The 72089-nt window shown below is 39.4% G+C and overlaps 1 long non-coding RNA gene across 1 annotated transcript; it reads right to left on the bottom strand.

The window, feature by feature from the left end:
* Window positions 1–30876: 30876 nt before the first annotated feature.
* On the bottom strand, window positions 30877–52398 carry LOC138756255 (uncharacterized). The gene is made up of 2 exons (XR_011352915.1): window positions 52208–52398; window positions 30877–31073 (listed from the first exon to the last, which is right to left on the bottom strand). It is a non-coding gene; the product is annotated as an uncharacterized lncRNA (long non-coding RNA).
* Between the last annotated feature and the right edge of the window lie 19691 nt (window positions 52399–72089).

Genomic DNA, 72089 nt, shown 5'->3' with positions numbered 1-72089 from the left:
TGAGAGTAGCTCAGTTAGATAACTAGGTTGGCATGGAAAAGTTAGGCCAAAAAACTTGTTTCTGTACTGTACATTTCTAGGACTCCATGCAATTCCAAATTACAATAATAGAGTTGCCAAAACATTTGGTTAAAAGATTCACTGCATGATAATACGCTATCAATAATTCCAAAGGATTGGAGTTGCAGGACAACAGGCTTTTAATACCAGAAGATTTTGACTATGCTGCTGTTCTGGCCTGATCCCAGGACTCATACTGAAGGAGGGACTTGGCTTAACTGCCTTTATTAGGGGCTTCCAGGGGGTGGAGTCACTGAGGGAAGGTGAGCCAGCCATACATATTAACCAAACATATACACAGTGCCAGTCACCAAGTAAGAGTATACAGTGGTGTACCACCACACTGCATATAGTTTTTTTCTGCCTCTGATCACTTTAAGTCATATCATCACAGATGTAGATAAACAGGAGATCGGCAGATGCTGGAAAACTGAAGAAACACAGAAAGTGCTGTAGGGATTCAACAAGTCAGACAACAACCGTGGAAAACAATAGACAGTCAATATTTTTGGCCAAAAACACTTCATTGGGAACAGCAAGAACCAGGAAGACTCCTTAATAAAAGGGTGGTGTAGGTGCTGGAGGAGGAGCACAGGCTGGCAGATGATAGCTGAATTTGAGCAGGAGGGGTAGAAAATGAAGCTGAAGTGATGGGGGAAACTGCAGAGGGCTGACAAAAGTACACTCTGATGGGAGGAAGGAAGGGTAGGGGTTTGGGCTGTTGGAAGGTGTAGCTGACAGGCAAGTAAGGTTGATGAAAGATGAGAGAATGAAGGGCAGAAGAAATGGAGTAAAGAGAGATCAGCAAAACCAGGGAGGTGGTGACATGAGGGGTGTACAGATGGGGGCTACCAGAAATTGGAAAAGTCAATATTGATGCCACCTGATCAAACACTGCCAGATGAATACAAGATGCTGTTTCTCCACTTTACATATGGCCTTAACCTGCAGTACATTAGGCCATTGACTGATGTGTCAGTGTAATAATAGGGTATGGAATTGAAGTAGCTGGCTCTTGGGGATTCCTGTGGTTGCAGCAGACCAATAAGGGATACTTAATGAAGCAATCTCAATCTGTATCCAATCTCCTCGATGTAGAGCAAGCTGCATCGGGAGACCAGATGCAGAAAATAAACACTGCAGATTTACAGGTGAAGAATTGTCTCACTTAAACTAGTATAGAAGTATGTTTTATTTCATGTTACATCAATTACTATGTTTATAAAATACTTTCTTGATCTTTCCAACATTGAGAGGATCTCAAATGCACAAATAAATCCAAACACTCTCTTACAACATTCAACCATGAAATCCCTTTCTCTCTTGAAGGACTATGCTTCAGTAGATTTTAGAAAGCCAATGGTACCAGACCCATGTGATTATTTTTCACCTGCAGTGTTTAGGAAATGCATTACAATAAACAGTCAACATTTTGGGCCAAGTAGACCAAAGAAGGGCCTATCTAAACTTATTCCCATCCAAAATCCACGTGGATGCTTGGATCACAGATCATTTTAGTTCTCTTGGCCTGGACTCTCATGACCAAAAACAATTTGATTCTTCCTGGTCAGGATGGCTCAAGAATACAGAAAAAAAAATACTATGCTAATTCAGTGACTTATCCAATATGCACATTATAAGAACTAAATGAGTTTATCCAGTTGCCTACTAACACTACCTGTTCATTTGCCATGTCTATTTCTCCTGAATCCAACAGCTATAATTCTCTTTCAAAGATGAACAAAAAATAAATACCCTTAATTAATCAATCGTAATGCAAGGGACTACTGTCTAAAAATAATGCAATTGTTTGCCAAAAAACTAAATCTCAAAAAAGTTTGGCATATAGGTTACTGCCATATGGAGGAGATTTATTTACAATATATAGAACCGTAGAACATTACAGCACAAAAACAAGCCTCTTTGGCCCTTCTAGTCTGTGCCTGATTTTTTGTTTTGGTCTAGTCCCACTGATCTGCACCTAGTCCATAATCCCTACATACCTCTCCCAATCATAAATTATTCTTAAATGTCAAAATTGAACCTGCATTGACCACTTCAGCTGGCAGCTCATTCCACTCTCCCACCACTCTCTTTGTGAAGAAGTTCCCCTCTCACATTCCCCCTAAACTTTCCCTTTTCTCTCTTAGCCCATGTACTCTGATTTGTATCTCATCTACTCTCAGTGGAAAAAAAGTCTATCTACATTTATTCTGTCTATCCCCCTTAGAATTTTAAATACCTCTATCAAATCTCCCTTCATCCTAACCTTTTTAACCTTTCCCTGTAACTCAGTTCCTGAAGTCTGGGCAACATCCTAGTAAATCTTCTCTGAACTCTTTCTATCTTATTGATATATTTTCTGAAGTTGGGTGACGAAAGCTGCACACAATATTCTAAATTTGATCTCACCAATGCTTTCTACAACTTTATCATAACATCCCAGTTCCTTACTCAATACTTTGATTTATGAAGATCAATATGCTCTCTTTAAAATCCTATCTAACTGGGACACTACTTTCAGGGAATTAAGGATGTATACTCAATCATCTACTATACTCCCTCTACACCAATGGTTTTCAAACCACATACCACCTTAAGTAATCCCTATGCCATTGGTGCTCTGTGATTAGTAAGGGATTACTTAAGGTGGTATGTGAGTGAAAAAAAAGTTTGAGAACCACTGTTCTAGACCCAATTGTTACTGAAATATTTTGCGTGAGAAAGATTGTCAATGGCCCATTTCCTTTGGAGTTCTGAAACCATGCACATAATGAGTCAATTAGATACGATTAAAACAGTGATTTTCAAACAATTTCTTTCCACCCACACACCACTTTAAATAATCCCTATGCTATAGGTGCTCTGTGATTAATAAGGGATTACTTAAGGTGGTATGTAAGTGAAAATAAAAGGTTTGAAAGTCACTGCTCTACACCCATGATATCTAAATTCTGTTCAAACATCTTCAAATTTGCCGACAACACTATATTCATGGGTCGGTTATAAAATAACAATGAGATTGAATGCAGGAAATAAATTGAAAGTCTTATGGCATGGTGCCAAGATAAATACCCCTTCCTCTCAAGGTAATGAGACAAAGGAGATGATCATTGACTTCAGGAGAGGAGGCAAAGTTCACACCTTTGACGACATTAGCTGAAGACAAAAGAATCGATAGTTTCAAGTTCTTTGGAATAAATATCTATGTTAATCTGACCTGGGACAAACATTTTGATGAAAAACATTAAGAAATAGCATCAACACCATTACTTTCAAAGAAGACTGAGGAAGTCTGGCATGTTCTTTGATCTTTAGCGTGTTTTAAAGGGGATCCATCCAAAGCATATTTGCTGGATGCACCACAGCATGGCATGGGTACTGCTCCCCTCAAGGTCAGAAGAAATGACAGAAAGTAGTGAATGTCGCTCAGTGAATTCCACGAATAATGGCCCCAGCATGAACTCCATACAAAACTCACATTGCCTCGGAAAGACATGCAGCATACTGAAAGACCCTGGGCACCCTCTCTTCTCTATCTGGCTATCGAAGAGAAGGCTAAAGAGAGTGAAGGCATACACCAAAAGGCTTAAAGACAGGTTCTTCTCCACAGCTATTAGGATCCTGAATTAACATCATAACTGTACTATTATGCAGCCCTTGCTTGGAGCTAATTGTATTTTTTTTCTTCATTGAAATCCTACACTCTGTAATTGTGCTCTTTACACAGCTGTATGAATGTTAGAGATAACCTGTTCCACTACTTGCTGAAGAAACCTTTTTACGGTTGCAGGTATTTTGTGACAAATGAACTTAGACTTGAACTTCTCTGACATGTCTCTCATATTCTTAATTCAAGGCTGTAAATATAACCTTCCCTTCATTTTAATTTCAAACTTCATCTAAAATAGTCTGCTTACTTGGATAAAGAAAACAAATATCACTCTGTTTGTTATCTGCTGTCCAAGACCTAAACCATCACATTCTCTTGCCTAAAAAAAATCTTTCAGTGCCTCAAACAATCATTCCAAGTGAAGCAATACCTGAACAGTGAATTTGTCAGTGTTATTTACTGCATCCTGTGTTCCTGATGCAGCCTTCTCTACATGAGACCTGACACAGATGGTGAAAATCACTTTGTCGACCACCTTTGCTCTGTCCACTGCAACAGCAAGAACCTCCCAGTGGCCAACTACTTTAATCCCACACTCCATTGCCACACTGATATTATAATATAATATTTCTCTTCATGTTCTCATGCACTGCAAGGGTGGAGACCACTCATAAATTTGAGGAATAATGCCTTATATTGGGCAGTCTCCAACCAGGCTACATCAATATTGACTTCTCTAATTTTCATTGACCATCCTCAATGCATTCCCTCATTCTTCCATCTCTCTTCATCCAGTTTGCCACCCCGTGCCTTCCTTCTACTATAATTGAGCTATCTTTCTCAGCCCTCCGGCATTTCGTAGCTCCTTTCTCTTCTCTTTTCCCCCTCCCACTTGCCAGTTGCTAGCCACTACCTCCTCCATCTTCTTATTTGGCCTTGTTCCTGATTTTCAACGCCCTTGAATAAGGCTCAGGCCCAAAACGTTGACTGCCTTTTGCTTTCCATGGATGCTGCATTACCTGCTCTTTATTTTTTTCCATTGCTTTTGTGAATTCTATTAACAAGAGGATGGAAGCTTAACTTGTGACCAGGATGCAAAGTAACTTTTCAATTTTCTAAATTGATCACTACTGCTGAAGAATTAAAGATGTACTTCAAAGCTGGTTTATTAAACAATTTATACAACATTATGAGGAAAACACAACATGTCTAATTTCCTGGCAGAGAGTCACACCAACAGGAATCAAAGGCTGCACCTAATTAGCAGGTTATTCATTTTAATGGTTGAAAAACTATTGGTGATACATGCCAGAACTCATCAAGAAGAGGTACAAAGTTCCTTGCTTGAAAACTTAAATGTTTTTATCCACTGACAACTGTCTGCTTTTCAACATCATATTGATTAGATTAATTTTCAGTCGTTCATCTTTTAATACTTCGAGGCTGATTTTAACTATTGACAGGAATCATGTAGGAATTGATGTCAAATTCCACATTTTTATCACTTCTTTCTCATCTCTCCAAATGAATTTATCAATGATGCAAAGATTCCATGAGAATATAATTCAGTTATTTTTAAATCACACAATGGTACAAATTAATAACCCCAGAGAATGGTTAAAATGTTCTTTCTCCCCTTAAAATGAATATCATTGTAAAAAAAAAACATATATGCAATTACATATGCATGCAAATGTATATAAACCATAACCATATAACCATTTACGGAGCGGAAACAGGCCATGTTGGCCTTTCGAGTCCACACCGGTTCACTGGTTTTGTGCGCATATGTTAAAATACGTACCAGAAAAAGTCTGCTACTTTAACGAAGTCGTTAACCAAGTCACTTTGACTGAAATGAAATATTTCTTGATCTTCCTCTCTGCATTCTCCATCTGCTTCTCAGTGATTTTTCCATGCAACTCAAATCTGTGTTCCCAAGCCAACTAATATGCTTTGCATTGTCTTGCTACCTTTCATCAGAACAGTTTCTGGTTATGTGAGAAACCTGTTTTGAAATAAACCCTGGAGATATATCTCAAAATTCCTAACAACAGAGTTAATAATTGGAATATTTGAAATTTTAAAAGTTCAAATTTCAAATTGATTGTCACAGTATATAAATACAACCCTGAACTTCTTTTTCCCCTGTGGGCCAGGCAGAATTTTTAATGCTGGTACCTGTAAACTGTATTTGAGAAGAAAGAAATATAAACAAAAGAATGAAATGTAAACAAAATAAAGAAATCTAAACAAACTGTAAATATAGAAAATAAATATTCAGTCATAAATAATGAGCAAAGTAGGAGTCCTCAAATAAGCCTTGAATGAATCTGTTGATCAGGTGCATGATGGTTGTTTCACTGCTCAAGTCAAGTGAAGTCAAGTCACGTTTATTTGTCATTCATACCATAAACCTTGCAGTGTGCAGTGAAAATGAGATAAAATTTCTACCGACTGCAGAGCTGGTTATTTACAAGGATAAATTACCTCAGAAACTTTTTTTTAAATATAAATAACAACACATACATGTTATGTTACAAATGCTAGCCTTGTGTTCTCAGCATTCAGAAGCCTCGTGACTTGGGGAAAAACTATCTTGTAATCTGCTCATGAGGGCCAGAATGCTTCAGTACCTCTTCCCAGATGGCCGGAGGGAGAACAGATTTGGGAAGGGGTGTGTGGAGTCCTTCACCATGTTTATGGCTTTCTGCAAACAACAACTGTTATGAATGTCCATCGTGGCAACGAGAGAGACGCCAATAATTCCTTCAGCAGGGTTTAGTATCCACTGCAGGGACCTCCATTCTGGGATGCTGCTGTTCTCGAACCAGGTAGTGATGCAGTTACATAGGATGCTCTTAATGCCTCCCCTATAGAATGTAGTGAGGGTAGAGGATGGATGCTGAATTTCCTCAACTTCTGCAGGAAGCAAAGGTATTGTTGGGCCTTCTTGGCAATGGATCTGGTGTTCGGGGGCCAGGAGAAAACCTCCGCCAGATGCAAGCCAAAGAATTTACTGCTCTATGGTGGAGCCATAGAAGTTCAGTGGATAATGGTCCCCCTCGGGCTCTCCTGTAGTCAACCACCATCTCCTATGTCTTGTTGATGTTCAGCTGTGGGCTGTTGTCTCTGCACCAGTCCGTAAGTGATTGTATCTCCTTTCTGTAAGCCGACTCATCGGCTACCACGGTCGTGTTGTCAGCAAACTTGATGATGTGATTAGAATTGTATCCCGCTGCACAGTCGTGAGTCAGCAGGGTAAGCAGCAGTGGGCTGAGCCCGCAGCCCGGGCGGTGGGGGTGGGGGGAGGGGGGGCCCGTGCATACTCAGTGTGATGGTGTTGGACACGCTATTTCTGATCTGGACATACTGAGGTCCTCCAGTCAGGAAGTCGATGATCCATTCAGAGAGGAAGATGTTTAGTCCCAGCAGGTTCAGCTTCCTAATTAGGTGCTGCAGAATGATTGTGTTGAATGCTGAGCGAAGTCTATGAACAGCATTCAAACATACAAGTCTTTATTTGCCAGGTGGGCGAGGGCTAGGGGGAGCATGGTGATGGTTGAGACGATACGCAAACTGTAGGGGATCCAGTGAGGGGGGCACCTGGGCCTTGTTGTACTTTCATGACTTGCCTCTCAAAGCACTTCATACAAAATTATGCTTAATAATAATTGTATTGTAGCAAATTTACATTTAATGATATTATTGTGGTAAAATTTACACTTTTGTCTATTATTATAGACTAATAAGGATTGATTAAAATAATGATTATTTAAAACTGTTAATTTAATTAATTTTGCTGAAGTGAGCAATTACTATTAAGTAGCACTAAAAATAAGTTTGAGGATCCCACTTTGAAAAAAAAAAATTGGTCATTTTTTTTCTCACTTCTTCGGATACTCAAGTTAGATATATTTTACACAAGTTTGCACATAACAGGATATCCAATTAAAAAAAAAGGAAGACTGATTTTGAGATTATCTTTCTGTTGGTACCATTGGTGAAGCATTTCCCATTAAGTAAGCTATACTGATCATCATCAGTTTCTTCTGTATAAAGGAAACATTTTTAAACAAAGTTCTCCTGGTGAAACTTAAGTCTGTAACAGGGATACGGATAATAAGGTGCTCTCTTTAAAGATGAAGAATTAGCAAAAGCAAGATCTTTTTACAAGTGGCATTAAATTCACTGCTGAATTGTAACCTGAAGTTTCAGTCTTCGTGTCAAGACAATGAATTTAATGAGGCTCTGTCTTCCTTAAGGTGAAATGTTGTTGAAGTCCCAGCCAAGGAAGAGGCAGTGGGTGGAACACAATTGACAGTCTGGATTTTATGAAAGAATTTCTAATAGACGATCTGTTCAGTGTTTCTCACAGGATTGATCTTCATCTAAAATGGAAGTTAAAAAATAAACAATTTTTTACTTGTTGGTAAATATAAATTATTCAACATTGAAGACACTTTATCAAATGAATACTCAATGTTTTGTTTGTCTATTCATTAATGAAACCTGTGAACCCTATATTTTGGGAAAACCCTTCTACTTATCTTGTTTTATTTAAATGAAGAGCACACCACAAAGTTTAATCATCTATGAAGTGAGTATGATTGGTGATGAGGCACAGTGTAGTGAACTGGGAATTCAGTACTGATGTGATGTCCTAAGGACTGACTCCTCCCCCAATTCCACCCCCAATATCCCGATATAAACCCTGGATCCCTGTCAAAACCCCAGTTCAGTCTAAAGACTATACTCTAGAGCACACATGTCAAACTCAGGCCCGTGGGCCGAATTTGGCCCGTGATATAATTATATTTGGCCCGCAAGATCATATCAAGTATGTATTAGAGCTGGCCCGCTGGCCGCCGCGCCAGTATAGCGCACGCACAGCTAATACTACAAATCCCGGAATGCTTTGCAAATGCGTTGCCGCCGGCCCGTCAGCCCGCTAATCGCCCCCACCTCCTCTCTTTACTTTCATTAGCATCTGCGACCTGTCGCCCAACTCACATGTAATAAACCCCTTACGAAAAATGGCCAAACCAAAGACAGAAAACAGGACCTTTCAAGACAGGTGGGAGGCAGACTATATGTTCATCATTTTAAAAGACAAACCCGTTTGTCATTGAAGCAAGTTGTTATTTTTTTGACTTGTTGGCTTGTGAAAAAAAAAACATTTAAAAGGAGCTTAAAGGCTATAGAGAAATATTATTAATTGAATATTTTATTTCTCATTTGTTAATGCTTCTTCTGGAAAGAGTTTAACCAAAACTATTATTAAACATTTATTTTAATAAAAAAAAGTTTAACATTACATATGTTGAAAGAAGAGAAAACATGCAGATGTTGTTGAAAATTTTCAATAAATATTTAGTTTGGCCCACGACTTAGTCCAAGTTTTTAATTTTGGCCCTCTATGAATTTGAGTTTGACACCCCTGCCCTAGAGTATTCTGGTCCTCTTCCTCCCATTACGGTTCAGAATAGAAGGCCCCAAAACTCTGATGCCTCTTGTTGTCACTTCATACTGAATATAGATGCACCTCCTCTGTTCCTGATTGTAAGTGCCGATTGCAGACCAATTGCTATATGAAAACCAAGCACTACAGCGCAGAGGACTGGGCATTCATCAATGTTGAGACACAATGATTGCACGATGAGAACATTATCAAGCACAATACCAGCCCATAGAGAGCTCAGTTGGTTGTGGTAAAGGGGAAAGAAAAGTCCAGGCTAGTAATTAACTATAACCAAACCATTAATCGTTTCACATGCCTGGACGCAGATCCCATCCCTCGTATTTCAGACATGGTGAACAAAATTGCGCAGTATAAGGTTTATTTGACCATCGACCTTAAAGCTGCTTACCACCAGTTTCCAATCCATTCTGAGGACCATCCCTACACAGCATTTGAGGCTAATGGGAGACTCTATCAGTTCTGGAGGGTTCCATTTTGTATCACAAATGAGTTCTCAATCTTTCAGAGGCAAATGAACCGAATGGTGAATAAATTTAAGTTAAAGGCCACCTTCCCCTACCTCAACAACATTACCATTTGTGACCACTCTCTGGAGGATTGAACTCTCCACCTACAACTATGATATAGTCAATTTACCTGTTTCGCTCAACCACCCCAGAAAAGCACACCCGATAAAGGCATCCTGGCCCTTCGAATGACTCAGGTCGATTTCAAGGGACCCCTCCCCTAAACGAACAGGAACAGATACTTCCTCGCAGTCATCAATGAGTACTCTCATTTCCCAGTGGGTGGACACTCAGTGTCCATTTGCCATTCCCTGCCTGGACACGTCTGCACTGTCTGTCATTAACCCCAAGACTCCATTTTTTCCATGTTTGGGTATCCCAGTTATATCCATAGTGACCAAGGGTCATTGTTTATGACTGGGGCTCATCATTTATGAGCGAGGAGCTATGTCAATTCTTGCTTGTAAAGGGCATCGCATCCAGCAGAATGACCAGCTACAACCCCCCGGGGTATGGACAGTTTGCGAAGGAGAATGCTACAGTTTGGAAGGCTGTAAGATTGGCCCTCTGGTCCAAAGGACTTCCAGACTCATACTTGTATTTAGTAAGATGTCCTACCCATGGCACTCCACTCAATTAGGAGGCTATTCTGCACTGTGACCAATGTGACACACCTCATGGGCTAATATTTTCTCTTGAGAGAAAGTCAAAGTCAGGGACCACCCTCCCAGCTTGGCTTACAGCACCAGGACAAGTGAGGAGGAGGAGGAAAACCAATCCCCTTGTCAAGAGAGTGTAACCCCACTTATGCCTATTTGGCATACCCAGATGGCAGAGAGGAAACTGTCTCGATCAGGGACTTGGCACTGGCTGGAACTGAGGGTCCATCATCTAAGGGAGTTCCCTGGCGAATACCAAGGTGCTCAGGTGAGACGACTCAGGAGTGGTTCCAGTCACCCCTCAACCAGAGCCGGATCACGCATGCCCTGAGGTCCTGGAACCACAGGAGGATCAGGAAGTCCAGAGTCCGCCTACACTACAGTGCTCTTCCCACATCTCCAGACCTCCTGACAGGTTGAATTTGTAAATATTGTAAATATTTTTTTCTATGATTGTACTATGTTCTCTGTTTCACCTGCAGGCTTCATTCTAAGAGAAGGGGTGAATGTAATGAACTGGGAATTCACAACTCATGTGATGTCCTAAGGACTGGTGCCATCCCCACATATCCCGATATAAACCCTGTATCCCCGCCAAAACTCCAGTTCAGTCTAAAGACTATTGTGTGCTATTCTTACTGAATAAAAGCGTGGGTTGTACTCTCTCTAGTCTTGAGTGCTCTCAGTCGCGCTATACACAGTGAACTAACAAATACTTGAGAATCAGTGTTTAAACCACAATTAACAGCCCGGATATAAGAGAGGCTTAGTTACTGCCGGGGTATTTTTATTTAAAATAAATATGTAATTTATTCAAATAACAATCTAAAGCTGATGAAAGTTCATCAGAATTTTCTGGAATGGTTATTTCACAGGAACATTTCAATAACTGCATCGAGCCTTCAGCATACACTTTTCTTCAGGAGGTTACCAAAGCTTTGTTTTACCATTCACTCACTTGCCATATGATCTTCATGTTGTTGATAATAGCAGAAAAGAATCATCCTTAAATTTGCTATCTTTGTCAGAGAACGTATTAGAGAGCAGCACTTATAGACTCACTTATTTGCATATCTATTTTAAACTTAATAAGTAGGGAAACCAAATCTGAAAAAAAAATGAAACATAATATTTCAACAGCAAGAGAAAAGTCTATCAAATTGTAAGATGTGTCTCATATATTTTATTTTTTAAGGCAATCAAACTTTTCCTCAAAGTCAATTTGGATAATTTTCAACAATATGATTCTTCTATCTTTTCACTGATTCTTACATTCTACTTCTTCACTTATCCATGCTCACCCCTCTTAATTTTGACAATTTTTATTTCACATTTAACCACTCAAATGTCTTTCTACATTATGCAATTATGAGCGAAAGCTTGTTTCCTGTTCCGTTTTAGTGATACCAGAAACTATTCCCCCTTTCCCATCTGTTTTGGAGTGTTGCTTTATGTTCATATGCTCTTCTCCCACTTCCCATTGGGAGAAAGGTTCAACAATGTGAGATTATGTTCCAACAAGTTCAAAGACAGTGTCTTCCCCCCCTTACATCAAGCTCCTAAATGAACCTCACAATAGCGATCTCATGCCATCCTTGCAAAGTACTAATTGACCATTTCACTTTCCCATTACACACTATTATGTGCTCATGCTCTTTACTTTGTAAAATTGTCTACATGATAGAGTTGACCTGCAGGTTTGTTCGTGAACCAAACCCTTCTCTCTTTACCAGGTATAAAGTAATGATAAATTTGAAATTAAAACTTTATGGGTTGGAGATAACATTATGCACAATCATGAGAATGAGAAATATGTCTTAAAACTTTTAACTGAGTTATGTTTTTGTTTCACTTGAACAGGGAACATACAGCTGAAAAAAAGTGATAGTTGACAGCTTTAATCAACCAAAACTCCCATTTCCAAGTCAGGCTGCTTTTGCCATTCATCATTGCTGTTAATAGATGTTTCAGGATGAAATATTTTTACATGCCATTTTGGCAAATGTGTTTCTTCAACTTTTTTGAAATTGTGATTGCAATATTTTGTGTTTTACCTTTATTTGGCATTGACATAAAATTTAAATACAATCTCTGACTTCAAATATTCTCAAAAATTGGTAGTTTATGAATCAAAATGTTATGATATAACAACAGAAATAAAGCATATGAATAACAATTGGATTGACTATTTTCTTCATACCTTAGTTTGAATGCAGGGAGAGCAGCAGCGGCCCCGGCCCCGGTCCGGGCGAAGGGTAGACGGCGGCGGCCCCGATACGGGCAGGAGCAAGGGGGAGACGGCGGCCCCGGCCTCGGTCGAGTGAGGCAGGCGGAGGCCCCGGTCCGGGCAGGGAGTGGGAGGCGGCGGCCCCAGTCCAGTCACAGGGAGAGCAGCAGCGGCCCCGGCCCCGGTCCGGGCGAAGGGTAGACGGCGGCGGCCCCGATACGGGCAGGAGCAAGGGGGAGACGGCGGCCCTGGCCTCGGTCGAGTGAGGCAGGCGGAGGCCCCGGTCCGGACAGGGAGTAGGAGGAGGGGCCCCAGTCCAGGCACAGGGAGAGCAGCAGCGGCCCCGGCCCCGGTCTGGGCGAAGGGTAGACGGCGGCGGCCCCGATCCGGGCAGGAGCAAGGGGGAGACGGCGGCCCTGGCCTCGGTCGAGTGGGGCAGGCGAAGGCCCCGATCCGGGCAGAGAGTGGGAGGCGGCGGCCCCAATCCAGGCACAGGGTGAACTGCGGCGGCCTCGGCCCCGGTCCGGGCAGTATGGACCGACCTAGGAGGGGAGGCAGGCCCCTCCAGCCCGGGTAAGAAACCTGCATAGGAGAAGGCCACTCCGATATAAAACCTACGACCCAAGGACCTCGCTGCCACGTCCCTTGCTCGGCTACGGCACACGAACCATGGGTGTAAAGGGTGGGGCCAGTACTGCGCGCACTGCACTCCACCTAAAAGCTCCTTTGCGCAGGCCCGAGGACAGGTCCACGTCCTCCCCCTCCACGTCCTCCCCCTCCACGTCCTCCCCCTCCACGTCCTCCCCCTCCACGTCCTCCCCCTCAAAAGATGCTCACAAACTCAAGCTAGCATGCTGGAACATCAGAACCATGCTAGACAAGGCTGACAGCCACCGACCTGAACGTCGGTCTGCCCTCATTGCACATGAACTCCTCAGACTTGACATCGACATAGCCGCTCTCAGTGAAGTCCGCCTGGCAGATGTAGGCAGCCTCCAAGAACGTGGCGCGGGCTACACACTCTACTGGTCTGGCAAGCCTTCGGATGAACGACGCCTATCTGGTGTAGGCTTCATGGTCAAGAGCTTGCCTCCAAACTCGAAAACCTTCCGACAGGCCTCTCGGACCGAATCATGTCCATGCGACTCCCACTTCAAAACAAGCATCACATCACCCTCATCAGTGTCTATGCTCCAACCCTCCAGGCGGAACCAGCAGAAAAGAACAAGTTCTACACTGACCTGCGCAACCTCATCCAACGTACCCCTACAGCCGACAAAGTTGTCATCCTGGGCAACTTCAACGCTCGTGTCGGCAAAGACTCAGAAACCTGGCCAGGAATCCTGGGCAAGCATGGCGTCGGCAAGTGCAACGACAATGGGCACCTCCTGTTGGAGCTCTGCGCAGAACAGCGACTTGTCATTACAAACACCCTTTTTCAGCAGAGGGACAGCCTTAAGACCACCTGGATGCATCCCCGATCCAAACACTGGCACCTCCTGGACTACATCCTGGTGCGAGAAAGTGACAAACGAGATGTGCTCCACACCAGGGTCATGCCTAGCGCGGAAAGCCACACTGACCACCGGCTGGTTCGCTGCAAGCTCAACCTTCACTTCAAGCCAAAGCCCAGGAACAATAAAGCCCCCAGAAAGAGGTTCAATGTTGGAAACCTGCAGTCAGACGAAGCGAGAGGAAACTTCCAGGCAAACCTCAAAGCAAAGCTCGACGTTGCAACCCGCCTCACGGACCCGTCCCCTGAAACCCTCTGGGATCAGTTGAAGACTACTATACTGCAATCCACTGAAGAGGTACTCAGCTTCTCCTACAGGAAAAACAAGGACTGGTTTGATGAAAACAGCCAGGAAATCCAGGAGCTGCTGGCAAAGAAGCGAGCTGCCCACCAGGCTCACCTTACAAAGCCGTCCTGTCCAGAGAAGAAACAATCCTTCCGTCGCGCATGCAGCCATCTTCAGCGCAAACTCCGGGAGATCCAAAATGAGTGGTGGACTAGCCTCGCCAAACGAACCCAGCTCAGCGCGGACATTGGCGACTTCAGGGGTTTCTACGAGGCTCTAAAGGCTGTGTACGGCCCCTCACCCCAAGTCCAAAGCCCGCTGCGCAGCTCAGACGGCAAAGTCCTCCTCAGCGACAAGATCTCCATCCTCAACCGATGGTCAGAACACTTCCAATCTCTTTTCAGTGCCAACTGCTCAGTCCAAGATTCCGCCCTGCTCCAGCTCCCTCAACAGCCCCTTAGGCTAGAGCTGGATGAGGTTCCCACCCTGGATGAGACATATAAGGCAATCGAACAACTGAAAAGTGGCAAAGCAGCAGGTATGGATGGAATCCCCCCAGAAGTCTGGAAGGCTGGCGGCAAAACTCTGCATGCCAAACTGCATGAGTTTTTCAAGCCTTGTTGGGACCAAGGTAAACTGCCTCAGGATCTTCGTGATGCCACCATCATCACCCTGTACAAAAACAAAGGCGAGAAATCAGACTGCTCAAACTACAGGGGAATCACGTTGCTCTCCATTGCAGGCAAAATCTTCGCTAGGATTCTACTAAATAGAATAATACCTAGTGTCGCCGAGAATATTCTCCCAGAATCACAGTGCGGCTTTCGCGCAAACAGAGGAACCACTGACATGCTCTTTGCCCTCAGACAGCTCCAAGAAAAGTGCAGAGAACAAAACAAAGGACTCTACATCACCTTTGTTGACCTCACCAAAGCCTTCGACACCGTGAGCAGGAAAGGGCTTTGGCAAATACTAGAGCGCATCGGATGTCCCCCAAAGTTCCTCAACATGATTATCCAACTGCACGAAAACCAACAAGGTCGGGTCAGATACAGCAACGAGCTCTCTGAACCCTTCTCCATTAACAATGGCGTGAAGCAAGGCTGTGTGCTCGCACCAACCCTCTTTTCAATCTTCTTCAGCATGATGCTGAACCAAGCCATGAAGGACCCCAACAATGAAGATTCTGTTTACATCCTGTACCACACGGATGGCAGTCTCTTCAATCTGAGGCGCCTGCAAGCTCACACCAAGACACAAGAGAAACTTGTCCGTGAACTACTCTTTGCAGATGATGCCGCTTTAGTTGCCCATTCAGAGCCAGCTCTTCAGCGCTTGACGTCCTGCTTTGCGGAAACTGCCAAAATGTTTGGCCTGGAAGTCAGCCTGAAGAAAACTGAGGTCCTCCATCAGCCAGCTCCCCACCATGACTACCAGTCCCCCCACATCTCCATCGGGCACACAAAACTCAAAACGGTCAACCAGTTTACCTATCTCGGCTGCACCATTTCATCAGATGCAAGGATCGACAATGAGATAGACAACAGACTCGCCAAGGCAAATAGCGCCTTTGGAAGACTACACAAAAGAGTCTGGAAAAACAACCAACTGAAAAACCTCACAAAGATAAGCGTATACAGAGCCGTTGTCATACCCACACTCCTGTTCGGCTCCGAAACATGGGTCCTCTACCGGCACCACCTACGGCTCCTGGAACGCTTCCACCAGCGTTGTCTCCGCTCCATCCTCAACATCCATTGGAGCGCTTACACCCCTAACGTCGAAGTACTCGAGATGGCAGAGGTCGACAGCATCGAGTCCACGCTGCTGAAGATCCAGCTGCGCTGGATGGGTCACGTCTCCAGAATGGAGGACCATCGCCTTCCCAAGATCGTGTTATATGGCGAGCTCTCCACTGGCCACTGTGACAGAGGTGCACCAAAGAAAAGGTACAAGGACTGCCTAAAGAAATCTCTTGGTGCCTGCCACATTGACCACCGCCAGTGGGCTGATAACGCCTCAAACCGTGCATCTTCGCGCCTCACAGTTTGGCGGGCAGCAACCTCCTTTGAAGAAGACCGCAGAGCCCACCTCACTGACAAAAGACAAAGGAGGAAAAACCCAACACCCAAACCCAACCAACCAATTTTCCCTTGCAACCGCTGCAATCGTGTCTGCCTGTCCCGCATCGGACTTGTCAGCCACAAACGAGCCTGCAGCTGACGTGGACTTTTTACCCCCTCCATAAATCTTCGTCCGCGAAGCCAAGCCAAAGAAAAGAAAAAAAAGTTTGAATGCAATTCATCACAGCCAGTTAAATAATATTTGATGAAAACCAATATTGAAACAAGTTGCACAACAAAGTTGACACTTTCTTATTCATATTTCATGCTTCATTTCAATGTTTTGTCATCCAGACTGTTCAACATTCCAGACTACAGATTTATTTTCAGAGTAGATACATGACATCACCTACAACCTTGAGATTCCATTTAACTTCTCTCAATCCTAAATTTCAAATAGTTAAAGTATATACCTCCTCCCTACATTACACCATAAGAGCATAAGACATAGGGCCAGGAGTAGGCCAACTGGCCTATCGAGTCTGCTCTGCCATTCAATAAGATCATGGCTAATCTGATCATTGACTCAACTCCACCGACCTGTCTTTTCCCCATATCCCCTAATTCCTTTTTTATGTAAAAATCTATCTAACTGAACCTTAAATATGTTTGATGAAGTAGCCTCAACTGTTTCCCTCGATAGAGAATTCCACAGATTCACTACTCTCTGGTCAAAACAGTTTTTTTTCTCATCTCCATCTTAATCTGCTCCTCTTAATCTTGAAAGGCTGTGTTCCCTAGTTCTGGTCTCACCTACAAGTGAAAACAATTTTCCTGCCTCTATCTTATTTCATAATTTTATGTTTCTATAAGATCTCCTCTCATAATTCTTAATTCGAGTGAGTATAAATCCAGGTGATTTAGTCTCTCCTTGTAGGTCAACCCCTCATCTCTGGGAGCAACCTGGTGAACCTCCTCTGGACCTCTTCGAAGGCCTTCCTCAAGTATGGAGACCAGATATGCACATAGTACTCCAGGTGTAGCCTCACCAGTACCTTGTAGAGTTGCAGCAGACCTCCCTGCTCTTGAACTCAATTCCTCGAGTGATGAAGGCCAACATTCCATTTGCCTTCTTAATAACCTGTTGTAACTGCAACCCAACTTCTTGGAATTCATGCACAATCACTTTCAAGTCCTTCTGCAATAGAGAATGCTGCAGTTTTTCACCATTTAAATAATAATCTCCTATTTTTCCTACCAAAGTGGATGACCTCACATTTACAAACATTGTACTCCATCTGCCAGACCTTTGCCCACTCACCTAACAATTATATCCTTCTATAGCCTCTCCACATTCTCATTTAGTATCATCTACAACTTGGCTACACGACACTCTGTTCCCTCTTCCAAATCATCAGTGTGAATGGTGAACACCTGTGGGCCCAGCATCAACCCCTGCAGCACCCCACTTACCACTCTCTTTCTCTTTCTTTGGCTTGGCTTTGCGGACGAAGATTTATGGAGGGGGTAAAAGTCCACGTCAGCTGCAGGCTCGTTTGTGGCTGACAAGTCCGATGCAGGACAGGCAGACACGGTTGCAGCGGCTGCAGGGGATAATTGGTTGGTTGGGGTTGGGTGTTGGGTTTTTCCTCCTTTGCCTTTTGTCAGTGAGGTGGGCTCTGCGGTCTTCTTCAAAGGAGGTTGCTGCCCGCCAAACTGTGAGGCGCGAAGATGCACGGTTTGAGGCGATATCAGCCCACTGGCGGTGGTCAATGTGGCAGGCACCAAGAGATTTCTTTAGGCAGTCCTTGTACCTTTTCTTTGGTGCACCTCTGTCACAGTGGCCAGTGGAGAGCTCGCCATATAACACGATCTTGGGAAGGCGATGGTCCTCCATTCTGGAGACGTGACCCATCCAGCGCAGCTGGATCTTCAGCAGCGTGGACTCGATGCTGTCGACCTCTGCCATCTCGAGTACTTCGACGTTAGGGATGAAAGCGCTCCAATGGATGTTGAGGATGGAGCGGAGACAACGCTGGTGGAAGCGTTCCAGGAGCCGTAGGTGATGCCGGTAGAGGACCCATGATTCGGAGCCGAACAGGAGTGTGGGTATGACAACGGCTCTGTATACGCTTATCTTTGTGAGGTTTTTCAGTTGGTTGTTTTTCCAGACTCTTTTGTGTAGTCTTCCAAAGGCGCTATTTGCCTTGGCGAGTCTGTTGTCTATCTCATTGTCGATCCTTGCATCTGATGAAATGGTGCAGCTGAGATAGGTAAACTGGTTGACCGTTTTGAGTTTTGTGTGCCCGATGTAGATGTGGGGGGGCTGGTAGTCATGGTGGGGAACTGGCTGATGGAGGACCTCAGTTTTCTTCAGGCTGACTTCCAGGCCAAACATTTTGGCAGTTTCCGCAAAGCAGGACGTCAAGCGCTGAAGAGCTGGCTCTGAATGGGCAACTAAAGCGGCATCGTCTGCAAAGAGTAGTTCACGGACAAGTTTCTCTTGTGTCTTGGTGTGAGCTTGCAGGCGCCTCAGATTGAAGAGACTGCCATCCGTGCGGTACCGGATGTAAACAGCATCTTCATTGTTGGGGTCTTTCATGGCTTGGTTCAGCATCATGCTGAAGAAAATTGAAAAGAGGGTTGGTGCGAGAACACAGCCTTGCTTCACGCCATTGTTAATGGAGAAGGGTTCAGAGAGCTCATTGCTGTATCTGACCCGACCTTGTTGGTTTTCGTGCAGTTGGATAATCATGTTGAGGAACTTTGGGGGACATCCGATGCGCTCTAGTATTTGCCAAAGGCCTTTCCTGCTCACGGTGTCGAAGTCTTTGGTGAGGTCAACAAAGGTGATGTAGAGTCCTTTGTTTTGTTCTCTGCACTTTTCTTGGAGCTGTCTGAGGGTAAAGACCATGTCAGTAGTTCCTCTGTTTGCGTGAAAGCCGCACTGTGATTCTGGGAGAATATTCTCGGCGACACTAGGTATTATTCTATTTAGTAGAATCCTAGCGAAGATTTTGCCTGCAATGGAGAGCAACGTGATTCCCCTGTAGTTTGAGCAAACGAACCCAGCTCAGCGCGGACATTGGCGACTTCAGGGGTTTCTACGAGGCTCTAAAGGCTGTGTACGGCCCCTCACCCCAAGTCCAAAACCCGCTGCGCAGCTCAGACGGCAAAGTCCTCCTCAGCGACAAGATCTCCATCCTCAACCGTTGGTCAGAACACTTCCAATCTCTTTTCAGTGCCAACCGCTCAGTCCAAGATTCCGCCCTGCTCCAGCTCCCTCAACAGCCCCTAAGGCTAGAGCTGGATGAGGTCCTCACCCTGGATGAGACATATAAGGCAATCGAACAACTGAAAAGTAGCAAAGCAGCAGGTATGGATGGAATCCCCCCAGAGGTCTGGACAGCTGGCGGCAAAACTGCATGCCAAACTGCATGAGTTTTTCAAGCTTTGTTGGGACCAAGGAAAACTGCCTCAGGATCTTCGTGATGCCACCATCATCACCCTGTACAAAAACAAAGGTGAGAAATCAGACCACTCTCTACCATCAGAAAAACACCCATTTATCCCAACTCTCTGCCTTCTGTCAGTTAACAAATCCTCAATCCATTGTAATATACTTCCCCAATTCTATTCATAAGTCTCTTGTGTGGCACCTTATATTTTTCTAGGGATACACAGACCTTTGGGCTTGGAGGTCTACTTTCAGAGGTAAATGCAAAGCATGAACCAAAGCATTTATAGGAATATTCACGTGTTAGTTCACAAACTAATTGAAGGATAATTTGGACTCCCCTGAAAATGGTATCATATGACATACAATATCTGTCTGATGATTCTACGTGCAATTAAACCATACATAACAAGGTCAGGAGATTCACAGAGCAGGCCTTAACTGTCTAGTCAAGGTTATCGATTTCAATTTGAAGTCTTCATCTGGCTATTGCTCAGGAGTTTAAGCCATATTTCTTCAGGTAGTTGATTTCTAGCTTTCTAGTTTTATTCTCCACGCTTCTGATCTCAACTGCAACTTCAATATTATATACTTGATTATCCAGTGGTCTTATCCACCCAACCTCTACTGTTATCTAACCAGCACGATTCCCAACTAGCTAGCCCAAACCCGTTTAACTCTTCCTCCATTGCCTAATCCACATGATCCGCTGCTCATTATCCAAACAATTTCCATTTCCTCTCCACCTACTTAATGATATGTCCAATGCTCCAACATTTACCAAACTTTGCAACTCTTCAAGCAGTTCTTTATCTTACCATGTTATCTTCAATTTGAGATCTTCATAATGGTAAGAGACCCTGTTAAATTGTTTTCTGGGTCTTATGCACAGTAGGATATCAGGCCAACTAATGGAGGTGCCTAAATAGATTTAACAGTTATATCTACCATCTAAAGAGAAAGAAGATAACAAAGAAAATCAGGAAACGAAGACTGCATTGCTGATATCCCATTTGCAAGATAAATCAGGTCAACCATCTTAAAACTCTGTGTATTAACTCAATTTATGATGCAAAAAAATACATTAAACCTTTGACCAATACCTCTGTTAATATTAAAATATAGATTGGTGCCTTGAACATTGAAAACCAGATTTGTTAATTGAATTAGCCACAGCCTGAGTTGGCATAACTTGATTTTTTGTTTCCATTGATTTTAAGGTTTTGTTTTAAGAAGTGAGCAATGGCTTGGAGGAATTACTCAGCCAGCAATGCGAGGGAACTGAATTAAAGTGGAGCTGAGGCAATAGCTAGAGCCCGCAGGGAAATTGATAATGGGAGTGGATTATGTGCCACATACAGTAACAGATGTGATAATAGAGCCTAAAGGCACATTGTCATCAGGGATTTCTATTAATTCTTGCAAAAAAAATACAGTGAGCTTGAAAGGCAATGTAATAAATTTCCCTCTGTGCTCCTAATATTCTCAACTTCCTACTTGATTTTTCTTCCTTCACATTTCACATCTTTAACCTCACACAGACCTACAATTAATTCTTGGACCTTCCTGTGTCATTCAAAGTTGACCAATGGGGAGACTAAGATTTTAATTTTCAAGAATAGATTGCTCTTGGAACTTTTTAGTTGCATCAAAACTTATTTCATTTCCTTCATGTAATATAGAATATAGAACAGTTCATCACTGGAACAGGCCTTTTAACCCATGATGCCTGCACTGAATATATTGGCCAAATTAAATGGAATCTCTGGTGCTTTCACGTGATATATATTAAAGTCCCTGTCTGTTTGGGCTCAGGCCTGAAATATTAGATATATAGCTTTGGTATCTTAAGAACACTACATGACCTGCTAAATTTCTCCAGAAATGTTATGTATGCACATATATATATACATATTACTCTATTCCCTGTTCATTTTTATGAAAATCTAGAAGTCTTTTCAATGTTGCTGTCATATCAAAATCCATCACTATCTCTGGCAGACCATTCCAGCCATCTTCCACTTTCTGCATTAAAAAAAATGCCCTGCACATCTCCTTTGAGCATCCACTCTCATCTAAAACAGATGCCTTCTAGCATGTGACTATCTACCTTATCAAAGCCTCTTATAATTTTCTAAACTTCTATCTGATCTCCACTCAGCTTCTGATGTTCTACCAAAAAAAATCTCCAGAGAAAATATGCATTGAAAAGGCTGAATGAACATATAATTTGTTTCAATGTCTGCATTCTCATTATCTTCTCTGCTCACACTTAGTCAATTTGTTATTCCAAACTTCCAAAGACTGAGCTTCCAGACTTTTGGATGTAGTGAGTAAGGCATTAGTTTAGGGAGGAGGAGGTAGTGGAAAGGAGCAAGTTAAAACAAAGTCTAAAGACCAAAGGCAATGTCCGGAGGTCTGAATTATTTGAGGCTGTAAGACTTGTTTAACTGTTCTTGCTTCGTTCTGGAGTACATGTGAACCAATGGCAGTGCTATCAGGAAAACCATGCAACATGAGGAGAAGATAGACAGTGTGAAAATGTAGAAATGCAAAGAGTGTAAATGCTGGAATCGTAAGTAAACAAAGAACTGCTGCGGTAACTTAGCAGGGCAGACAGCATTATTGGGTAGAAATGGTAAGTCAACGTTTTGAGTCTAGATTTTTTATTGAGATGAACTATGCAAAATGGAAACAGGGAGAAGGAGATGTGAGAGGTGGAGAGTGGAATTTTCTTCTTTGCATTGTAGAGCAAATAAAGAGAAGGATGAATGTTGAAATTGGTCCAATGAAAAATAACAACAGAAAACACTCAGCAGACCAGACAGCATGTGTAAAAGAGAAACAGAGACTAAGGACTTTGGACAGAAATAAATGTTTAGAGATGGGACGTTATGGACTTGAATGTAAAGAATGAATGTTCCAAGGAAAGGAGTGATGAGAATAAAGAAAAGGCCTTGTCCCTAAGGAAATGGAAGGAGTGTGTCAACTCACGAAAGGTCTAGGCAAGATAATTGTCTGTCAATGCTTTGATTGGATAAGGATAGAAAGTGACAGGAGGTGATTATGTGTACCTAGAAATGGGTCAGAATGTGGAACAGTTGTGAATTTAGGTTTGGATTACAAGTATAACTATTAGGGAACACCATATTTTTAACAGCAAAATAGATTAGAGATTTCATTAAGAGGAATTAATACACAGATTATTTTCAGTTCATTGAGGGAATAAGGAAAACAATGCTTAAGTCACTAGTTTGTTTTTAAAAAGTAAATAAATAATACATTTATTCTATTAGCATTTTTGCTGATTTTGTTGCTTTAAGCTATACCCATTCAGTTTTCATCAGTGTCAATCCTGACCATTTGATTGAAGGTTTGCTTCATCGATCAACACAGCTTCCTCAGCTTTATTTTCTCCTCCTCCTCCTCCCTGAGATGGGAATATAATAATGCAGTGGTCCCAAGAGAAATGGCAAAGCTGAATTCAAATATAGATTGAAGATTTTTTTTAAATTAATCTGCTGTTTCATTGCACTGGAGAAAGAACTTTTTTTTTCCCCCAAAAAAGTGCTTTTGCTTTATATAACAAAAGACAAAGGAGGAAAAACCCAACACCCAACCCCAACCAACCAATTTCCCCCTGCAACCGCTGCAACCGTGTCTGCCTGTCCCGCATCGGACTTGTCAGCCACAAACGAGCCTGTAGCTGACGTAGACATTTACCCCCTCCATAAATCTTCATCTGCGAAGCCAAGCCAAAGAAGAGAGGTAAGCTAAAGGGCGTGTTGATTTGCAGAAGAGTTGAACAGAAACAGAGAGAGAATTTTCACAATTGGCACTGATCACCACTGATTCACTCTGTCTGACATCCAACAATACAATGCCTTTTCTGTATGTTCAGGAAGTTCCTTAAGAAATTAGACAGCTTTACAGTGCTTCATGCCAAAGAAGCTAATGCCTGCAGGAAACCTCCACTGCAGGATTGATTTGGCCTCAGGCATTCAAGATAAACAGTGGCCTACACGAGGCCTAATGAACAGTTTTTAAATCAATTACCAATTAGGTAATGTTTTAAAGTATACTGCCTTGAATTTGGATATTAGACATGATAGATAAATTTTGAAATCTACTGATTCCAGCTTTAGTGCAAACAAACATCAAGTCATTTCACCTCATATCTCCCAATGAGTAATGCCACTTTATTTTGTGTCTTAATTCAGCCAGTGGAGGGAGTTGATAATGAATAAATTAAAACATTTCTAAAAGGGACCTAGCCAACTACATCTCTACCTTATTAACATGGATAAAGACAAGCGCGTGCAAAATTCAGTCAAAATTTACAATGGTACAATTAAAGGTTTCATGTTTACAAACTGAATCTATTGGGTTTCTCAAATTTTATGTACAATAATTCAGTAGCATCAGTAGACGGTAACATTTCGTTTTGAGCTATGGCCTTCTTCACAACATCAGTTTCTGTGGCAAGATAGGAAACACCTGTACTCAGCAAACTGTCATATGTGGCCTGGGCAGATCTTTGGGTGATCAGCAGGGAATAGCATATGGGTATAAAGGGACCCTAGACTGGTTTTCTACTAGTTACCAGTGGTAGTCCACAGAAGTCAGTGTTGAGATCACTTTTATATTATAAGTTAATAATTTAGATTGCATTATAAATGGGTTTGTGGCTAAGTTTGCAGATGATACCAAGATAAATGGCAGGTCAGGTAATGATGAGTAAACAGAAAGGATGCAGAGAAACTTAGATAGATTAGGTGAATGGGCAAAGAAGTGGCAAGTTAAATACAGTGTTGGAAAGTATATGATCAAACACTGCAGTAGAAGGAAAAAAAGGAGACTATTATTTGGATGTGGGCAAAATTCAACATTTGGACGTCCTGCCTGGAATTTTCATGCGTTGATACTGTCCTTCCTTTTCCTTAGGGTCAAGCCCTTTTCTTTATTCTCATCACTCCTTTCCTCTGAACATTCAGTACTATCATTACAACTTTGTTTGCAATTCCATTTTATTTCAGTCCATCTTTCACATCTGGACTATACTTTCCAGCAAGCAGTTGGAGACTGTGCACATTCTTGATTTGTGCACACTCCTTGCCCACCCCCCCACCCCCCCGAGGGTTTCAGCAAATTCAACATTTGTAAATTAGACAGCCATGAAACATAGAATCAGAGTCATGGTGTGCAAAGAAAGAGACCCTTTAACCCATCATGTTCGTGATGACCATTGTGTGCCCATCAATACTCATCCCAGTTTGGAATACTTGTCTTGTAGCCATTTATGCCTTGCCAATTCCAAAGCTTGACCAAATAAGGGGTGGGGGTCTCTGCTTCTATCATTTCCACAGTCTATACTTTCCAGATTTCAGTCATGTTCAGACACTGTATCTTGCATCTCCTCTTTATCTCTTACCACTTAACCTCACATCCTCTAATTTTAATAATCTCTACTGGAGTGAATATTTCTTACTGTCTACACTATCAATCCCACACACAATTATAAATACATATCTTCAACCTTAGTCTCCTCTACTTCAAGAAAAAAAAAACAAATCAAGTGGATTTCCTCAGAACTGAAACCCTCCATTCTGGGGAAAGTCCTCTGCACCCTAACCAGAACAATTATATCCCTGTAGTCATTTGGCCACCAGAGCTGCACACAGTTCTCCAGTTGTGGCCTATCAGATATTTTATTAAATTATACTATATCTTCTTGGTACTTAAAATTGTGCCCCACCTAATGACTGCAATTTTCCTGCATATTTTCTCATTCTCCTTATCTGTCAGAGCTGTCACCTTCAGGGATTCTTGGATGTGTACAAAATAGAAAATGCAGGTGGAACTCAGCAGGTCATGCATGGAAAGCAATAGACAGTCAGCTCATGGCCCAAAAACAGTTCATCAGAACTGGCAAGAAAGGGGGCTAAAGTCTGAATAAAAGCATGGAGTGAAGGGAAAGGGAGGAGCATGAGCTGATAGGTGAATATAGAGTAGGTGGGAAAGAAATGAAGATAATGTAAGAATCTAGGAGGTGATTGGAAGATGAGATAGATGGTCAAGTCATATGTATTCTGATAAGAGAGGAATGTTGGTGATATTAACAAGGGAAGGAGTTGGGGAGCTAGAGGAAGAAAGGTGTGGGCAATGAGCAGTCGAGTGCGCAGGAGAAGGCAAGGAGAACAAAAAGAGAATGCAAAAATAGGCAGAAAAGATCATCCATCTTTTAAAGGATACTCATTTTAGTTGATGATCCATTTAATGAACCAATTATACAAAGCTACCAAATTCCATATCTAATGTATGATGCCTTCATGAAAAAGCCACAAGTCTCATACCACCAGGATCAGGAACAGTTGCAACTCCTACACCATTAAACTTATAAACAGAAAAAAAAAACTAAATCGGAGATTCTTTTAAGGACTCTTACTTTGCAGAGATTTTCGCTGCAGAATAAATATAGTAAAATTATCATAAGTAGAATTATGTTCTATTTTCAGTATGATACACAATTCACAGAAGCATACTGTAATGCTTGCAAGTGACATTAACCTGATAATTTATTCAATCAGTGCCAGATAAAAAGGAAGGAGTTTCTGGAATGTCGAGAGCAAATGACTGAGTACTGGTGAAACTCACAGGAGAGTACTTAACAAGTCCCAATATAAACAAGGGCAGGTGCAGTAGCTTTGATAATACATTTGGTTGGTCCATATTAACAAAACACTGAAGCAGCAATTTTTCACAGGGGACTTCTATTTGAAACTAACTACGATCAGATTGTCAGGATTTGATAAATATGTTGTAGCTTACAATTGCTGATTCGCATTTAAGGACTTACCAGGAATGCTTAAATCATGAGGGATTTCAGTGGGATAATCTTCTGAACATAAAATGGATTGGCTAAGGACATTTGTCCTCTAAGTAGATCATGTTGGCTGTTAAGGTCCCATATAATCTTTTAAATGGGATTCCAGATAAATCAAAGAGGACTCAAAGTTTCTGCTAAAACATACATCTGAAGGAAAACAGGAAACTGGATTGATTGATTTTTTTTTAAATAACAGTTGAATTTATTGATATTAGAGGATGGAGATATACTGGAGTTAGAAGAACCATTTACTGATTCGGAAATTAAAATGGCTATGCTGGAAATGCCAAATGGTAAATCGCCTGGTGATGGTGGATTTTCGATTGAATTTTATAAATTTTTTTATGATGATTTATCTACAGTGTTTGGTGATGTATTATGTCAAGTTGGAGAACCCTATAATTTACCTGAGTCTTGCTCTAGTGCTTTAATTACAGTAATTCCTAAAAAAAGATAGATATCCTTTGAAGGTATCTTCATATAGACCAATTTCGTTGTTAAATGTAGCTTATAAAATAATAGCTAAAGTATTAGTGAATAGATTGGCTAAATTTTTACCAAAGTTGATACATATTGATCAAACAGGTTTTATAAAGAATAGATATGCTTCAGATAGTTTGATTAATAGATTTCGACAATCTTTAGATCATCCGATGGTGATATCCTTAGATGCAAAAAAAAAATTTGATAGAGTTGAATGGAATTTTTTGTTTAAATTTTTGGAGAAATTTAAGTTTGGTCCTTCTTTTATTGGTTGGATTAGGGCTTTATATAGTAAATTGGTAGCTAGAGTATTGACGAATGGTTTGATTTTGGAATCTTTTAAGTTAACTCGATCAACTCATCAAGGTTGTCCTTTATCACCAGCTTTTTTTGGTTTAGTGATGGAACCTTTAGCACAGTTGATTAGACAAAATACACAGATACAGAGTATGAAAGTTTTAGATGAGGAGCATAAAATTAATTTATTTGCTGATGACGTATTGGTGTATTTAACAAATCCAGCTTTGTCACTTTTGCATTTGAAGGAATGTTTAATACAATATGGATGTCTTTCTGGATATAAAGTTAATTGGGAAAAAAAGTGAACAATTACCGGTAACTGAAGGAGATTAATCAGTTTATAAGAATATTATTAATTTGAAGTGGACTGATCGAATTAAATATCTGGGTATAATTTTGAATGTTAATTATCAATCTTTAAATAAATTAAATTATGTTCCGTTAATGAAAAAAATTAAAACTGGTTTGATTAAATGGAAAGATTAACCTATTAATTTAATGGGAAGGATAAATACAATTAAGATGAATATCTTTCCACATATACAATATTTGTTTCAATCTATTCCGTATTTCCTTGATAATTTTTTTTTGAGATTTAAATAAAATGGTTAGAGAGTTTTTATGGAGGGGTACATTTACGAGAGTAGCTTTGAATAAATTAACTTGGAAATATGAGTTAGGGGGATTACGTTTACCACATTTTCAAAATTATTATGAGGCAGCCCAACTTAAATTTATTAATTCATTGATGGATTTGGTACGGCCTCCTAGTTGGGCTAAAATTGAGATGGCAAGTATTTCTGAATTTGAAATGCATCAATTTTTGTTTAGGTGGAATATGAATTTGTTACAACAATATAATGTGCCTATACTAAAACATTTAATGAAGTTATGGATAAAGAAAAATAAAATTATAGGTTCTAGGGGTAAATTATTGGCTTTGACTCTGTTGTATAATAATCAACATTTCTTTTTCAATACATAATCAAAGTTTATTGCATTGGAGATTTAAAGGTGTGAAAAATTTTGGAGATTGTTTTAAAGAGGGTAAATTTTTAACTTTTAATCAGATGAGGGAAGATTTTGGTATTGTGAAATGGGATTCCAGATGAATTAAAGAGGACTCAAAGTTTCTGCTAAAATGTAATAATATTTTCAAGCATTCAAAACTCTTTGATTAAACTAGTGGAAATTGCATTGCTGAAGGTAACCATTTAGCTTATCCTGCTTGTAACTGTTGACATTTGAAAAAGGGGTTCCCTGCGGAACCCCCCCTTCCATGCTTCCTTGCAACATAAAAGAAGGTTATTTGAACCACTGAGTCTACACGAGTATCACAAAGCCATCTTATTCACCTAGCAATATTCCCTTCCGCCTATTGTCCTCATATTCTAATCAATTTTACCATGAGGGGAAACTCATGCTGATGAATTAAGCTACCAACCCATACCTCTTTAGGATGTGAGAGAAAACTAATGGAAATTCACATGGTCCCAGGGAGAATTTGCAAACTCCACACAGAGAAAAGCATCAGACATTAGGATAAAACTTAAGTGTCTGAAGCAGTGACAAACTACACTTACCCTTATACTTGCCTTTCTCCTTCTGAAGTACAGGTGTTATCATTTATCTTTTAAATTATTATTTTTTTTAATTGACATTTGAGCACAAGTAGCCCACGTGATCTCAGATGATCGTCCGTTTCACAAGAGCAAAGCTAACCTTCATTTCTCCAACTCAGGTTTTCTTATTTGTCCCAACACCATGATTTTCTCAGCAATTAAAGATTTTTTTGTTTATTAATTTAAGGGGCAATCATGTCACAGACAAGCACTGCTGTAGACCCTACAAAGCTCAAGAAGAATAAATCAATTGTTAAATTAGGATGAGAATGATTTGAAGTCAAACCTACATGTGGTGATGATATGGCTATTATGCCTATTGACCCATTATAGTTGTTCTTAATGATAGAGTTCATAGATTTGTGAGGAACTGTTGATTGGCCAAGTATCATTGACCCAAGTTTGTCTCTCCACAGATATTGACGGGCCAGCTGAACGATTTCAGCACTTCCCATTATTATTTCAGAATGCTAACACCCCAGAATATGCGTCAGGCCAGGAAGTTGACACCGAGCTAAAGAATTGGTCATGACCTAAGGAATCAGACCATTAAATATGTAGTAAACAGGACATTCTTCTTATAGGATGATATAGCTCTTGGAAATTCTCTATCCAAAAATTGCTGATACTACTGTCATCAAATCATACAGCATGGAAACAGATCCTTGCTCATTGAAGGGGTCAAGCCTAAGGTGTTTGTTATGTGTCTTTATCTTTCTTATATAAAGTACACTCGTTAACCTGCTGAGTTTCTTCAGCATTCTGTTTTACTCTGCCTCTATTTCTGTGGCTTGTGTTTTTATTTACAAAATCTGACTTAAGGGCCCTGTGTGTCAGAAAGTTAAAAGGACAGAGAATTGGTTCACAGAGAGGGGAAAAAAAAAATCTAACCTCAGTTTTAAATGTATAGCCTTTTGTGCTGTTTGATTCATTCAGCACTTTGCTGATAATAATATGGTAGGTGTGTGAATTATAATTCAAAATTGTGGATAGGGTACCAGTTGGTGGACGTTTTATCCTGGATCGTGTCAAACTTTGTAAGAGTTGTTAATGCTCCACTCATCCTTGTAAATTCTGGAAACGCCCTTAAGTTGTCAGGAGACTAGCCACTGGCAGATGCCAAGCCCCTGACTTCCTCAGAATCATAATATTTTTGAGACTGGTCTTGAATTTCTGGTCATAGGTTACCCCAAGTTATTGAAGTGGAGGTATTGCTATTAATTTTAAGCGGCCTGGTTAGATTCTGGAATGTTTACTTTTAATGCGCCATCAATCTTAGCAGGTCACCTAAATGGCACACATGGTAAAATGGTTCCTTGTTGTCAATGACAGTCACCTCTAAAATTCAACTCATTCAATTGACAACATCTGGAATTGAGTGGTCCGAGAGAGTGGTCATTGGTGAGCAAGTATTTGTGACAAAGCATTAAGCATTGGTCATGACGACTTCAGTCTTGTTGCTAATAAATGGGAATAGACTAACTGAGGTGTTATTACCCAGTTGGATGTGCCTTCTTTTAATGTAGAGACTATTCATTCAAGTTCTTGAAACATCTTAAAAGACTCTTCATAATCTGACACATTTCAACAAGATCATCTGCCATTCTTCTAAAGTCGAGAACATATAGTATCTTTACCCATTTCATTACTGCTGTGCTGACAGCTTAAGAATTAATTGTAAGGCATGCATGTTGTAGCGTGAATAAAAACTCTCAAGACTGGAGGGAGAACAAATGCTTTTATTAGCTTACAACTAAGGGTAAGGTTCAACAGTAGTCTTCAGAAGGGTTCTGAGTTTAGGTGGAAACCCATGAGCAGATGGCGACGGAGCTGGGAGGCGGGGCCAGCCAACAGCACAACACCCTTCCAGTGAATCCAAGTTCACAGCATTCACCCCTTCCTGCTGAATTTAGGGTCTGTGAATTAAGAGAGAAAACACAGATTCAGAAAAAAAATGTTAAAAAATACACAGTTATTTACAAACTTACAAATTTAAGTGGTCTGGGTGTCTGGAGATCCTGGTGGAGCATCTAAGCACTGGAGAGCCTTGGACTCCTTGGGTCTCTTGGTCCCCTTGTGATGGAGCAGAGGTGGGCTGGGTATCTGGCTCAGTAGAGTCCATGTCAATTAGGCATTTAGTGGAATGTACATTTACCTTCACAGTCACTATGGAGTTGATGAGCTGGTGAGGCCTGTCCTGATCTAGGACCATCGAGGCTAGGTCCCCGAAAACCCACTTCTTCTGGGTTGTCCTGAATGGGTAAGATGGTGTCGACTTCATGGCCGCCCTCCTTTTTCCTCCAATGTTGATGGCGCAGAGTTTGATTTTGGGTCCCAGCAATATGGCCACCAAGCCTAATCACGCTGTTTCCTCACCGCCATCCTCTTTCAGCATGTCACACAGCAAATGGGTTCAGATGATTTTGAAGCAGATGGCTTGGGGCTGGAATTGGATCCAGGAATGTTGCAGGCCATTCCCCTTGCGCAGAAAACTCTTGCCCAATATCCTTTCTTGCCACAGCTCCGACACATTGAGTCTTTTTGCTGGGCAATAAGATCAGAAATGCTGGCTCTTGCTGCCGAAACAGCATTCCTTGTGCGGGAAGCGGCAGCCGTCAGGGCAGGGGTAGCGGCAGCAGCCGGTCCTTGGAAGGGGGTCACCTGGGAGGGTGAACTCGCTGGCTTTGAGGTTATCATTCTTGAGCTTAGCCTGTTCCAGTGATTTGGCCAGTTCAAATGTGGCTCGCCAGGTCGTTTTTCCTGACTTGAGCAGTCGCTGCCTTATGTACCTCGAGCAGACCCCCGTGACAAGAGTGTCCCAGATCTGTTCTTCCTCACGAATGTGGCCGGTAGCCACTTTGTACCTGCACTTCTTGGCAAGCACCCACAGTTCCAGCTTGTAGTCATTGATGATCTCTCCTGGCCATTGGCAACATAGAGCGAGTCAATGCCTTGCTAGGACCTTGTTCTGGAATTTCATGTACCTAACCTTCAATACTTCGATAGCAGTGTTATATATAGAGCAGTCGCTGATGACTGCATACCCTTTCGTTCCTACCCTCAACACAATCTCCTGACTTCATCGGTGTAGAAGACATCTCTGGTCACGTTCAGGTAGGCCTGGAAGCAGTCGAGCCAGTATGTGAACTCAGCTGCATCAGGGGACAGAGGGTCTATCAGCAGCATAGATGGCTTGAGTAGCACCTCCACCATTAGGGAATAACCAATTAAAATTGTAGCGTGAATATAAGCTCTCATGACCGGAAGAAGAACAAATGCTTTTATTAGCTTATAACTAAGGGTAGGGTTCAACAGTAGTCTTCAGAAGGGTTCTGGGTTTAGGCAGGAAACCAGGGTTATATGTGGGCAGATTGGGGAAGAGCTGGGAGGCGGCGCCAGCCATCAGCACCACATGCTAGCAGTTCACTGCACATGTCTATGCTCATCAACTCCCGTCTCCTTCATCTTCTCTGATGCATTTTGGGAAGAATGTGTAGATGCTGCGATTGTGGGAAAAAACACCAAAATGATGGACGAACTCAGCAGGTCTTGCAGCATCCACAGGACATAAAGATATATAACCGACGTTTTAGACCTGAGCCCTTCTTCAAGATAATTCTCAAATCTATTGATTTCATTGCCTTGTCACAAGCAGTGAACTCTAGCAATGAGAAAAATACTAATGAACCTAAGTCAGAGCAACACCTTATATTCCACCTGGGCATTCTACAGCTCAATGGTATGAGCATAGAATTTTCTAATTTCAGGTAATGTTTCTCCTCTGACTTCTGCACCTCCCCTTTTCCCTACTTTTGTTGATCCTCCTTCCCAGCTACCCTAACAGATCCCCACCTCCCAAATCTCATCTCCCTTGTCTTTGGTTCTACCCCAACCCCCACCCTCATTTCGTTATTGGATTCTTCTGTTCTCTTCTCTCACTCCCCTCCCTCCCTTTGGTTCCACCTGGTCTCTCTTTATTCTACCATTCTCACCTTCCCTGCTTATCAGAACCCAGTACTGCCAGCCCAATCACCCACTCTACCCTGACTGATTTCATCCTCCTCCACCATTTGTTTCTCTTGTCTATTTGTCTGCCATCTGCCCATCCTCTGCCTCTGACCTTCATGTTTCACCTCTACCTGGTTTGCCAATCTGTGTGAGGCCTCTGTCTTATTACCCCTACCCTATCCCCTTTTCACTGCCTCTGCCATACCTTTCTACAATCCCACTGAAGTGATTCAGCTTGAAACATCAATCATTCATTTTTCCCCCACTGATTCAGCTTGGCCTGCTGAGCTTCTTCTTCATATTGTGTTTGGTGTGTGATTTTTAAGTATACTAGATACAAGTCTTATTAGGCAAATTTGGCAGAGCTGGGATTTCTCTCTTTGGAACATAGAAAGATGAGAGGAGACTTAATTGAGGTCCACAAAATTACGAGAGGCATAGTATAGGGAGGACAGTCAGTCCCTGTTTCCCATGGCAGGAATAGAAAACACCAGAGGACATGTGTACAAATTGAAGGGAGGAAAGTTTAAAGGAGTCATCAGGGGTAAGTATTTTACACAGAGATTTATGGGTACCTGGAATGCCTTGCCAGAGTTGGTGGTGGAGACTGAAGCATTAGGGGCATTTAAGAGACTTTTAGACAGGCAGATGGATGGAAGAAAAATAGAGGGTTGCAGGGTAGGGAGAGTTTAGTACTTTTTAAAAGGAATAAATGGGTTGGCAAAACATCGAGGGCCAAAGGGTCTGTACTGTGCTGTTCTATCTATTTTATTTGATTATATACTTAATTTTCCATATTTAATGCTATTTTTGCCCAAAACTTCAAACCTTAACCCAAAATTAAAAGTTTAAATATGTGGACTTTATTTGAAGAGAAACCTGACAAGTAACAAACAGAACAGCTTCATGAATTAATCAATTTTCTCCCATTCACAACATGAAAGAAACTGAACAAATACCATTTTTAAAATATATGCTTCTCCCAGTAACCCAAAGAACTCAAAGGGTATAAAATAAACAGATGTAATAACTTTTACTTCTTTCCTTCAAATGGCTGCTAAAAATTGTTATAGTCACCTCCAACTGCTGATAACAATTTGATCGCTGCTCTGTTTCTTTTTACTCCACGTGACAATGTAATTGTTACTATATTTGCATTCTACCAATATTGATTGAAATGAGTAGCAAGGTAGATTCCAATAATTTTTCACATACTTCAGTCAGATACTAGAGTCACCCATAATTCCATGGGGTCAGTTTTACAACACAATATGGCATTGAGAGATCTAATCAATCATGAAACTTTCATTAAAGCCTCCAAATAGCCAGAAGACTCGGCATTCCTCCTGTTAGCATAAGTAAGAAGTTATTTTTGGCAAAACAAATAGTCTTTTTTTAATGTACCTGTATTTATTGATTGCATTCATCTTCCCAAATAGAGTAGATTGAAATCCATATAAACTTACCAGTAAGCCTAATGCTTTGGTGTAAATCACTTGAAAATATCAAATTACAGTGATTTCACTCATATTGAAGATGAAAATTTTACCTTTAATTAAGACCCTCCGCAATTATCTGAAACAATAATTCTTACATTCTCACTTTCCAGTCTCTTCTATGCACCTAAATACTTTATAACCAATGTTCTATTTTGAAAGTAAATACTTTTTTATTATTATATAAGCAATGCCAGTAGCAACTTTGTTGTGGTTTCAGGGAGATTATGCCCTTGTGTCTATAGACAGATTTGTTTTCATAATTTCAAATGGTTGATAACTTTCTGGAATGTCCTGTGATAATTAAGAAAGAAGTTTGTAATTAAATGCATGTAAGAACCTCAGAAAAATAAATCATGAAGCAATATTTGCAAAAAAAAGGAAACAATATCTTGAGCCAATTGAGTAAAGGGCACAGAACATTTATTGATGCTTGAATGTTACTGATGATGTCTGGGTTAAAATTATTTCATGGAATATGAGGGAAAGAAGATTCTTGACCATCCTTCCTTCTGAAAAACAAATTTACCTTACGCAAAGAAATCTTCTGATGACATTCCTCTAAGCTGAAGCTGTGATTTTAATGATGTACCTTACTTCTATTTTTCTGCATGCCAGAGAAAATTGTCTTCTGTGTTCACTGCTTTGAATTGTTTCATCATTTTAAGTGCCTCAGATAGAAACAACATCCTTCCAACCTTGAGATAATACCCGCTTAAGTCTGTTTTTTTTAAAATTAACCCTACATACTCTCCAAAGAATAGATGTATTATCCTTGATAGGTGATATCTGAAACTAAGACCTATATCCAGATGGAATCTGACCTAAGCTAATTACAGCCAAAGCATAACTTGTCATTGATCCCTTGGGACAGAAACTGAGGTTTCCGAATAGATGGAAATCTAACGCAAGTGCAGTTGAAATTTGTGATCATTGTCATCTGAAAGGAGAGATAAAAAAATGTCTGTGGTATAATCCAATACCTAAATATTGTGATTTTTAATGTTAATGTTGAATTCTCCAACTTAAGGTAAGTCATTTTTACAAACTTCATGAGAATTTTTGTGGTAAATCATCTTTCTTTGATATTGGCTTAGTTTTTCTCTCTCCATCAGAACAGCCTTATCTGCTAAGGCATGCCCCATAGGCCAAATTTAGTGACAAATATCACAAAGAAAGATCAAACCCTCAGACTGCCCCCATTCACCCATTTGATTCAAATCCTCATCTCATCCATCAGATTTTTATTTTGACCTATCTTGTCACCTCCTTTGCAACTTAAAATTACTGTTTGTTATCTCTCTTTCCAATTATGATGTAATTTTTTTAAATTGGAACATTATAGCACCGAACAGGTCATTCAGCTCTTCTAGACTGTGCCAAACTATTAATTGCCAAGTCCCACTGAGCTGCACCCAGTCCATAGGCCTCCATTCCCCTCCCATCTAAAAGTCAGTCTGCATTTACTACTTCAGCTGGCAGCTTGTTCCACACTCCCACCATTCTCTGTGTGAAGAATTTCCCCCTGGTGTTTCCCCTAATTTTTTTCTCCTTTCTCCTTTAACCATGTTCCTTGGTTTGTATCTCACCTACCCTCAGTGGAAAAAAAAACACCTACATTTACTATCTATACCCCTCATAATTTAAAATACCTGCTGTGCATCTTTGGCATTTTCTCTTTTTGTTCCCGAAAAAGATCACTGGCAAACATCAAATTCATTCTCTTTATCTCCAAGGCAACATTCATACACTAAAGACAGTTGTCAGGAAGCTATCACTAACAAAATGGGGAAATAAACCTTTACTGGGGATTCCCTATCTTCAACCCAAAAGGAAATTTGGAGCCTTTTGAGAGAGATTGGAAATAGTCATGGAATCAATGAATTGAGGGAGCAAATTTAACATTGTAAATAATTTAATAAAAGAGGGATGCAACAAAGGCTGGATTGAAAGCTAAGACCATCTTCACCCATAAACAGGAGGTTAGGGAGGTTAGGAGAGACAGGAATAAAGAGTTGTAATCTCAGTATTGCTTCCCATGCCACATGGAAGTGAGGTTAGAAATAGAATAGGGTTCCCTTGAAGATCACAGTGGTCAGCTAGGTATGGAGCCAGAAGAGATGGGGAGATATTAATTCTTTTACATAAGTATTCACTCATGAAATGGGCACAGAGTCGTGGTAAGTAATGAAAACAAGCAGTGAATGGAATGTGTACATGTTAAAGAGAAGGAGGTGCTTGTTGTTTTAAAGCAAATAAGGATGGATAAGTCCCTAGGGTCTGCCAAGATATTCTCTTGGACCTTCAGGAACACTAGAGCAGAAATTGCAAGGTCTCTGGCAGAAACATTTTAAATGTCCTTAGCCATGGTATGGTGCTGGAGGTTTGGAGGGTAGCTCACATTTTTCTGTTGTTTAAAAAAGGCTCCAAAAGTAACCCTAGAAATAGGCAGGTGAGCCTGTGGTTGGTAGTAGGTATGTTATTAGAAGGTATTTTAAGAAATAAGATTTACAATTATTTGGATAGCCAGGGATTAATTAGGGATAGTCAATGTGGCTTTGCGTGTGGTAGGTTGTGTTTAACCAATCGTATAGAATTTTTCTGGGAGGTTTCCAGGAACAATGATGAAGGAAAAGTTGTTGATGTTGTTTACAAGGACTTTGGTAAGGTCTTTGAAATGGTCCTACATGGGAGGTTAGTCAGGAAGGTTCAGAAGCTTCATACATGATGAGGTAGTAAACTGAATTTGACAATGATTGGTCAGAAGAATTCAAAGAGTAGCGATGGATGATTGTTTCTCAGATGGGAGGCCTGTGCCTCTTGGATCAGTGCTGGAACCATTGTTGTTTGTCATCTATATCAATGATTTGGATGATAGTGTGGTGAATGGTATCAGCAAGTTTGCAGATGACTCTAAGATTGAAGTTGTTGTGGATGGCGAGGAAGACTTTCAAAGCTTGCAGAGGGATCTGGACCAGCTGGAAAAATTGGATGAAAAATTGCAGATGGAAATTAATGTAGACAAGTGTGCAGTGTTACATTTATAAGGACAAACCACGAGAGAACAAATGATAAATGGTAGAGCAGAATGAATTTGGAATACAGATACATAATTCCCTGAAAGTAGTGTCACAGATAGATAGGGTAAGAAATAAGGGAGCTTTTTGGCATATTGGCCTTCATAAATCAAAGGAGTTGAGATGTTCTAGTAAAGTTGTGTAAGACATTGGTGAGATCAAATTTGGTGTATTTTTGTTCAATTTTGGTCACTTTACTGCAGGAAATATATCAATAAGATAAAAAGAGTGCATAGAAGTTTAACAAGGATGTTGCCCGGACTTCAACAACAGAGTTACAGGGAAAAGTTAAACAGGTTAAGATTTTATTCCCACGAGCGCAGAAGAATGATGGTAGATTTAATAGAGGTATTTCAAATTATGAGGGGAATAGACAGAGTAAATATGTCTGCTGAAGGTAGGTGAAATTCAAACAAGAAGACATGGGTTATGGGTAAAAGTGGAAACATTTAAAAGGGGTACATGAAGGGAAACTTCTTCACACAGAGAATGGTGGGAGCAAGGAATGAGCTACCAACTGAAGTGGTGAATCCAGGCCCAATTTTAACATTTAAGAAAAAATTTGGACACTAAATTGGTAGAGGTATGAAGGGCTATGGACTGGGTTCAGATCAGTGGGACTAGTCAAAGAAAAAGGGTTCAGCACAGACTAGAAGGCCAAAGGGGGCTGTTTCTGTGCTGTAATATTTTATGGTTCTCGGTAAAGTTAAAGGACATATGGGCAGGAAGAAAATGACTCATTATTGTTGCATTTCGGAATAGAACTGAGTGCATGGAACAGTTTAGGCAGAGCAATATTAGGTGTAATAGGGACACCATATCAATGACATTTGGCCTTACGGGAATCAAAACTGGGTCCTTATCTAATATAGGGATATGTGGGAAGGTAAAATTGCATGATGACACTTAATTCTGTTTCTTGTGAGGGTGATAATTGGAAAACCAAGCTATCTGGAAATTTCAAAGAACTCAACATAAAGTCTGCTAACAGTAAAAGTTCACGCTTACAGTTATGAAAACAAATCAATGGGAGGGAGATCTATTAATATCCAAATCAAACAGTGACCACACAAGAAAAAAATCACTTGACGATTCAGCAATGATAGATTAATTGAGGTTTCTTTGAAATGGTCAGTGTCAAGAGAAAACATGGCACAGTAAGTTAGTGTAATCTTGCCTCTTGAAACTGATGGAACTGTAGTGCATTGTGTGAGAGAGTGAGTGAACAGACCGGAGACGCAGGCTGCTGGTTCAGGTATCACACAGAATGTTTATTAAAAGTTCACGCGCTCGCTTATTAGGTCGCAAGTCGGACCTCGCATCCGCCCTTCAGCTTGTGTCACGCCGGTGCAAGCGTGCACACCAACTTCTGGTCTGGACCAGAAGAGAAGGAGGGGTAGTGCCATCTTTGCTGAGACTGCCCCGCTGACCATGCTTAACAAGCGGGGCTGGTTCGTCATGGCCGAGTTGTGCATCACCACATAAACCCCCTTCCAGAACTGCCAAAGAATGAAAAAAAAAATCATTCTCTGAAGGCAGCAAGGATTTGAAACAAATTAATTTTAATGGTAAGTTCGCAGCGTACAATTGTCCATTTTTCAGTGTGAACTAGGACTGTACAGGCAATCTTATTCAGGGAGCCTTCCAACGTGGCTTTTTACCATGAAAGAGAGAAACATTTTTACCAATGATGAATGTAATGATCTTCTTTCTCTAGAGAAGTAAAGTACCTCATGATACAGATAAATTGTTTAGTAAAGCTAAAAAAAATGATAACATTGTTGTAGCTGTAGTCTTGAATCTCTCACTTTGATTGACAACAATTCATAAATTAATAACAATTCTGAATACTAATCTTTTGAGAGTATTACGATGGTTGGTATCCAATAAAGTAAACTTTGCAAGGTAAGTAATAGTAATTAAAAACAAAGAGAGAGAGAGAGAGAGAGAGACTAGACCAATTTGTGGAATTATGTAATTTGACAATTCATGAATTCTGCAAATGTAAGATTTATGAAGAAGATTGAAAGGAACATAATCTCCCAGAGGAATATATGACTGAACATCTATGATCTTCAAAATGCTGCATCAAAATAGGAGACCTTCAAATTAAACAAGTAATTTAGCAACATCCATTGGAAATTTGCACTCCATTTTCCTACTGCCTTGGCTCGACTAAACCCCCAATGTACCAAAGAATTATTCCATGAACATGGTTATCCCTAGTCCCCTGAATCCGCAGTCATTTCTGAATGATAATATTTGTTCCAGATCCCAAGATTCTACTCATCACTTTTGCCTTGGCCCTAAATCATCTGAAATTTGATGTAGTCGACCTATGGTCTCAAAATAATCATCAAAGCACATCATGATGTCTATTTAACTCAGAAGAAACTTAATAATTGTATCTGTTAAAATGCAAAATTTTTAAGGCTAAAGCCAACCAAAAGTTATTTGTTTATGGGTTCACTCTTCCATATACAAACATCTACACAAATACTGTCATTAAGATTATCTTCCTCATTGTTTCTACTCTTAATGCCTACTAGGCTTGTTTGTCTTAGAGTTGATTTTGGAATAATTGCAAATGCCAGTTCAAGCATATATATGAGATGATCTGCATCAACATGGAAATATGTCAAAGACATTTTAACAGCTGTCATGGGCACTTCAGATGCTCATCAACCACTGACCTTGAACATAGCATTTTTATAATGAAGAAAGCAAAGGTGGTGAAATTGGGAGCTGTGCTTTCTGTCATAAATGCTTGGAAGAGACCTGTGGAAATGGTGCCAAGTGCATCCTTCAAAAAGCCATAGCTAAACCGTAATAGAGGGGAAGATTTTTTTAAATCTTAGCATGATACCACTATTCTTTCAATCTCTTTCCTGTATTTTAAACTTTCCCACTACTGTGTAGCAATTTTGAGGATGAAGTTGGAACGGTAGTTAGCTGTACCATTGTGACTACAGATGGATTGAGTACACATCTTTGAGGAGTGTTGGTGTTGAATGAGATATTCTTATCCCTCTTCACTGATTGTGGTCCATTAGGCAGGAAGTCAAAAATCGAGTATCAGATGGGGCACTGATGTCTGGATCCTGAAGTTTGGAATGAGTATTCTAGGGATTATGGAATTGAATGTTGAGCTAGGGAGATGGCATCTGCTATAGATCTGTTTTGCCAATTGGCAAATTGAAGTGTCAAAGCTGGCTAGTGGGCTAGACTTGATGTGAGCCATGACCAGCCTTTCAATTAATGGATGTCAAAGCCACTGCTCAGGCTTGATAGTGTACTTTTCATCAGTACTGTTCTGATGGTGCTTGAAGCAAGTGGGGACTTTGGGTGGTTATAGTGTGAGATTAAAGATGTCTGTCAATATGTCCACCAGTTGATCATTGCAAGCTCTCGTGGGACAACCCAAGTCACTATCTGGGTCACTCACTTTTCATGGGTTCACCCACTAGAAGGCGGCCTACATTATGTAACCGAAACTATGGGTGTGACATCACTTGTAGTATTTTATGTGGATGTCTGTTGGCTCCCTGTTAGAAGCGAGCATAGAATTTTTTTGACTTGTTGGGAAGTGTTAAGCTGTTTATTCTGTGTTTCCGAGCTTTGCTTTATGTTCCCTGACAGCACGCATTCCCTGCCACGGTCATTGCAGCTCTATGATTTTTTTTTTTTCCCTTTGGGACCCAAGCAGTACCATCCCCAAGACTCGAGTGGTATTGTCTCTGTGGCTGGGCCTCCTGATTTAAATGCCATTAATGGACTTCAGCAGTGATTCCATTCATTCGTGGTTTTTGACTGGAAAATATTTTTATTATCTTCTTGGTCATTCAATTTTCTAAACAATTACTGATGAAGGCAGAATATTCATTGAGGCTGTTTGCTGAATCCTTGAATAAAGTATTTAAGCAGTTGCAAAGATGTAATTTGTAACCTTGTACCACCATCAAATGACTCTCATCATCAGACCTTCCTTCCGTAGCTTCTGCTTGGATGAATCAGCAAAGCCCGTGATCTGGCTTGCAGAAATGTGAGTGTGGGATGGAAGAGTAGTTATTCTTTATGGATGTGTAGTCCAGGGTGATGGGATATACAAAATGAATGAATATATATCTTGAATAGATCTACATTTGCCAGGAGAAAAAATGGAAATTTAGGTTAAAGATTAGCAGGTCCTAAAGGATTTACCAACTTCTTAAGATTTAATTGCCAGAAAATCCTACTGTACCAACTGATCTCTGCCCCTACATTCCCAACACGGGTTCCCAATGAGCAAATCTCTCCCCAAAGCAGAGTTTCATTGAATGTTGCTCCAAATACATGCTCAAAAGTAATTTTTGACTCTGTGCTCCTGTTGGGACTCACATTAGCCAGGAACCTAAAGTTCAAGAATTACACATATGAACATTATTGTGCAAGGTTGTAGAATTGCTCGGCTCTTGTGAAATTTTCAACCATTTTGTTTCTCATTGACCAGCTATCACTTCTAAATAACAAGAGCCTGCCTATCTTTGGCATTTTACAGTGTCAGAGCAAAGATGCATAAATGGGAATATTCATAAACTAAAACTTGGTGGGGAATTTAAAAGCTTGTTAACTTTGTGCTTTAAACATGTAATGTGAATCTCCTGTGCCTTAATTTTCCCCTATTGTGAGTATTTTTGAATATTTAACTACCTGTGGAATTTGAAATCCATTTAAAGCAGCAGACTAGAAGGGATATCCTCATGAGTTCTGTTGATGTTTCCTTCTATCCAGCATGCAAGAGTATCTGGAACAGGTTCCAAATCTCTCAGTGAGAATGTAAGGGCAATGACTCCCTTGGTGGAGGTTAATCAATTCCATTGCATTGGTTGCAATCAATTTGTGTCTCCTGTTGCCAGGTGAAATGAGAACTTGTGCAACACAATTAGGACACCTGCTGCAAATTATTACTTATGATCCACAGAGCACACAAACCCAACCAAGGGAAAACTGTATCTGTTTCTGTCCTTCGTATTTAATTTCTGCTTCATTTAATACAAAGGACAGATAAGGGAAATTAAATATGGTTATTTTGACAAACCCAGACACCTAAATACCATTCAACTGAGAATTAAAACTATGTTCTCCTCTTTTTATGTTACTTCTTTAAACTCCCTTTCATTGTGTAACAAAAAGATTTTTTTTAAATTAATTCCAACATTCAGGATAATCTAAATAAACATAGAATATCTCATTGCATCTCATAATATTTCACAGAATCTAGTAGATCCCACAAAAAAACAAAGAATTCCCATTTAACACCTTGAATTAATAGATTCAAAGAGCATTTCATTTGGTTGAAACAACAAAACTATTAAATAATCCACTGCTGCAATTAATTATTTTCTTCAAACACCTATAATTAATTTCAACATTCTCTTTATTTTATGTTGTGCTTCATGAATTCTTTAAAGAAAATTGTTTGGAAGTATTATATTTTTAATAGCTCTTGAAATTCTCCTGATGGAAGTTAACAAAGGGGGTATTAGATGTAAGCTGTGAGTCTCCTTTTTGGACTATCCAATGTTGGGCAGTCATTGAGAATCAAATCTGCACAATATTCCATTTCACACATCTTTGCTCTTACAAAAAAATTGTAATGTATTACTTTAATTTAATTTTATCATTGGAAAGTAATTTTCCATGGCCTAAATATGACAGGTGATAGCAAATTGTAATGGTATATTTATAGCACTTTAAAAAACAAGGCAAATTTACAAATAGGTTATGTATGTCTGTGTCTTTGATTTTACATTGCCCTGCCAATATTTGGCTTTGTGAATCATTATATATAAAATTTATGCAATGTGCATAATTATTCACTGATCAGTATTACTTCCTAATTTTCTTTTTATTGAATTGCGTGGAAGCTGATTTTGATTGCAATCTCAAAAATAATAGGTGTTGAAAAAACTGACATGTACAGCTCAATATAAATCTCTGTTCAGTGCAATACTTTCTGAGCAAACTCATAATTGCTGATGTTTATCTGTGTGACACTAATGCCATGTTTTGTGCAAAAGAAAGGCAATGTATGTACATGGGTTTACAACTGTTATTATGTTGATGTAAATGAAGACCCAAAAATTAACAAGGAAGATCTGCATGTGATTGACTGGCTTAAGCTCTCAATTTATAAACCTTGCACGTATTCTTACAGGTTAACTGACTTGCTTTTGAAAGATCTGGATTGGTTGCTAGGAAACCTTATTTTGTATTCTTTTCGGTTTCCTTACAGTATTAGCTTTGAAATTGATGAAACTGTCCCTTTAGGTACAGAAGGATTTAGGATGGCTCAGGCAGAGCCAGTGAAATTACAGCACAGATAAGCAAACAGCCATGTTCTTCTTCTAGGCTAAAGTGGCCTTTTATTCTGAAAAGCCAAACTAAAAGAACATGGGTTGGAGTGCAGACCACCACCAAATCCAGAAAGAAGAAGTGCTGAGATAAATTCAGAAGTAGTGAAAAAATAACACCCAATTTCCTCTTTCAAATCTTGAAGATGGTGGGGAAAAGAGTGGGGGATAGATTGAGTTTAACCAATAATGCAAAATGGGTGACGGCGAGTCACTGAACCCTTCAACTTTTACAGGAAGATGTCAACGAGCTAGGTAGGGAACCGCAAGAGTCTCAAATGGAATTTCACACAACAGAGAGGGCCTACCGCGGACCTCCACGCCCTAAAATGATAGAATAAGAAGAAGACGAAATTAACTGACCCAGTGGCACAATTTTCTTGTTTATTTTCATTGTGTGATGACATTGTTTAATGGGTTTATTGTATTGTATACATTAAATGTTTAATGGGTTTGGAGGGGAGTGGGAAGGAGGGAGGGAAGGGAGGGGGGAAAAAGGGGAGAAAATGACACTGTGTATATTCAAGAGGGAAATGTTTGTGTGTATTTTGGTTAATATGATTCATAGTGTGAAAAAAAATGTTAAAAAAATGGAACTTCACATGGAGAAATGCAAGGTCAAACATTTGGAAGGGCAAACAAGGCAAGGAAATGCAGAATGATGGTTTGATATTAAGAAGAGTTAAAAAAATCAAAGGAGTCATGGTATGCATGACCACAAATCCTCAGAGAGAACAGGACAGAGATACAAAATTGTTAAAAAGGCATATTTGTCACTTAATTCCAGTGTCTGGAACATCAAAGACAGGAAGAACATGATGAAACTGTGCAAACACCAGGCCATGGTTAGAATTCTGTGTAAAACCACATAAAAGATGTTGTAGCATCATAAAGAGCACAAGGACTGAAACATTAAAGTTGCGAAGAGAGACTAACTAATCCAAGGTTTATATTGGGGAAAAAAGAAACAAGGGAGACATTTTACTGAGATATGAAACAATTACTGAATATGATACAATTGTGAGTTTGCATTGACATAATAACAGTTGTAAACCCATGTACATAACATTGCATTTCTTTTCCAAAAAACATGGCATTAATGGATGAATGGATGCATTGGCATATGTTTAGGGTGATTGAACAATAACTAAGAAGTGAGATTAAACTAAAGACTATATCAGATGGGAAGGTTGCAAACAGAGGATTGAGCCAGGAATCAAGTCTTGGCCCACAATTTTTGACAAGTTACATTAATGATTTAGAGGAGGGAGTAGAGTGTAAGGTTTGCCGATGACACAAATATGGATGGGAGGGCATGTTGCATTTCTGATTTCTGGGCTCAGTAATAGGATCTAGATAGATTAAGTTGGCCAAAGCCTGGCAAATTAAATTTAATATGGGAAAATAGGAGGTCGTACCTTTAAAAATTGGACTCTAAAGACAGGCCGTTATCCAAAGGGATTTGAAAACAAGTGATGTAAAGAGGCATGCAAGTGTTCTCAGACAGGATTTACAAGTAGTTAGTAGGTGGATGGAGCAATTGATTAGGAATAAGACAAGTGACCATTGGAGTTTAGAAATAGAGAAGTATTGAGGTTTTCAAACTACCCTGCAAAATCACATGCCATCTTAAGTAATCCCTATCCCATAAATGCTTTGTTACTGGTAAGGGATTGCTTAAGGTGGCATGTGAGTGGGAAGGGAAGGTTGAGAATCACTGGTCTAGACCCAATTGATACTGAAATATTTTGCTTAAGAAAAATTGTCATTGGCCAATTTCCTTTGGAGTTATGAAACCATGCACATAACAAGTCAATTAAGTACAATTAAAACAGTGGTTTTCAAAACTTTTTCTTTCCACTAACATACCACCTTAAGCAATCTGTTACTGATCACTGAGCATTTATGGCATTAGGGATTGCTTAGGGTGGAATATAAGTTTATGGGGGTAAGTTTGAAAAACACTGCTCTAGTACCACTGACTTGCACATGTTCCATAACCCTCCAGATCACTCCCATACATGTATCTATCCAATTTATTTTTAAAACATAAGACTGAGCTCAAATTTACTACATCAAATGGCAGCTCATTCCAAACTCCACCTAATTTCCCCTATTGTTCCACCTAAACTTTACATTTTTTCACCCTAAAACAATGTCATCATATTTATCTCTCCCAATGTAAGTGGAAAGAGGCTACACAAATTTACTCCATCTGTTCCACTCATAATTTTGTAAACCTCTATCAAATCTTCCCTCATTCTTCAACACCCTAAAGAATAAAGTCCTAATCTGTTTAATCTTCTCCTGTATCTCAACTCCTGAAGACCTGGCAACATCCTAGTAAATCTTCTCTGCACTCTTTCAATCTTACTGATATCCTTCCAGTAGTTTGGTGACCAGACTTCACACAATACTCCAAATTTGGCCTCATCAATGTCTTATAAAAAATCTCCATAACTTCCCAATTCCTGTACTCAACACTTTGATTTATGAAGGCCAAGATGCCAAAAAACTTTCTTTACAACCCAGTCCACATGTGACACCACTTTCAGGAAACTATGTATCTGTATTCCCAGATCCCTTTGTTCCTCTGCACTCCTCAGTGCTCTACCATTTACTATATATGTCCTAGCTTGGATTGTCCTTCCAAAATACAACACCTCACACTTACTTGCATTCAATTCCATCTACCATTCAATGGCCCATTTTCCATTTGGTCCAGATCCTTCTACAAGCTTTGAAAACCTTCTTCACAGTCCACAACATCTCTAATCTTAATGTCATCATCAAACCTGCTGATCTAGTTTCCCACATGATCATCCAGATTATTGCCATAGACAACAAATAGCAATGATCCCAACACCAATCCCTGAGGCACACCACTAATCAGAGGCCTCCAGTCTGAGAAGCAATCATCCACTACCACTCTGAATTCTCCCATTCAGCCAGTTTCAAATCCATGGATACCTAGTGTCTGAACCTTCTGAACTAACTTCCTATGTGGGACTTGGTCAAAGGCCTTACTAAAGTACATGTAGATAACATCCACAGCCTTTCCTTCATCTACACTCTTGATAACCTTGTCAAAAACCTCTATAAGATTTGTTAAACATGACCTAGAATGCACAAAGACATGCTGATTATCCTTAATCAGTCCTTGGCTGTCCAAATACATATATCTGATCTCTCAGAACACCCTCGAATAATTTACATATATCAGGCTCACTGGCCTGTAATTTCCTGGTTTACTTTTGGAGCCTTTTGTAAAGAATGGAACAACGTGAGCTACCCTCCAATCCTCCAGCACCTCACCCGTGGCTAAGGACATTTTAAATATATCTGACAGGGCCCTTGCAAATTCTACACTAATCTTCCTCAAGGACTGAGGCAATAATCACGTCAGGCCCAGGGGACTGATCTATCTTTATTCACTGTCAGGCAAAAACCATCTCCTCCTCTTTAATCTCTGTCTGTTCTATGCCACTACTGCTCATTTGCCTTCCTTCCTTATACACTGTGCCAGTTTCCTGAGTAAATATGATGCAAAAATATACTGTTTATTATCTCCTCCATATCTTTAGGCTCCACACATAACCACTCTGATCTTCTAGGGGACCAATTTTTATCCTTATCTTAAAATACTTGTAGAAACACATTGGGATTACCTTCCCATTATCTGCAAAAACAACTTCATGCCTTCTTTTTGCCTTATTGATTTTCTTTTTCTTTTAAATATTTTATTTAAGTTTTAAGAAGTTTTAAGTTTTAAGAAATAAAATGTAGAGTTCATCTTCTCCCAGTGCCCCCTCCCCAGATTTGAAAGGAAAGGGGACAGACAGCAGGGTATAGAGGGAGATGAAAAGAAAGAAAATAGAAAAGAAAAAGCAACAGGAGTAAGGTTCAACATCTCAGAATAACATCATTTTACTAGAAATAAATTTCTAATAAGAAGTATACTAATTGGTAAATATCAAAATAAATTACACAATCTGGGCATTTAAATAATCTAAATAAGATTACCAAATTTTAAAGAATATACTATATCTATTCCTAAGATGATAAGTAATCTTCTCAAGGGGAAAACAACTTTACACTTCCATGTTCCAAAGATCAATGTGAAGTAGGGAATCAGATTTCTATGTTACTACTAAACATTTCCTGGCTATTGACAAAGCAATTTTAATAAATTTTGATTTACTTCTGGAGAAGTTAAAATTTATAACTCTTAAATTTCCCAGATGAAACAATTTGAAGTCTAGAGGGAAGTTAACCCACCTTATTTTTGTCAACACTTCCCTCACTTCTATCCAAATGGGTCTTAATTTTGTGCAATACCAGGTGGAATGTTAAAAAAGTACTGGCATCTATGCCAAATCTAAAACACTATTCAGGATATTCACATTTATTTTTATGTATCTTTTGAGGTGTGAAATATAATTGGAGCAGAATATTATAATGAATCAATCTATATCTAGAATTAATTAAGGTAGCCATATTATCTACACATAGATCTGACCAGCTTTGTGGATTTATTACAATGCCCAAATCTGATTCTGTGATTTACTTCTTAGGTAATCTCTTACATTTTCTATAGTCTTCCAGTACCTCATTTGCTTCTTGTTGTCTATACCTGCTATACACCTCTCTCTTCCACTTTAACAGATTGCTAATATCCCTTGAAAACCAATGTTCCCTATGCCTGTTTAATTTGCCTTTAATCCTGACAAGAACTTGAAAATCCTGCACTCTCAAAATTTCACTTTTGCAGGACACATCCTGAACACATCCTTGCCAGGCAACTATTTATCCCAATCCACTCTTCCTAAATCCATTCTCATTTCCACCATATTGGCCTTTCTCCAATTTAGAATCTCATCTCGAGGACCAGACATATCCTTATCCATAATTAACTAGTAACTAATGACATGGTCACTGGGCCCAAAATGTTCACCTACACATACTTCTATTACCTGACCTGTCTGGTTCCCTAATAGGGGATCAAATATTGCATCCTCTCTTGTTGATACCTCTACATATTGATTTAGAAAACTTTCCTGAAAACATATGATAATCTTGAAGCCTTCCAGCCATTTCACAGTATGGGAGTTCCAGTCAATAATCTCCTAATATCACGACTTTCTGTTTCTTACAACAGTCTGCCATCTCTCTATAGATTTGCTACAGAGAATGCAATTCTCTCTGACTATTGGACAGTCTATAATACAACCCTAACAGTGTGACCACACCTTTCCCATTCCTCAGCTTCACCCATAAGGCCTCTGTAAATGAGACCTCTAGGCTGTCCTGTCTAAGCACAGCTGTGATATTTCCCCTGACTAACATGGATGGTGACTCTCTGAAATTGTTTTTTTTTCTGAAGTGATGTGGAGTGCAATCATTCGAGGCATTCAAATAGAGAAAGGTTTGAAAGATCAGGATATTGAGAACTCTGGGGAAATGATGCAGTATGGGTGTTGAAATAAGATTGTATTGATTGGCAGAGCAGGTTTGAGGGACCAGGTAGCCCACTCTTACTCCTGTTATCTATGTGGGTTTTTTTGTGGGTTCCTGGCAATGAAGGTTATGGTAGGGTGAATGCCCATACTCTTGTCATAACTTTTTATTTCTCTGATTATTTACAAAAAGGAAAACCGTTCCAAGTCTTTTCACATTGATAATATTTTTCCATAGATTTCCATTAATGTACATTGATATATTCTTTCTCTATTTAGCACTATTGACATGACTGTGGCACTTTGTAATTACTTCCCCATCTGCTGTTTAAAGAACTTCCCCAAGGTCTCAGCACCCCAATGCCCGGTAATGGAAAGAGTCTGGACTGTGATCCACAGGCTTTCCTTTATCAAGACAGCCCAGTGATCCAGAAGCCTGAAGCTTTCCCTCCTGGTTCATATCTTTATTATCCTCCTATTTCTAACCTCACTAACATGTGGCAAGGGTAGCAATCCTGAGATCACAACCCAAGAGGTCCTGTCCTTTAACTTAATGCTTAACTCCCTGAATGCCCTTTACAGGATATCATCACCCTTCCTACCCACGTCATTGACCCTACATGGACCACAGCATTTCGCTGCTCACCCTCCATTCTGAGAATGCTGTGAACTCAATCCTCCATATTTTGGATCTTGGCACCAGGAGGCCACACACCAACTAGGATTCTCAATACTTTCTACAGAACCTCTTATCTGTCCCCCTAATTATAGACACCCCTATCACCACAGCTCACAACTTTCCCCCATTTCCCTTTTTAGTTACAAGACCAGATTCCATGCCAAAGATCTGATCACCATGCCTTGTCCTTGTTAGGTTGCCTCCCCCAACATTATCCAAAGTGGTATACTTGCCATTGAAGGGAACAACCAGTGGGGTGCCCTGCACTGACAACCTGTTCCGTTTCTTTCTCCTGACTGTCACCCCTTCAGCCTCCAAAATGATCCAGATTTCATCCACCTCCCAAAGAAAAGAAAATAAATTTAAAACTTGCCCTTACCTTCACTTCAATAATGAGGAAAATTCTGGAGTCATGATGAGATCACTGAGCATTTGAAGAGGAGTGACAGGATCAAGAAATTCAGCAAAGGTTTACCAGACTGATTCCTGAGATGGTCGGACCAACAGATGAAGAAAGATTGCATAGACGAGGGTTATATTCATTGGAACTTCAAAGAATGAGAGTCGATCTCATTGAAACATGTACAATTCTGACAGGATTCATCAGGTTTGATGCAGGAAGAACAATGTTAATGTTGGAGAAGTCCAGAAGAAAAGGTCACAGTCTAATAATAAAGGAGTAAACCATTTAGAGCTGAGATGAGGAGAAACTTCTTCACTCAGAGAGTTGTACTCTTTAGGGACATTCTATCGTGGAAAATTATTGAAGTCAGTTAGTTAAATATATTCACAACACTTTGGATGGGGCCCTGATAGCTAATAGGCTCAAAGGGTAGACAGAGAAAGCATGAATGGGATACAGTAGATGAATGAACAGCCATGATGTTATTGAATGATGTAAAATACTTGAAAGGCTGTTTGGCCTACTCCTGCACCAATGTTCTCTGATTCCTTGTGCTATGGTGAGTATGCATGATGCTGCTTTTGTTGCATAGGGACAATGTGAAAAGAACATTCAGAGAAGCATTAACCACAGCAACATGGAGAGAGTCGAGAAAGGATGAAATAGTGGGTGGAGTTTCAAATTGGAAGCTTCATGGTAAACCATGCAATTTATATGGCTGCAAGTGATGACAACTTTAGCTAAGAGAATGATGAATGATTTATCAAAGTATTCAAGACCTTTGTTGTAGATGCATTTAAGAAAAGTAACATGATTACCACTGAAATATTGAGTTGGAGGCCAAACTGCTGATTACATTTGGTTGGAGATGAGGTCATGAATAATTTTGGGGTTAAGAACAGAATTTATCAGCAAACAATGAGCTGCAGGAGGAACTCAGCATCCATAAGTAGAAATGTTCAGTCAACATTTTAGTTTGGGACCCTCTATTGAGATAAATGTAAAATGGGGATTATATTGCATATATGAAGGAAAGAAAGCTCAAGGAAGGGGCAGGAGGTGATAAGATATGGGAGAGAAGGTGGAGAGACAGATAGATTCAATATTCAATTTATTATCATAGTAAAAACAGAGTTGTATTACATGATGTTTTTCTACATGATGTTTTTTTACATGATGTTTTTTTCTGCAAAGCAGACAGATTTGCCACCAGCAGGAATTGCCTAAGTGCCTCTTACATTGTTACAGTCAGACTTACAGTCAGAGAGAGAGAAGCAAAAGAGAATCCCCTCAGAGTCACTGAGTTTCTGTAAATTTGCTTCCAACACTTCCACAGCTCCTGCAGCCACACAGAGTCCAGTCCAAACTATCGGCAACCCAAGCTCCAGCTCTGAACCTCCAACCTGGTCAGGAAACCTTCAGTGCCCTCGGCACCTCCTCGCATTCCAGTTCCGATACCAGTTCAAGCCAGGTCTAAAGACTGGTGCGAGTCTCCTGACAGCAGTCCCCAGCAGCCCACAGATTCCATGGGTTCCTCACCTTGAGTTGCCAGCAGCCCACCGTGTGAACTGGTCCCACATCTGTAGAGCCCCCTCATTGATTCACTGCCATAATCACCATCCCCACAGTTTATCTCCTCCTTCTCAGAAGGTGCATGATCTTCCCATCCTCTGGTCTCCTTCTCCAGTCCTTCGCTTCTCCTCACTGCTGCTGCAAATTAAGGTGCAACCATCTTGAGCGCAGGTAAGGAAGAGATAGAAACAGCAGAACTTGATGGGGATGGGGTAATCTAAAATTAGTAAAATCAACATTCATACTGTGAACATCAATTATAGAAGAGGAGCTAGATGTGTTGTTCCTCAAATTAACATTCGATTTTGTTCTGGCATTAAGGAGAATAAAGGCATAACACAGGGGAGTGGGTGGGGCATTCATAAGATCACAAATTGAGGAAATAATAAAGTATAACATTGGATCAAAAATATCTTATTAAAAGCCAGACAGTGGTTCAGCAGACAAATAAGCCGAGAAAACAGTCAAAGCAAATGACATGTACAGTAAAACCCCTGGTGTTCAGGGATTGGTAGATGCTGTATAAGTGAATTTTTTGGGTTGCTTGAGATTGCATACTGCATGATTGATGATTTTACAGTGAGGCACATCAATTCTGAACTTAATTTTTTTAACCTGTTTATTTTCCACAAATTGTTGCCAGTGTCGTGAGGCTGCTGGTTGCTTGAATTCAGGATAACATGGGCTGGCTTTGCTGTCTAATAAAAGAACAGAAGGAAGTATTTTCTTCCCAACTATGACATATAGAATATTCGACAAAAAATATTTATTTACTGTTTGGATAATTAATTGCCACAACCCATTAGGTTAAAAGTAGAGAAGGTATGAGAAACAACTTCTGCAGGAGATAGGTTAACAGATCAGATTGTTGACACATGATTATTCAATTATTTAATTCTGATTGAAGGGCTAATTTTGTTTCCACTGGCTCAGTGGGAATGGGTAGTAACAGGTTGTAAAATTAGAAAACTAACCACCCAATTGATGCTTAAATTTCATCTGTTGCAACCTGAAACATAGTTACTATGATTTGAATAGCTGGCTGGGGCAAGCCACCAAATATTTTGCTCAAAATGTTAAATCTGAGAAATTTAAGTGATAAATAACATGTGATGTATTATTAAGAAAACCTAATCTTGGTCTGCATTGGCAAAATAAAAATCAGAAATTCTGGAACTAACAGGGCAAGTGGAAGTTCTTGGTAGAAAGGGTAAAATGGAGAGGATGGTTAGCATGGAACTAGAACAAGTTTGTAAGTGATGGGGGTAAGGCACAAAACTAGATAGGTAGGGCTTGGGGTTGGATGTTGGTGGACATATTGTGTGAGCATCAGCTCTTGAGCATTAGTAATTGTCAGTGACTTTAGAAAATTATTGGGTTTGAGTGTTGGCTGAAAAAATTAGTTGTTAGGTATAGATTGTCGTAGACAGGGCATTTAAATTGGGCTTCAAGTCTAAGGTGAGCCAGTACATTACATGAACAGAACCTCTATGAATTGGGATCCCAAAGTTGTAGTCCATGTACTAGATGTTGCTCTGCCAAGCCTCCTTCAAATAAAGCCAAAGTTTGTCTTTCAATCAGGGTGATTTTTTTCTTCTGTTTAAGAGACCCTTGACTAGAGCAGGTCACCATCCATGGATAGAACTCCTGTATCTATCTGTAGACATACTTGGATGCCCCTGCTTGCACATAGCCAACATCCTCCCTCCATTGGCCCATAAAATTATGTTGATGATCTGGACACTTCCTCTGGAGGTTAAACAGGGCCCCAATCTTGAAAACTTTTTTTTTACAAGCATAATTGAGAATGTTCTTTCTGGCTGTTGCAACATTGTTTGGTACAGAACCTGCAAAACATTGAACCGGAAGCTGATACAGAGGATAATCAAAACAGCTGCAAAAATCACTGGGGTCTCCTTTTCTACTATGGATGACATTTGCAAGGAGTGTTGCTTAATAGGGCTCAAAGAATTATAAAAGACCCTTTCAGCACACAGAATATTTGACCCACTACCATCAAGAAGGAGGTAAAGGAGCATCAACATCAGAACTGTTTGATTTGTTTAAGGTCTTTGAGAAATTTGAGATGAGTCCAGTCTTTATAAATTCAGTTAAAGCTTTAGATAATAATCCTAAAGCTAAAGTTATTACTAATGGGGAGATTTCAACATCGTTTCCATTGACTAGATCTAGTAAACAAGGATGCCCTTTATCACCTGCATTATTTATTTTAGCAATTGAACACCTTGCAGAAATAATTCAAGTGGATCCAGATATTAAAGGATTTAAAGTTAACTGAGCAGAATATAAATTTAATTTATTTGCTGATGATGTTTTAAGTTATCTGAAAGAACCAATATGTTCACGACTTAAATTACATTTAAGTTTGGAGGAATATGATAAGGTTTTGGGTTATAAAGTAAACTGGGATAAAAGTTAAATTATGCAATGGTCTCAACCTTTTTCTTTCCACTCACATACCAATTTAAGTAATCCCTATGCCATTGGAGCTTAGTGATTAGTAAGGGATTGCTTAGGATAGTATGCGAGTGGGAAGGGAAGGTTGGAATCAAAGCTATAGACCTAATTGTTACTAAAATATTTTGCTTGAGAAAAATTGTCATTGGACCATTTCCTTTGGAGTTATGAAACCATGCACATAATGAGACAATTAGGTATGATTGAAACAGTGGTTTTCAAACATTTTCTTTCCATCCACATGCCACCTTAAGCAATCTCTTACTAATCACTGAGCACCTATTATATAGGGAATCCTTAAAGTGGTATGGTAGTGGAAAGAAAAAGGTTGAGAACCACTACTATAGGTGATAACACTCAATGCTAACAAGTTACTCAATTTAAATGGCTGGTGAACAGGATAATTTATTTAGCTATACAGCTAGATAATAACTTAGAGAATGTATACAAATTGAATTATGTACCCTTAAGAAAATCAGATTCCAATAAATGGAGCATGTTGCCAATCACACTATTGGGTAGGGTCATTTGTGTTAAAATGAACATATTTCCTAGGGTACAATAATGATTCTACAAATGTTTATTTTCAATAACTAACTAAATTAAATATATATATATATATATTTTTTTTTTTGTTTGGAAAGATAAGATGTCAATAATCTCTTTTTTGATAGGGAAGAAAATCCAGCATGGATAAAATAGGAGAGTGGAAATCTAAGATTTTATATATAAATGGGAACTAAAGTCATTAACTGGGGAAAGGAAAGCACCCTTGTGGAAACATTTGATTAATATTTTGAATAAAGTAAATGTTAAAATAGGAATGAGGAATGCTGTTCAATCTATAAAGGCCACTGAGGCAAAGTTGACATTCCATTTTCAATTGATAATCAATTTCTTAATATTTGCTTTCAGAAAGGTATTAGATACATAGAAGATTGATGTGTAGGAAGAAACTTAATGACATGTTACCAATTAAAAAAATAAATATGGCATATAAAATAATACACATTTTTGTTATTATTGATTATGAGCTTTTTTAAAGAAATATAGAGTACCACAGGCTCTCCGGCCCAGTCTACTGAGTACATACCATCTATCAAATGTCTTTACTGAAATGTGGTGATGTAGCAATATAATATGTAGTAGATATATTAAGAAATATATTGCAGAAGGGAATTGTTAAACAGGGGATTCATAGGTCCAGACAATATTGGGAGACAGATTTGAATATTAATATTGATGAAACATAGAGGTCAGAGTTGTGTCAGGATAGTATGACAAATACTACAAATGTTAGTTATAGATTAGTTCAATATAATTTCTTACAGCAGCTATATCTTACTCCACAAAGGCTAAACAAATTGAAGTTAGAATTATTTGATCAGTGTTTTAGATGTGGACAGGAGATAGGTACTTTTTAAAATGTCCTCTTGGTACAGCTTTAAAGTGATATTTATTTGGTCAAATTTGATGGTTTATTTAGAACAGGTATGGGAATTAAATTTCTAAGATCTCCATTGTTATTCTTATTAGGTGATATTGAAAGGATAGACAAAAAATTAAATTATCTACATATCAAAAATATATATTTTTAAGTAGCAAGAAAATGTATAGCAGTGTCATGGAAATCAGATACCCACTTGGGTATGGAATGTTGGAATGTAGAAATGGATAGCTGTGTTCTTTTGGAGAAGATTATTTATAATTTGAGAAATAAAGTATGATATATTTTTGAAAATTTGGCACCTGTACTTAAGAACTGAGGGAATTAATTTATAAACATTTTCTTTAAGACTTGAACTTCATGGACCTCCTTGAAAGTATTAAAAGTTAAAAACAATTAATTCTATGTGGTGAGGGGAACTTCTGGAAACTAGGTTTCTATTCTAGCTTTTTACTTTTCTTTTTTTTTGTTAATTTTCTTACATATTTAATTTTTTTTTCTTTTTTTCTCTCTGTTTTCCTCTTTTGGGGTTAGTTTATTTGGAGAGGGGGTTGGGGATAGGGTTTATATCCTCGTGTAATAGACTTGATATTAATAATTGTAATATTTTGAACTTGGATATTATTACATGCATAGAAACCTTTATAAATAAAAATACAAAAAAAAAACAGGACTGCCAGATTGTGAAATAATTTCTTCACATAGGATATGAGACTGATGAAAAGTGTCCTGTAATCATCGCAAAATATTTAAATGTATTTATTTTAAATTATATTTTTTAGGTACATATGTGATTATCATGTAATGTGTGTGCATATGTGTGTGCACCATGGTCTGGAGAAATGCTGTTTCATCGGGTTGTATACGTGCAATTAGATAATAATAAACTTGAACTTGATAAACCATGCAAGTTGCAAGGTCTATGAATTTCCTGCAACAATATTGGAAATATATTAAATGGCCCATGCAATAGGTTATTTTATTTTATTTTTTGTCATCTAACATCCATTAGAATGCCAGAACCTCATTAATACATGAAGAATGGCATTATGTGATGTCATTGGCATCCTAATGTGAACCTCACCTGCATAAACAAAAATTTCAACTCGTACTGAACCAGCTTGGTCAAGCATTGAGTGACTGTTGTTCAAAGTACTGTTGGAAAAAAGATTGACGATGGTAACTACCTACCTACCTGCTATCAGATTGATTGGTTGTTGAGATTTTTAGATTTCCTTGGATGTCAACGATTACTTTTCTTGCGTTTATATTTTATATGAGCAAAACCTTGATTTATGTCATTTTAAGTTCATTAATTTGGTTGCAGGAAAGTAATACCAGGGGCAATGATTGCAAGTAGGTAGAGCTATCCTTAACTGCTGAGACATTGCGTAAGGGAAACTGCTCATATGGGCAGCACAGTTAGCACCATGTTGTTACAGTCCCAGGACCAGGATACAAATCCGGCACTGTCTGTTACAAATTCTTCCCATGACTGCCTGGGTTTATTTGGGTAGCCAAGTTTCCTCCCACCCTTCAAAATGTATGGGGGTGTAATTTGGCAGCATGGACTCATGAAAATGATAAACTCTCAAGGTGAACAATCTGAATGAGTGAGGCAGCAACTCTCTCCAGACATGCTGCCACAGCCCTTCCCTCTCTCCAACAAGAATATCCACTTACAAGAGTGCCAGATGGCAATGCTTTGCCACTGGCTATTAAATTCTTCCCCTCAGGCTCTTTGGTGCAAGAAAAAATTTTCACATCTCTCGATCTGTATTTAATAAATGCTTCAATCAGATATTCAGTGCTTTCTTTGCCAGGGTGAAGAGCTGCATTACATACCTAAGGTAATATCATGGTTGAGAGGCTTTAGCTATGAGGGGAGACTGGGAAATTAGAACATTTATCAGCATTGAGGAGAGCTGCTGGAGGTGACTAAAAGTATGAATGTTTTAATAAAGCAAATAGAGAAAATGAATTTCTTTTGATTCAGAGGAGTTACTGCACTATAAGGTAGAACATATTAAATGATAAGGAAAACAGGCAGGGGAATGGGAATAAATGCAATGATCAGCAAGCTGGTTCAGAGAGAATAGATCAATTCTTCCATGCTTTAAAATAGATAGTGAGTAATTAAAAACCAGGGGCAATACTTCTATTTTTAAAGAACTGAGATCTACAAGAATGCATTTTTGCATTCCTACATTCTAAAATACTTTGGGTATTGCTTCAGACCAACCCAGTTTTTGGAAAGACGGAAATTATGTGTGAATTCACTCTCCAATGCAGTTTTGGGCGCAATCCTGTTTTAATCCTAAAAAAAATTCAGAAGTCCAGTGAATTAGTTGAAGGTGTTTGTAATCCAGATGTTCATAAGCCTGCAGGATGCATCCAATAATCTAAGTGTTGAAGTATCTGTTCCTGTCGCAGGCACACACTGACAGCTACCACATCAAGAGAGTGTGCTGCAGGACATGACTGAACATTTCACGTTTGGAGCAGTGCCAATGCATCGTAGCAGGGTTACCAGTGTCAAGTCATCTGAATAAACACTGCAGGGTTGGGACCATTAAAAAATAATCTCTCAAATGTCAAGCTTGACCCATATGAAATGAATTTAGTTGAGCTCTCAATGTATTTCTGTCTTTTCTTGAACCTGAGTCACCATGTCATATAATTCCAGGGATTAAAAAAAAAACAAATGATTACACAGAATTAAAGCAGAAATTGAATTAAAAGAGCTTGTTGTTGCATTATTTAAATAAAGCATTATGTGGTATCTATTTGTGTGGTAGCATGTCAACACATGGTTGAGTCTTTAGGGTAAAAGAATATCAAAACAAATAAAAGCTTGTAACACTGTTCATTAAATAAACCACCTTATGGCAATCCTTTATCCTTGTTCATCAACATGTGAAAATAAAACCAATATAAGATGAGAGATAGTCTTAGGTAGCAAACTTTCCTTATTAAAACATTTCCTGGTCATACATCATCTACGCCTATGTGCAGTGAAGTACTTTCCCATTTAATGTTCCATAGAATCAGTTTTAACCCTATGACTTGAAAATACATCCCAGTTTTATTTCATTCACTGATGAAATGAACTGAGTTCTCTCAGAATCAATGCCTGCTGTCTCAGAGAGAGATCTCATTGAAGGTTTTCAATTCAGGAATTGTATCTTCAACTTGGTGTAAAATTAAACAAAGTCTGTGGGTGTTGTGCCTGAAGTGACACCTGAAATTTAAAGTGACATTTCAATTTACATATTACAAAACATCTTAATTTTTAAATGAAAATTTTCTTTTCTCTTTTTTTTTGTATCCCCTCCTGCAAGAAGTCAATCTTACTGGGAGACATGATAAATGGGAAAGTAAATCACAACACTTTAACTTGACAATTTGTCATTGGTTTGGTGTTATTCAGATCTAACTGTAAGGTTTCCCTGCTGAAAGAGGAACTGGAAAGACCAAGATTCCTTACAAGATTAGAGATGCCTTTGGTAAAGTATGGAAGATATTGGAGCTAAATTGTATTTGCTTGTGATATGTACCACTGGCAATGTAAACACTCAGTAACTTTATTTTAAATACTGAAGATAATTGCTATGCTGCTTTGTGTTCCAAATGCTTGCTCTAAAAATATTATTCTGTAGTGTAATGTTTGCATGTGCTCTGTAATACAATTTTTTTCATATCTTGATCACTCAGTATGATTTACAGTGGATATTCCATGATTTTCTTTGGAGCTCCTCTATGAATTTGATGTTTAGTTGCACACACACATGTGGATATCACTTATAAATTTCAATAGTGCCTGCAGAGCCCTCAAATGGTACAGAGGTCCTCATGCAGAAGCTCATCCCTGACTCTGGAATCAGACTGGGAAGTAGCTGCAGTTGATGCATGTTAAGTGAGGAGAAGCATGTCCCTTGTGATGGCTCTCCATCTATTCCCCAAAATCATTCTTCAGGTTCCCATCCCCCAAGATGACACAAACCCAGTTTGCTTTGGTAGCAACTTTTCTGAATTTTTTTTTGGCCTTTCCTAATCTCTCCTTACAATAAGAATAAGAATGAGGAGTAAGCTACCTGTCCTTCCATCTCTTATCTCAGCTTTATTTTCCTACACTCATTTCCCGATTTCCTCAATATCTAAAAATCTATCAATCACTCTCTTGAATAGACACAGCAGCTGAACCCATCTTGATTGGAGGAATTCATGACACCCCAAGTGATGAACTTAGTTTCCATTCCTGTCCTGAATTGGAAATTTCCCCATGAGGAGATAGACTTATTTTTGTACATTTCAGAGACCATCGAGAACAGGCCAAGCCTACATAATCTTTTATCATACAAATAACCCACCCTCCCACAAATCAATCTAGTGTGCCTTCTCTGTAAACACTCTACTGCCAGTAAATCTTTTATTAGCTAGAGAAGCTAGACTGTGTAATATTCTAGATACAGTGAAATCCCCAATATCCAGAATTCAAGCTACTGGCAAAAAAAATCAAGGAAAATTAATTTCAAAAAATAAGAATTAAATAATGTAAAATATATGCAAGTTTAAAATTGTAAATGTATATGTTCTCTGATGTAACACATGAACCTTTGGTGAATATGGGAACAAATATTCAGCTGGTCGAGTGCCTTAGCTGTGCTTTGCTGATAGCAGCTGTTTGAATAAATTTTGAATAAAGTTATGTTTGAACAAAAGGCATCATCCAGTATGAAGAGCTGGGGGGGTGGGGGGGGTGGAATTAGTAGGTAATTAATTATTTATAATGAGAAGGAGGATCTGCAGATGGAATGACAGTTAAATGTTTTCAAAAATGTGACTGAAAATAAAGTAAAATGCAATAATGTTTATATATTCATGCAAGTTTTGTTTGTTCAGTGTAAGTACAGATTAGTTTTTTTTAACTTTTAAACTGTTTATTAGTTATGCATTGTATGAATAAGTCTTAAGTAACTTGAAAATACATTCAACTGGCATCTACCATTCTCCAGTGGTGTTGGATACAAGGGGTTTTACTGTATATTCTCACAAGAGCTTTATGTAATTGAATAGAAATCTCTGCTGTGATATTCAGGCAATGAAGGCAAATGGACCAATTGCCTTCTGAAATGGTTTTTGGATGTGCATCTGAGTTTGCAGTGAATGTGATCAAGGACATGCAAATCTCTCCAGGTATCATGATATTTCCATTGAAACAAATCACTCCATGTTTTGATTTATTTTTACTACATGTTGTTCCAAATGATATTCCAGATTCCACAAACTTGCTGACTCTCTAAATCTGTCCATATCCTCCTGAAAGTTCCATGCACCCTGCTCACAGTCCACACTGCCACCTAGCTTTTGATATATTACACTCAATCCCCTCGTTCAAATCATTATTACAAATTATGAACAACTGGGATCCCGAATACATCTTTCTGCTATCCCTAAGGCTACAAAGAGATGAGAAGAATCTGCCATTTATGCCTCCAATACTCCCTTTCCTCTTAGATACTCCTTTTCAGCCTTTTACCCAATCTTGACCTTTTTAATTCCAATTGCCTTTGTGACATCAACTATTTCCATTTCTCCATCCCATTACCCTGTCTGAATGCATGTATCTCCACTTACTTTGCACCCGTCCCAACCTCGTTATCCAGAAATCCATTATTCACTTTTAACAATACCAGCCTTCACATCCAGCACATCATCCTTCATCATTTCCATCAATTACAAGGGATCCCTCCACAACCTACAGTTCATCCTTCCCCACCCACGGTTCTCTGACACTGACACTTTTCCCTGACACTGCAGGAGGTAGCATACTTGCTTCTACACCTCCTTCCTCACTATTATAATGCACTTCAGGTGAGGCAAAGATCAACAAATCCCCTTGAAACTTGTCCACTTCATTCAGAGCCCCTAGAGTGGCTTGCTCTACGTTAGTGAGACAATGTGCAGACTTGGAAACTGGGTTTTGGAGCATTAGCCAATGCTATCCACAATAGCCAACCCAACCTTCTGATTGCAAGTTATTTTAACTCCCTTCATCATTCCCATGCTGAAGTATCTGTCCCTGGCTTTCTCCACTACCATAATGAGGCTCAATACAAATTAAAGTAGCAACACCCCATCTTCCACCTGAATAGTACATAATCCAATGATTTAAACATTAAATGTTTCCTATTTCAGTTATCCCATACCTCCTGTGTTCCACTCTCTCTTTCTCTCCTACTGGTCTACCTCTGATCCATGGAATTTTTATCCCATTTCCCATACCCACTTGTCAAGATCCGTTTCACCCACTTTATGACATCTTCATTCTGGTTCTACCTTCCTCTCTCCATTCAAATGCCTCACTGGTAGCATTAATGTCCCCATTTAGCATCTCCAGCCCCTTTCTCGCCCATTCCCTCTTTAAGTTGCTTATCTTCCCTTTCCACTCTCAGTTCTGATGTAGACTCCTAATCTGAAATACCAACATTTTTTTTTCATCCCCCTACACATACCGAGTTCCTCCGTGTATTTGTTTTATGTTCTAGCTTCCAGCATCCGCTATTACTTATTTCTCCACCTGCTTGAACCTTTCCTTCTCTTCTGATGAAGGTAATTTCAACAGGAATTTTGCGGTGTGAGTTTCTATAGTTAAATCTAGAGACAATGAATAATGGTGATGTATGTCCAAGTTAGATAACGTGCAACTTGGTACTGAATTCGTAGGTGACATTCCATATACGTCATGTTCTTTCATAGTGGTAAATAGTATGGTTGTGGAAGATGCTGTTGGAATTCACAGGATGAACAACTACAGTATTTTTAATAGATGATGTGCATTGCAACTATAGCGTGTTAGAAGTGGGGGGGGGGCACAGGGAGTGAATGTTAAAGGTGGTGAATGTGGCCTTGATCAAGAACATTATTTTGTACAGAATGGTATCAAGCTTATTATGTGTTGGAGTATCATCCACATTGCTTTGACTTCACTTTTACCACATCTCCTTGAAACTACATTGAATAAAATGCTGCCTTGATGTCTGGAATTCAGCTCTTGGACAAAAGCTCTGTTATTTGTCTGGAGAGTAATTCTCCTGCTGAAACTAGACTAGGCACCTGTAAGCTGGTTAATGTTGCTTGATTGTCCAGGTGACAATAGAGTTCATTACTTTGTTCATGATTGAGAGATTGGGCATTAATTAGCTCAATTGGATTTGCCTTATTTTTGTGAAGAGGACAAACTTCGGCAATTTTCCATTGCCAGATATATGTCAGTGCCTGCAATGGAACAGCTTGGATTGATGCTCAGCTAATTCTGGAACACAGGTCTTCAGTATGGCAGCTGGGAATTTATCTGATGCCAATCCTCTGCTATATCCAGTGCTCTCAGCTATTTCTTGTTGCCACATGCAGTGAATTAAATTGACTAAAAACTGGCTTCTGAGATTGGAAGACTTTTAATTCATGAAACCACACAGGTTTATAATGGAGGTCTCTTGTGGAAATAAGAATGCCTGCCCTCATAGTAAACCAACAATGTGGCACATCCCCATGCAATTAAAGTACTGTCCTAAAAAAGACATTCTATTGAGAATGGTCTTTCCATGACTTCCATCATCGCAACATGCACTAAGATTTCCACAAAGCATCTGATAAAGTGCTTCATCAAGGTTATTCAGGCAACTAAAACCTTGTGGTGTAGGCAGTGGCCTATGGTCATGGACAGGAGATTAGCTCATTAACTAGAAACAGCATGTGTTTCTCTGGGTGTTAAGTTGAAATGGGAGGGTGTAATACTGAGATCAGTACTGATGCCTCAAGCTGTTACATTGATTCAATACAAATTACTTGATTTCAGGCACCAAAGATATGGTGGCCAGATTTTCTAATAACACAAAGATAGATTGGAATGAATGTAGTCAGGACAATATGAGAAAACTTCTGACAGAAGACAAACAAAGCAAGTCCATGACCAAAGGATAGGACAAAAGAAGTATAAAATGAGAAAGTTAGAATAGTTAATTTTGACAGATAAAATTCATGCAGAATGCTATCTAAATGGTGGAAGATTGCAGAGTGCTGAGGTGCAGAGGGGTTTGGATGTCCTGATGCATGATTCATCACAAATGTCAATGTGAACTTACAACAAATAACTGGGACAGGATGTTATCATTTGCAAATAATCTGACAAAAGGTGTTTGAACAAAAACATTAATTTTCTGCAGAGTGTTTCCATGCTCTTCTGTTTTATTTTCTAATTTATCCAACATTTGCATTTGTAAATTATTTACTATTTATTGCAAGTGAAATTGAACAGGGAAATAAGGAAGTCATGTGTGGCATCACATGTAAGGTAGTCTAGTATCCTAATTTAAAGAAGGGAAATATCCTGATTTAATGTTGGAAGTGAAGTTTTTACTAACAATCGGAAATGGTGGGTTATTTTAGGAACAAACATGGGAACACTACATTATATTCTCTGGAGATGAGCGAAGTGAAAGGGGAATTTATTATAATATTGACAATCCTGAAGAATCTTGACCAGGTGCTTGTGTAGAAGATGTTTGATCTTGTGAAGAATTGAGAATGGAGATTACTTCTTTAAAATAAGATGAGATTTTGGATAATTTTAAGGGAGAGCTCAGATTCTTGATAAGCAAGGGAGTGAAAGGTAAATGCAGCTGGATGGGTGTGTGGAGTTGAGATTATGATCAGATGAGACCAAGTATGAGAGACCAAGTGGCCGACTCCTACACCTAATTTGTTTGATCATATATACAGTGCCTTCCGTAATGTTTGGGACAAGTACTTTTTTTTTTCCTTTATTCTTCAGGAGGTAGGTGACAAGTGACAAGTGTCCGCAGAAGATTTCATGAACAGAAATACAGAGGTTACGCTGCAAGATGCAAACCATGGCAAAGGTGATGTGTTTTGGATCTTGGGAAATTCCTCTACAGCTTCACAATTTGCTCCTGCCATCACTCTGATACTGGTTAAACTTGCCCATGACCTTTTTTTTTCCAGAATTCTGCTGGGTCTTTTAAATACTTCTGCTAAACAAAAGAACAAAGAACGACGAACAGTTATCATTGCAGGTCAAAAAGACACAAAAATAAAAAATAAAAATTAAAGATATAATGTTCAAGTAAAGTCAAATTTATTGTCACCTGATTGTACAATACAACCCAATGAAACATCGCTCTCTGGTTCTCGGTGAAAAACATGCAGGCACCAGACATAACACACATACAATCATTACATATGCAGGCAAGTATTCATATATACAAATAAATAAATAAATAAATGTTCTTTCATGAATATGAGAGTCTTGGATGGTTAGCATGAGCAATTCCTTTGATCGTTGAGCATTCTCACTGAACAGAAGCTGTTCATCGACCTGATGCTGCTAGCTCTGATCCTCCTGCATCTCTTTATCGATGGGAGCAGCTGAAAAATGCTGTGTGTGGGGTAGAAGAGGTTCTCAATGTTTTTGCGTGTCCTCTTCGCACAAAAATCCCAGTATATCACGTTGTAGGGTCGGGTATGTGGGGAGGGAGGATGGACTCTAGTGATACTCTCTGCCACTCAAGAGTGGAAAGTGTGGAGGGAAAAAAAAGGAATGATTATGATAAAGTAGAGACCAAGGAATGCTGAACAATGCAAGTGGTGGTGATTGCAGCTGAGAGAAGGCACCGAAGGTTTATTAATCACAAGTGATGCATTTAAACAGACGGAAACAAAGGAAGACTGCAAGCAAAGATAATAGGATAGAAACTCCTTTCGCAACACTTGTGTCACTAAATGAATTAAGGAGAAGGAGCAGATATTGTTAACTTGGCGAACCTAAATATGCCTCAACAGTTTATTTTCACCTGCATCCTCCCCTGTTTAAGTGATGATGATTCACACCTGACTGTGCCAGAGGATTACTGCTTTATTTCATAGGACTGTTTCTGATAATAGAATGAGGCTTATCTCCACTGGAAAAAGGAAATTTGATCTTCCTATTTTCCAGATGCCATATAGACAACTTATAGGCTAAAATAGCCGGTGGTATATGCACATTTTTAAGGTGTGCTCTCCAGCATGTTGGATTAGACTGCTCAGCAGACCTTCAGAGTGTGCAATGGAAGTCCATGAAAGTAAAACAAAGCTACAGATGCTGGAAATCTGAGGTAAAAGCAGAAAATATTGCTGCCTAATTAATGCCCATGGAGAAACAGAGGAATTAACATTTTAAGGTGACAACCATGAAAAATCATCAACCTGAAACCTTAAGTACATTGTGAAAGTTTGCAGACTCTGTGGTTGAAATAAAAGCACAATGCTGCAAAAACTTTGCAGGTCAAACAGTGTACTTTATATAGCAAATACAAAGATACAAAACCAAGGCTGTGGACTTGAGCCCTTCATCAAGGTATGGTGCCTTGATGAAGGGCTCGAGTCCAAAATGTTGGTTATATACCTTTTTCCAACTTAAACCATTGTTGTGTGATCTTTTAAGTGTCTGTGGCATATTCTGTTGTTATTAAATGATCTAAAAATATCTTTGTTGTACTGTCTAACTAAAATTGAACCCTAGATAAACCAAATAAATCTAATAGACAAATGCAATTGTCAAAGTCACCAATGTCCTTTATTTTATTGCCACAGGTTATAATATGTCAAAAAAAAAACATCAAAAAATTTCAATTTATCACTTTATCATTAAGGCTATTTTTTTTTCTAAACCTCATTTGATACCTGATGCACCATCAGTTACTTGAAAGACTATTGTTGAGAAATTGTTATTAAGAACAGTGGCACATCCATATTATTTGATTGCCCTGCACTGAGGAGGGGAGGGGGAGGGGTTGTGGAACATCCATTTTTATACAGGAGCCTGTGTGGGGAGGGGCCACAGATACATCAGCCAATAGGTGAGCATACCACAATTCCCAAAGGGAAGAATAAAACAGGTGAGAGGTAGTACTAGGATTGAACAACATTTCTGGTTTCTAAGGAGTCCAGTGTGACTTAAACAGTTTCTACCTTGTCAAATAGTCTCCCCTTTGGCTGACATATTATCTTTCACAAAACAAATTGATTCAAGTCCTTCAGTACTGGCTTATTTGTGACTACAGGCAGGCACATCAGTCACTTTACTGCCCAAATCCTGTTAGGGTTCATGAGTCCTATTCTCTCTGCTACTTTTGATAAAGTGGAGACAAATGGATACGAATAATGCAAATGGTGGTGATGTCAGCTGTAGCACATCTTTTCCAAGCTACCTATTAAATCTCAGAATGCTTGTTCTATGTCAATGCTTATGCCTTTGCATCTAAGTGTGAGACAACTAGCTTTACATCATCATCAGAGCTTAACACCTATGCAAATAATTCCTTGGCTGGTTACCCTTTATTATAATTTCTTCTGTTCGCTAACATGTGGAAACTATATCTGCGATACTGCTTGCCACAGTCAGATCAAAATATCTCTGCACCCTTGGAAAAAGTTTTCTCATCCTCAAGTGATAGAGTTCTTTACATTTTCAGCAACTGAAATGAAAGAGAAGGGTAAGCTTTGAGTTCCACAGTGGAAGGAAACCAAGACCGAGAGGAGGGGTAGTAGATATAGTGGATGAGATTTGGCTAGGTAAGAAGAAGGCTGAAGTTTCATTGTACACTGTTCTCTGCAATATAGCCTTTTTCAATTTTGGCCTTTGATAATGTTAGTTACTGCATCATCTTCCAGTTTGCAGATGAGCTTAGTCTCTTCTAGTCATAGCCTTCTCCATGCTTCTCCCGCAAGAAAATGACAGTAACAGCCTTGAAAGGTATTTTGCAAGTAGAAGTTCAGTACTACAGACAGTAGAAGTGCAACCTCATCCCTCGAGTTTAATCCTGACCTTTGGTGTTGTCTGTATGGAGCTTCTATATTCTACCTGACAGTGACTCTGTGGGCTGGCTCGCATTGTCCTCATTTCTGCCCACATTCCAGACAGACATGGGTAGGCAAGTCCATTGACCACAGTAAATTTCCCCTCATGTAGCTGGAATGGAATTGTGGGGAAAATAGGGTACAGGGAACATTAGAGATGCCATGGTATATGATGTGTTGACTTGATGGGCCAAGCAGCCTCCTTCTATATCCTGGGGAAGTGTGGAAAAGCTATCATGATCAATAACTTAGACATAGAGAACATGTGAAATATTGGGATTTGAGATTGTCGATAGTGATGAGAGCAGAACAAGAGTGACAGACTAAATTATGCTTTGATGTCTTCAAATAAATCAAAGGAAGTGGGAGCAGGGAATATTTTAATTCACCTGGTGAATTTGGTCACATTTGGTGCAGTGAGGGAATTAAATGCTTCATTAATAAACATTCACTGTAAAGGTTAGGTCTGATGTGAAAAGTACTGTCTGCCTCTGTAGCTTGAGAAAGAATTCTGGACAGAGTGGAAGCAATGGTACATTTGATATATGCTGTGTATCTCTGGAATTCTCCACTTGGCCTGCAGCTGATGGATTGTTACACCCTGAATGGGTGTTGGAGTAGGCCTGTCATGAATAATTGAATAGAATCGGTTGATATTCTCTGAAGTAGACAGAATGAGAAATGATCTCATAGTAAAGTATAACATTTTTTATACTGATGTTCTGGACAGAACTCCGGCTAAAAGTCCATTCACAAAGCTTGGTCCACGATCATATTTTCCTTTTTGTTTATCTGTTTGATTCACAGTGGAGCCTGTAATGAGAAACAATCATCCTCTGGCTTCTCCCCTTTAGCCAATGTCAAATCTGCTAGATTACCTCTCCATTCATACCTAGTATCTGAATGTTTATGACATACTTTCCAGGTGGGACCTTGTCAAAGGTCCTACTAAATTCCACGTGGACAACATCCACCGCCTTTCCTTCATCAACTTTCCTGGTAACCTCCTTGATAAACTCTATAATATTAATAAAACACGGCCAACAGCCGTGGTGACTATCCCTATTCAGTGCCTCTTTATACCAATTCTTGAATATCTTATCCCTAAGAAAACCTTCCAATAACTTATCTACTACTGAAATCAGGCTCACTGGTCTATTTTAAACAACGAAACAACATAAACTACCCTCCAATACTATGGCACCACACCCTTGGCTATGGACTTTGTAACTATTTCTGCCAGAGCCCCTGCAATTTCTATACTAGTCTTTCTCAAGGTGTGAGGGAATATTTTGTCAGGCCCTAGGGATTTATGCCCTGTATTTGCTTTAAGACATCAAGCATCTCCTCCTCCTTAATCTGTACAGGGTTCATGACCTGACTGCTTGTTAATTTTACTTCCCCGAACTCTGTGCTATTTTCCATTTAAGACATCACCCATCTCCTTTGGCTCCATACATATCCTACCACTCTGATTTTCAAGGAGACCTATTTTATCCTTTACTATCCTTTTGCTCTTAATATATTGTCTGCCGAAGCAACATTATGCCTTCTTTTATCCCACCTGATTTCTTTATTATGTTTTCTCTTGTATCATTTGTACTCCTCAAGTACCTCTATACATTTCTCTCTTCTTCTGAACCAGATCCCCATTATCCCTTAAAAACCCAGGCTCCCTATGCCTGCTAACCTTGCCTTTAATCCTAACAGGAATATATAAACTCTGTTCTCTCAAAATGTTAACTTTGTGGGTCTTCCACTTAATTAGCCCATCCTTGCCAGAAAACAAATTCTCCCAATCCACGCATTCCAGATCGTTTCTTCAAAATTGTCATTTCTTCAATTTACAATCTCAACCCAGGGCCCGGACCTATCCTATCCCATAATTAACTTGTAACTAATGGTATTATGATCACTGGACCAAAAATGTTTCCCTACACATACCCCTGTCACCTGACCTGCCTCATTCCCTCATATGAGATCCAGTTTCTCTAGATGTGATATGAACTATCAATGATTCCAAAGACTGAGTGAGCAATGATAGGCTTTAGTACATGTTAGATTTCAGCTGGCCCAACTCCATGTGCTCGAATGAATGGAAGGGGATAGGGAGGTCGACATTTATGGCCAGGTCACAGGGGTAGAGGTTACAGGGGATTGAGTCATCAGTGGACAAGCCAGCCATTTATACACAGAACAGTATATACATATCTTCACAAGTTGGTTCCACTACTTTTTTTGATTTAAAAAACATTTGTGAACACATTTGACAAACTCCAAGCCATTCAACCCTTTTACAGTATGGCAGTCCCAGTCAATATGTGGAAAGTTAAAATCTCCTACTATCACAACTTTGTTTCCTGCAGCTGTCTGCTATCTCGATACAGATTTGCCTCTCTAATTCTTGCTGACGATCAGGCAGAATATAATACAATGCCATATGCATGGTCATACATTTCCTGTTCTTCATTTCCAGTCATATAGCTTCAGTAAATGACCCCTCTGTTCAGTCCTGACCGAGCAGAGCTGTGATATTTTCCCTGATAAACAATGGCACTCCTGTCCTCTCATGTCTGAAACAACAGAATCTTGGAACATTGAGGTGTCAGTCCCGCCCCTCCTGCAACCAAGTTTCACTGATGGTCACCACATCATAATTCCACATGCCAATCCACGGTCTAAGCTCGTTTGTCTTTCCTACAATACATCTTGCATTGAAATAGAGGCACCTGAAAAAAATAAACATCACATACACCTTTTGGCATCTGGTGTTAGGTGCAATTTTCACTTTATCTTTTTCTCTCTCCATTCCCTTATTTATTTTGGTAATGTGGTTCCTATCCCCTGCAAATTTAGTTTAATCCCCTGGAGCAGCACTAGCAAAATGTTCCACAAGATTTTAGTCCCCCTCCAGCTCAGGTGCCAACTGTCCCATTGGAACAGATCCCAAATTCCCTGGAAGAGAGGCCATTGACCCAGAAGCCTGAAGCCCTGCCTCTTGCACCATGTCTTTAAGCTTGTGTTAAGCTGCATAATCATCCTATTTCTAACCCCACTAGCATGTGGTATGGGGAACAATCCTGAGATAAAAACCCTGGAGCTCTTGTCCTTCAACTTAGTGCCTAACTCCCAACATAAATGACATCACATGAGATTCTTTTACCTGCAGGACAGGCAGAATTTCCACTTATCAGTACTCAACAAAAAGAGACTTACACCAAAGAGAGAAATGTAAAAAAAGAAAGAAATGTAAACAAATCAACTGTAAATGTTTAGTAATGAATAATGTTCAAAGTAAGAGTCCTTAATCAGAGCATATCTTGGGTTGTCTGGATCGTTGATGATTGCTGATGAACAGTGGTTTTCAAACTTTTTCTTTCCACCCAACTGCCACCTTAAGTAATCCCTTACTAATCACAGAGCATCAATGGCAGAGGGATTACTTATTTTTTATTTTTTTTTTATTTTTTCACTATGAGTCATATCAATAACAACATCCACAAATGATCAACAATATAATTTCATTTCCCCCACTTCCTCTCTCCTCTTCCCCACCCTCATCAAAAATCAATAAATGATTAAAATTTAAACAAAGAAATAACCAAAAAAAAAGAACTATCTACTTTCACATATTTAAATCTTATTGTTTTCATAATTATGTTATTTTATGAGATGGAGGTTTGTGGTCGGCATTCTTCAATATATTTTTTGTATAGTTCTCAAATTTGTTCAAATAATGTACACTTGTCTTTCAGATTGTGTTTTTTTTAATGAAATACACTTGTTTATTTCTGTACCACTGTTGTATTTTAAGGTTTGCTTCCAATTTCCAGGTTGCCAGAAAACATTTTTTTTGGCTACTGCTAGCGCTATCATAATAAATCTTATTGGGGCTTTATCTAATTTTAGCTAATTTTTTTGTCTTTTATATAATTTAACAGAAATTTCTTTGGATCTTTTGGTATATTTTTTTTGTGATTTTGTTTAATATTAGGTTTAGATCTT

Source organism: Narcine bancroftii, chromosome 3 (genome assembly GCF_036971445.1).
Source record: "Narcine bancroftii isolate sNarBan1 chromosome 3, sNarBan1.hap1, whole genome shotgun sequence".
Classification (NCBI taxonomy): Eukaryota; Metazoa; Chordata; class Chondrichthyes; order Torpediniformes; family Narcinidae; genus Narcine; species Narcine bancroftii.
The sequence above is the reverse complement of the archived record's forward strand: the minus strand, read 5'-3'. Positions and strand labels throughout refer to the sequence as shown.